General features: G+C 40.0%; 4 protein-coding genes across 4 annotated transcripts; 3 read left to right on the top strand and 1 right to left on the bottom strand.

Annotated features, from left to right (window-relative positions):
• The first annotated feature begins 20,757 nt into the window (after nt 1-20,757).
• nr2e3 (nuclear receptor subfamily 2, group E, member 3) lies at nt 20,758-24,777 on the top strand. The gene is made up of 8 exons (XM_056265030.1): nt 20,758-21,178; nt 21,506-21,656; nt 21,769-21,872; nt 21,961-22,233; nt 23,165-23,346; nt 23,546-23,786; nt 23,889-23,994; nt 24,217-24,777. Exons 1-8 carry the CDS (start codon nt 21,091-21,093, stop codon nt 24,347-24,349), a joined length of 1,278 nt encoding a protein of 425 aa, XP_056121005.1. The 5' UTR covers nt 20,758-21,090; the 3' UTR covers nt 24,350-24,777.
• An 829-nt stretch (nt 24,778-25,606) lies between these two features.
• On the top strand, nt 25,607-30,829 carry stoml1 (stomatin (EPB72)-like 1). The gene is made up of 7 exons (XM_056265031.1): nt 25,607-25,869; nt 26,294-26,400; nt 26,480-26,629; nt 26,713-26,916; nt 26,999-27,215; nt 28,568-28,756; nt 30,374-30,829. The coding sequence occupies exons 1-7, from the start codon at nt 25,695-25,697 to the stop codon at nt 30,571-30,573; spliced, it is 1,242 nt and encodes a 413-aa protein (XP_056121006.1). The 5' UTR covers nt 25,607-25,694; the 3' UTR covers nt 30,574-30,829.
• A 2,465-nt stretch (nt 30,830-33,294) lies between these two features.
• Nucleotides 33,295-40,870, top strand: LOC130099360 (cholesterol side-chain cleavage enzyme, mitochondrial). Its single transcript, XM_056265029.1, has 9 exons — nt 33,295-33,573; nt 37,198-37,353; nt 37,428-37,627; nt 38,130-38,333; nt 38,486-38,646; nt 39,050-39,216; nt 40,071-40,149; nt 40,234-40,425; nt 40,534-40,870. Exons 1-9 carry the CDS (start codon nt 33,317-33,319, stop codon nt 40,669-40,671), a joined length of 1,554 nt encoding a protein of 517 aa, XP_056121004.1. The 5' UTR covers nt 33,295-33,316; the 3' UTR covers nt 40,672-40,870.
• Nucleotides 40,871-41,097: 227 nt separating this feature from the next.
• ccdc33 (coiled-coil domain containing 33) lies at nt 41,098-59,735 on the bottom strand. The gene is made up of 10 exons (XM_056265032.1): nt 59,524-59,735; nt 59,347-59,410; nt 54,352-54,547; nt 51,152-51,240; nt 50,651-50,782; nt 49,854-49,947; nt 49,468-49,592; nt 49,192-49,281; nt 48,750-48,866; nt 41,098-41,294 (listed from the first exon to the last, which is right to left on the bottom strand). Exons 1-10 carry the CDS (start codon nt 59,694-59,696, stop codon nt 41,232-41,234), a joined length of 1,143 nt encoding a protein of 380 aa, XP_056121007.1. The 5' UTR covers nt 59,697-59,735; the 3' UTR covers nt 41,098-41,231.
• Between the last annotated feature and the right edge of the window lie 12,354 nt (nt 59,736-72,089).

Below are 72,089 nucleotides of genomic sequence, written 5' to 3'. Positions count from 1 at the left end.
AATCACCCCGTTCTCCCCCTATCAGGTAAATGGCTGATGTAAAGTAGCTACACATTTAATGAAATCGCCTGGCACTACGACACCAATCCCGTCTCTCCATCCTCACGGCAGCAGATCCTATTAACTTAACTCTGATGGGGTTTACACAGGGGCTGAAGTAGGACACTGAGGCGCGGGTGTCCCGAACCACCCACTGCTGTTGTTATAGGAGGTGCACAAAGCACCTGGATCCAATGCTTTTTTTTTTAAATATACACTCACCGGCCACTTTATTAGGTACCCCATGCTAGTAACGGGTTGGACCCCCTTTTGCCTTCAGAACTGCCTCAATTCTTCGTGGCATAGATTCAACAAGGTGCTGGAAGCATTCCTCAGGGAGTTTGGTCCATATTGACATGATGGCATCACACAGTTGCCGCAGATTTGTCGGCTGCACATCCATGATGCGAATCTCCCGTTCCACCACATCCCAAAGATGCTCTATTGGGTTGAGATCTGGTGACTGTGGAGGCCATTTTAGTACAGTGAACTCATTGTAATGTTCAAGAAACCAATTTGAAATGATTAGAGCTTTGTGACATGGTGGAAGTAGCCATCAGAGGATGGATACATGGTGGCCATAAAGGGATGGACATGGTCAGAAACAATGCTCAGGTAGGCCGTGGCATTTAAACGATGCCCAATTGGCACTAAGGGGCCTAAAGTGTGCCAGGAAAACATCCCCCACACCATTACACCACCACCACCAGCCTGCACAGTGGTAACAAGGCATGATGGTTCCATGTTCTCATTCTGTTTACGCCAAATTCTGACTCTAACATCTGAATGTCTCAACAGAAATCGAGACTCATCAGACCAGGCAACATTTTTCCAGTCTTCAACTGTTCAATTTTGGTGAGCTCTTGCAAATTGTAGCCTCTTTTTCCTATTTGTAGTGGAGATGAGTGGTACCCGGTGGAGTCTTCTGCTGTTGTAGCCCATCCGCCTCAAGGTTGTGCGTGTTGTGGCTTCACAAATGCTTTGCTGCATACCTCGGTTGTAACGAGTGGTTATTTCAGTCACTGTTGCCCTTCTATCAGCTCGAACCAGTCTGGCCATTCTCCTCTGACCTCTGGCATCAACAAGGCATTTCCGCCCACAGAACTGCCGCTCACTGGATGTTTTTTCTTTTTCGGACCATTCTCTGTAAACCCTAGATATGGTTGTGCGTGAAAATCCCAGTAGATTAGCAGTTTCTGAAATACTCAGACCAGCCCTTCTGGCACCAACAATCATGCCACGTTCAAAGTCACTCAAATCAACTTTCTTCCCCATACTGATGCTCGGTTTGAACTGCAGGCGATTGTCTTGACCATGTCTACATGCCTAAATGCACTGAGTTGCCGCCATGTGATTGGCTGCTTAGAAATTAAGTGTTAACGAGCAGTTGGACAGGTGTACCTAATAAAGTGGCCGGTGAGTGTATATATTTTATATATTTGTTAATATTTTCAATAAGGTTTTATTGTCTTTATTATTTTTATTTGGCTTTAACTTATATTTACTTCAGTTTTAGTTTTAGTAAGTTTAATAGTTCAACTTATTTTATTTCAATTAGTTGCCAGGGCAACATTTCTACATTTTAAGTTTTTAAGTTTAAAAAACATATTTTTTCCCCAGATTTATTTCTGTTAAATGATCTCTAATAGTTTTAGTTAACAAAAATAGCAATGTTTGGAACATTCTTTTAGCTTATATATATATATATATATATATATATATATATATATATATATATATATATATATATATATTAGGGCTGTCAAATGATTAATCGCGATTAATCGCATCCAAAATAAAAGTTTGTGTTTACATAATATATGTGGGTGCACTGTGTATAAATATTTTATATATATAAATACACACACATGCTTGTAAATATTTAAGAAATATTTTCATGTATATACTGTATATAGATTTATATATAATTTTGATTATATATAAATACAAATATTTTATATATAAATAATATTTTTTTCTTAAATATACATGCATGTGTGTGTATTTATATATATACAAAATAATTATACACAGTACACCCACATATATTATGTAAACACAAACTTTTATTTTGGATGCGATTAATCGCGATTAATCATTTGACAGCCCTAATATATATGTAATCTAATTATATATATTTATATAATTTAAATAATTTGTATAAAGACAACACCAACATATTTATCAAATACTTTTTAATTACTGTATCTTAGTTTGGTTTCTCTGTTAACTGCAGTTTAACTTTTTTCTACAATATTTTGCATCAATAATTCAATATATTTTTGCTATCGTTATTTTATCGTTGTTAAAAAGTTTATCTCAGTTAACTAAAACTATTTTTAATAGTTTAAGTTTTAGTTAATAATAACAACAGTGTCTACCTTCTGTATAAATACAATTCATTTTTATTATTGTGAATTTAAGGGTCTAAAATTATTTTAAATATACTTTTTTCCCACTAATTACAAAATAAATAAATGAATATTAAGTATTTAATAATTATAATATATATATATATATACTAGTATTTAAAAAATATATTTAAAAAATAAATATTTAATTTTATATGTCATTTAAACATGAATTATTTTCATGTATTAGACAAGACATTTTGTATTTCTAGTTTGTATAAAGACAAACACATCCATATATATTAAACAGTTTTTTTCTATTACTGCGAGTCTTATTTTCTTGTTGTCTCTGCTAATAGCAGCTTGATCCTTATTTGACGATTCAGCAGCGAGTTGCACCCGATGAATAAGCCTCCCTATCCCTTGCTCAGCACTAACATGGTCTTTTAACTTAAGTCCTCCTAATGTTTAAGTTACTTGCCAAAATGAGCTTACATGCCTTTGATATTTACTTAGACAATTGATTTTCTCATTGACGGGATTACGCTGCCGCTAGCAGATGGCACGGATTGGCTAATCCCAGAAGGCAACGGTGCCGCCCCATTCCCACCTGCCCTTTTCTGTTCCCCTTCATCCACATGTCCGGTGTGAAGGCTGGTAGACTGACCCATACATGACCTTCGCATGTGTAGACAATGATAACCTGGAATGACTCAAAAATGGCAAGGATAGCTACTCTTACTGTGTTTATACAGCAAAAACGACTCATATGAAGCATATCTCGCACATATTGTTGAAGTGACGATAACACATCATCGAACAAAGTTAGATATCGCATATGAAATATGTATCGTGAGCAGGGGCGGATCTAGAAAAATATTTATGGGGTGGCAAGAGGGGGGCAGGAATTTTTGAGGGGTGGCAACATGGCAGACGTATATGTACTTAATTTAATTTGTGAGTACAGGGCTGGACTGGGACAAAAAATCGGCCCGGGCATTTTGGCCCAGACTGGCCCACTACATATAATCATAAACACAACCGAATGTATACCAACTCCTATAAAAACCACTGAGTTAGAGTTAATAGATGAAATAACTACTAAGTTGAACTATACTCCACAGTGATGAATCCTAAAACAAGCTATAAGCTGCATTGGGATAGCAATACCGTTTTTTCCCATCGGATTTTGGTAAATCTGTGGTGAGTGCAGAGTGCACCTCTGTCCCTCTAGGGGGGTTCGGGGGCATGCTCCCCCGTAAGAAAATTTTGTGCTTTTTAATGTTAAATTCATCAATCTGGTGCACTTTGAGAGTTCAAAATAAAGAGCTCCAACCCATATGCAGTGTGCAAATTGAACAAAGAAAAACTCAAAACTCTTTTTAGTTGTGATAGTGTCTGTCTACATTACACTACTATATAATAATAGTTATAATATTATGGCCAGTCCAGCCCTGTGCTGTGTGAGTATAAAGGCAGGGGTGCGTTTAACTTTTGGAGCCAAGGTGTGCCGACCTTTTTCCCTTTTTTATATATAGGCTATTATTTTGTTGAGCACCCAACAAGAATCAATTTATAGAATCAATTATATCATTTAAATACTTCTAAGATCCATATTACTATCACACGAGCCAATGGCAATTAAATGCACGGATGCATAACGTTAGTCAGATTAATGAATGAAATACAACTGTTCACGAACAGAAGATTGTATTGGACTCATGCTGCATACATACGCAATGACAATTATGCCTACTGTAAATATAGAGTTACAACTACGATTAGAGTTGTTAAATAAAATACCCTGTGAACATTCACACGTTTTCTTTATGATAGGCTAAAATTTATCTCCATAAATATTAAATAATATTTTCTTAATTCTGCGCATGTATTTTTACTTACTTACATCAATTGCTCGATCAATATTATTATCACATATTTTACATTTATATTTTTAACTGTACACAAACAACTTAATATAGCTAAGTTTGTGTATATTTTACACGTAGTAAAATACTGTAGGCTACTGCTTATAAACACCAGACAGATAATGATATATGAAACTGATGTTCTTTACTCATCTCACTTGCACAAAATAAATGCAGTAATATAAAGCATAGAAACGCACAGGTGAAATACACTGAAAATGATATGCATTTAAAAATTTGGTCGGGTTGAAAACTTATCTCTCTGGTAATGGAACTCGGTCGCTGTTGTCTCTTGCTCTCGCTGTCTCCCGCTCTCGCGGTCAGATCACCGCGGACGTTTTCGCCGGAAGTATTTGCCCACACAATAAAGTACGAACGTCAACGGTCGTCATATTATGCACGGAGCGAATTCACTGCAGTCGGACATTGGAGATTCGCGTTCGTAAATTGTCAAATTGGCCATAACTTTTAATTCGTTGCTGCCAACTGGGGTGGCAGCAGGGGTGGCAAGGCTTTCTTTTAGGGTGGCATTTGCCACCCTATGCCACCCCGGTAGATCCGCCCCTGATCGTGAGCAAAAGACTAGCAGCTGATATATTGTGCGCAGCTGAAGAGATTTCCCGCCAAATTCTCCTCACTTGGCAAGCGACTCGCAATTTCTCTGTCGGTTAATGTCGATTCGGAAATCTAGTTAATAATCTTATTAGTTAATTAGTGCTAAAACATGGCGTGTTGTTTTGTGCCAATTTTTCCTCAGTATACCTCAATCACACGAGTTCAGCATTACAGCATATGGCCACTCGCTCGTGTCCACGAATGCGTTTAATCCCGGACACAAAGATTAATCACGATGAGTCATAGATTTATAAATCTCTGGCTTCTTTCCACCATGACCGGGGCATTACTTTTTCTGAATATGATAAATGGCCCTAATTAGATTTTAGAGCTTATTAGTTTTTATTTGACGATTAGAACCATTATTGGCAACTGTATAGCCATATCGTAAAGGACAGCTGCATTGTTTCACTCACAGTATAGAAGAAGCTCTAAAACTACGTTACATAAATGATCTAAAAAGTGCGTTATGTCATTGTTTTTTTATGAATAAAACGCAGTCAAATAGCTATAACAAATGAGCGTTCTGGATCATAAATGGGGGAGATGAGGATCTCTAACTGTTCACCTTGTTTGTTTTCTTGAAAACTCGCATCCGTATCCTGAAGTGATTATCTCCGTCTCTGTCTAATTTACTTTGCTCAGTGATCTGTGTGCAGTTCAAGGCAGCTTCTTCATCTCTGATGTAAGCCATAAGGAACAGTTCATAGGAGGCAACGAGGCATGTTAGGTACAAGTTTCAGTCAATAGGACATTTTTCTATAGGAAAATTAAAAATTTCGTTTAAAATGAAATTGTTTTTGCTTTGTTTCGTTCTTTTAGTAATTGAAATTAAGCACATACATTGTATGATATTTATGGATATAAACAGATTTGTATTTAATTTTAATGTTTGTGTTTTGTATTTTGTTTGGTGTTTTTGTTTGTTTTATGGTTTTGATTGCATTTTGTATTTTTTATTGTTTTGTTTTGTGTTTGTAGCCTAATTTGTTTTTATTGTGTTTTGTGTTTGTAATTTGTTTTGTATTGTGTTTTGTATTGTGTTTTGTTTTTGTTTGTTTTGTGGTTTTGATTGCATTTTGTATTTTTTTGTTTTGTTTTGTTTGTTTTGTGTTTGTAATTTTTTTTTTTATTGTGTTTTGTGTATGTTTTGTGTTTGCAATTTGTTTTTTATTGTTTTGTTTTGTGTGTGTGTTTTGTTTTGTTTGTTTTGTTTTGACCCACAAGGTGTCTTTAATTACTGTGTATTAACATTTAAATGAATTACTTGATACAATGCACTTCATTGTGTTCATACATGAATGTAGCCTGCATGTAATTATGGCTATGGATGAAGGCAGGTGTTATATGAGCTGTAATATTATGTATAATGACACAGTTGACTCTTCCTTCACACAGTATCCCAGCTCAAAAGCAGCACAAGTGATTTGCAGTACAACATGAACACAGTAAGTACATTGTACATAACAATTTTATATATATATATGTAAGTACATAGTAGTTAAATACAACTAATATAAAGTGTGACCCTTTTTTCTTGTTTTTTTTTTAATGTGATCTAGGCATGTTTTTGTGAGGTGTGTAAAAAGTAAAGAAACCCAAAAGCGCTATTACCATAATAAACACTACACTGTAGTGAAATCATAATCAAAAAATCATAATCAGACACCTAGACAGAAGCTAAATAAATATAGACTAATGTCTAGACTATAAGTCGCCGTGCACATGTTCTCGCACACTGTAAAAGTTACCCTCACTCTTTGACAAGAGCTGACATTCAAAGAGATTATACACAAAGCGCCTTATGTGATGCACGGAGATGTGAACTTCTGTCAATACGCCTTCAAGGACAAACACTTCACCTGCGGAAAACACGCGGCGATTTCTGCTGCACAGGTGCCTGTTTCTGTCTCACTTATATCCCCATCCTACACAGAAAGCAGTACAATATAATTAATCAACACTACAATGCATAAATAATAATTTTGTTTCATTCATTAAACAAAATAATTTATATATATATATATATATATATATATATATAAAATAACAGTATTTATGTATTTTCTACAGTATTATACCATATTTATCCACCAATTATTCAATATATTTACGCAATCATTATATGACTTTAAATCTCACAAATCTTTATAACTTGCAATTCTGACTCTTTTTTTTTTTTGGACAATTCCAATGTCGGATATAATCTGGCAATTGTGAGAGAAAAAATTTATTCTTTTTTTATCCGGCGGAAACAAGCTTCCCTATATAATATAGCTTATTATAGGCCTGTAATATAATTTAATAAATATTGATGCTTTTTTTATTTGTTCACATCTGTATTTATTTACATGTTTTTGCATTTTATCTATAATAAAAACTTTTTTGGACATAAACAAAGGCAGTCTCATAAAATTCTTTAACATTTAATGGCACATTAATATATATTAAAATATGATATCATCACTATTTTAAAATGAATAATATAATATAATACATAGAAATGCTTATATTAATGAATTAATAAATAAGTATTTCTTACAATAAATTACCATGATTCCAGATCATTCATTCATTCATATCTAGGCTATTTACTTACCCTCAGAACAGATTTTCAGGCAAACTTAGCACAAAGTTCTAAACTTCTCTAAATATGACATCATGGGCCCTATTTTAAGGATCTAAGCGCATGGTCTAAAGCGCACGGCGCAAGTGTACTTAGGGCGTGTCTGAATCCACTTTTGCTAGTTTAATGACGGGAAAAATGGTCGGCGCACCCGGCGCATGGTCTAAAAGGGTCCCTACTCTCTTAATGAGTAACGGGTGTGCTATAAAACAATCAGAGTCTCATTCCCCATTCCCTTTAAAGGTGCCTTGTGTAAAAAAATCAATTCAAAATCCACATATTCCATACCAGATGGGGGCAGTATACACAAAGTTGGCCTACTCTAGTCTGTTTTTTAGTTTCGGGTTGTTAATCTTCTAAAACCGTCAAATCGTCCGCTTTGTCCCGCCAAAGCCTATTTTGATCGGTGAGTGATGTAGAATAGAATGACTGCTGCGCTTGACAGGGCGTATAACGAGCAGAGAGAGAGAGAGAGTTTGGAGTTTGGCTGGTGGTTATGTATGTTGCCCGCATACCGCCTCCCATGGCCGAAACTGGTATTATGACACCGGCCGGGCCGGGGCTAGTAATTTAGCATGCTAATTCAGGTTTATATCTCGGCAGCACTATAACTTGTCATTTTTTTTAATGACATCATTGCATTTATTTCTTCTCATTCTTTTGATACGTGTAGCTCATTTGTTGGATATTTTTACCTCAATTTTTACATATGGCACCTTTAAAAGCCAGAATTTGCGAGCGGAAAAACTGAACGCTTCTCTAGCGAGGAAACGGATCGTGTGCAAGTGCGCAAGCAGACCATCTACGAGACAAGCCGGATTCAACCATATCTTTATGTACACAATATTAATCTTTTACTTTGTAATCCTTTTATTTTTTATATTTGGCTAGTTTGTGTGCTGCCCTTTGTGTGTAATAGGCAGAGTGTTCGCACGTTGTGGACCTGCCTATAAGTGCAAATTACTAATGCGCCCTTTAAATAACAAAAAAAAAATACTGCGCCATTGACTTTAGTCTATTTCAGTTGCCTCAAAATAGCAACGCGCCAACAATGTACCTGAACAAATGGGCGCAAATGTATTTGCTTTTTAAACAACGGGGCGCAGGACGAGAAAATGATAACTGTGTCAGGCTGAAACTAGCAAAAAACACTTGTCGCGCTTGGCGCTGCATTCGACGGGTGTATGATAGGGCCCCTTGTGTTTATTGATTGAACGCTTCATCCGCTCGTGGCAGATCGTGTGTGTGACACGTGGCGTTTGCGGGTCAGCCGTCAGTCAGTGAGCTGCTCGTCCTCCTGTCCTGCAGCAGTGATGAGTGATGCTCGTTCCTCCTCAGGGTTAATCTGACAGTGATCCGCCCAGCGCTGTATTCTGCTGATGGCAGCAGCGCTACGGCATCTGTTTACTGTCAGAGATCTAGGTCAGGCCGTGTTTGAGGCGGAGGAGCGCTGAGAGTGTGCACTCACACACACACACACACACATAAACACACCCATGCGTTCTGCCTCCAGAACCATCCAAAGCCTGTTCTCATCTGAGAAACTGACAGAACTTTACTCTTCATCATCATTAGACATACTCCAAGGGATCATTATTTTAGCTTTAACTTCCTAAAGTTCTTTGGAACTTCAACTAACTTTCAAAATACATAGACCTGAACAAAATTATAAATGCAACACTTTTGTTTTTGCCCCCATTTTTCATGAGCTGAACACAAAGATTTAAGACTTTTTCTATGTCCACAAAAGGCCTATTTCTCTCAAATATTGCTCACAAATCTGTTAGTGAGCACTTCTCCTTTGCCGAGATAATCAATCCACCTCACAGGTGTGGCATATCAAGATGCTGATTAGACACCATGATTATTGCACAGGTGTGCCTTAGGCTGGCCACAATTTTTTATAAAAAAGAAAAAAAAATTACCTGCACTTTTCTCCTTAGTGCTACACTCACAAACCATCATATGACAAAAACGCCAGTGCACATAAACAAACATAAAATAAATGTTTTTAAATAAAGTGAAAACAAATGTGATATTTCATGAATTCTGGCAATGAACCTTCATAAATTATAAGGTGAATTGTATTTTTTAAACATAATTTCTGCATTATTTTAATGCATAATGCCTTGTAAAATGTACAATAATATATAAATAGAATTTCCTGATTTTTAAAAATATTTAGAGCAATTATATGTGCATTTGTACCATATATGGCAGGCTAATTTAAGTAGTTAATAAGGTTATTTTTTTTCTCCATTGAAATTAACATCACTAAAAAAAAAAAAAAAATGTTTTGCATACGTTTTACTTTACAGTTTTTACTTGTTTTTTTTATAGTAACATTACTAATATTTAATGGTAGTTACAATATGGAAAATGTTTTATTTGCCTTTTTATTTACACACACACACACACACACACACACATACTTTATATATATATATATATGTATATATACTGTATATATATATATATATCCTACCATATAAAGTTCAAAAGACATTTTAGTTCTCTTGTTTTCTCAATGCAATTATTTCCCTTATATTATAGACTAAATAATTAGATTTGACAGTGGATAGAAGTGTTAATACGCAGGGGTGTTATGTTATCCTGTGCGTGGAGCGTCTTACATCAACAGCTTACCCCTGACGTATAGGGAGCCTATAGTAATCTGTGGCGTTCACGGTCTGGTCGCACACAGCGAGAGACTTCAGCATAGGGTTATGTAACACCTGCTGAGTTACACTGTCAGCACTGCACAGATCAGACTCTAAACGCCTTAACTGTGGCCCATGACTGCTCTGCTACACTAAACCTGTGCCTATGAAATGCCATTGTGATCAGTGTAAGTCTTTAGTTGCTTAAGGGATGTTCACAGCTAAATGTGTTTGATGTAATCTGAATATCAGTGTTTAAAGTCAGTGAATGCAATGAAATGTCAGTATAGTTGCATATTATCTGATATCTAATTTAGTTATCATTCTGGAAACAAATAAAAGCAAACCAACACAACATAACAAACCAACACAACATAATAAAAGGCCAGGCAAACACTTCTAGATCTGCAGGTGAAAAGCAAAATGAAAGGAATCCCTGTCATTTTTTTTTTTTTTTTTTTTTTTTGTGTAATCATAAACATTTGCTAATATAATGGACTATCTTATTGTATTATTTTATTTTTCATCCTTTTTCCAAATCGCTTTTAATTTATTATGCATTTTAATGAATTAAATTAAATGTCGGTAGTTTTATATTGTCTGATATCTATTTTACAGTTGTAGCTTAATTTATCTTTTTATAATTTTATATTTTAAGTTATAGCTCATTTTTCCCATACAGCAATATACTGTATGTGTGTATATATATGTATGATATATATGTTGTAATGATCATTTCTTAAGGATGAATGCAAATTTGTATTTTGGACAGCATAAATATGTTTATATTTTTTTGTATTTAAAATATATTACCGATATTATATAAAAGTATACAGAATAGGCAAAAATATGAGGAAATATAAGTTAATATAAATATACTTTAAATATAAATATAATTAATATTTATTATATAAAATATAGTTATTATATAAAATAAAATAATATTTATTGTATAAAATGTATTGAAATATATATATTTATGTATTTTTAAATATATGAACAAAATATTTTTGGCCATTTTTTGTGTGTGCATATTTTGAAATGAACCATCATATGGGTTGTATAAAAGATACAGAACTTGAGCACTAAAGATGATTATGAAATACCTTTTGAACATCAAACAGGCTTAACCAGCGTCCTAGTAAATAGCCTTGACCTGAAATGATCCAAAGGGTTACCTGTAAACCTTATCAATCATAGTGTATAATATTCCTTCTATTTTTAGGCCAATCTAATCTCTTTGTTTTATGGTAATCTCTGCTCTGCTCATCTAAGCAAGTCTTGTCCTAAAAAGCCACTAGGAACATTATGCGTTATTGCCACCTGCTAGTTACATAAACACAGCTAATGCCGAGCCGGCGTCGCTTTGAGCTGCTGTGAAGCACACGCTCAGGTGTGTGTCACTCACACATGACATCAACAGGAATGTGTCATGCGCCGAGCTTTAGTTCTGGAAACTCGCACTCACATGTTTTGACATTCAGCTCTCATTCTCCCATGCTGAACACGCTGTCTGGAAACACATACAAGCAAACCAACAAAACACAACAAAGTGGGTACAGAGGTCAGGTAAACACTACAATTCTAGATCAGCAGGTGAAAAGAAAAAAGAAAAAGAATCCCTGACATTTTTTGCATGTTTTTGTGTAATCATACATTTGTCATCCTTTTTCCAAACCGTAGATTTAATTTTATTTCATTTCACTGCATGTCCTATGTATGGGCCATGGACTCTTTGTTTTGTTTTCCATTTTCCAAACCACTTGTCCTGTGTAGAGTTGCTGGTTTATTCAATTTTTTCCCACATCATTATTGTGCATGGCAATAGTTCCCGGGGAAATGTCACTCGCATCTGTATGCCATTTGTGACAAGCTTGGAGTGTTGGTAAGTAGTGGCGAATGAAGCTTGATCAAAACTGATCGGTTCGCACCTGGCTTTGCCTCTATTTCCGCCACACCATGAGCTCTGTAGCTGGATATACAACTGGTGGGAATGAACTATCAGGTCACCCCATGAGCAGGTAATTGGGCATAACATGGTCGAAGTCAGCTACACTGGAAGATGTGTACCCCAGAGGTTTACTATTCAGGTTCCCTTCCACTTCAGGGACAGTCAGGACCACCTCCTCAGTTACTGTCTGTGAGCCGATGATGCTACAAAGGGCATTTTTACAGAGCGAATCTCTCATTGTTTGAGGGATTTGGTGGGTTGAAGTGGAAAGATGTTTTCTGCTTGGCCAGATGCTGTTGCAGTTGAGGGCTGAGGGATGCAAAGGCCTCTTGAATTTCTCTTTCCCCAGCATGAAAGTTTGTGTCCTGGTCTGAGAATAATTTACAAGGCATATCACGACGGGCTACAAACTTCCTCAGGGCCATTAGGAAAGAATCAGTATCTATAGAGGCAAGCAGGTCGAGGTGAACACTTTTGGTCAGGCACTTAAAGAATATCTCTTTGCTTCTCACAGTATCTGCCAAGTTTGATTTGAAATGGTCCAAAACAGTCAATGCCAGTACTATAAAGGTGGTTTCTTAAGTCTCAGTCTGGCTGGTGGCAGATCAGCCACCTTTGTAATGACTACTTTGTAATGATCCTCTCTTAGTACCCAAACGTTTCTCCTTATTTCCACAAATACTCTCTCTGGTCCAGGGAGGCAAAGCTTGTTATCATAGTCATTTATTGGTAGTTTGGTGACTGTGTGATGAGGATCCAGCACTATAGGGTGGATATATTATGGCTCCAATACTTCGGCACGATGAGGATGACCACCAACTCGGATGACCTGGTAAGACTCATAATATTCGGGTGCCAAGGTTAACAGCCAACTGGTTGAGTGCTGGTTTGCTTTGCTTTGCTTTGAGCAGTCTATACTCCTCAGGGAAACTGTCAATTTGTGATTTCTGGAAGAGGAGCATTTCTGTGGCCTGGTAATCCATTGCCAATGGTTGTTCAAGTGGTTTTATGGATTTGAACTGTTGTTTCTAAGAGATCACTCCAGGAAGTAAAGTTAGCAGGGTCAGTAATGTTAGGGGCAGTAGTTTCTGCCACAGAAAATTCCCTTTTGCTGTTCAGTTTTATCTAAAGGAGTTTGTATAAGAGGAGTAACTGGCCATTCCAGTTTGGGTCTGAGTAAATATGATGTTGGGTACTGATAGCTTTGTAAGCATTCTACCTCGGGTAAGGTCATCAGCTGGGTTGCTTTGCGAGTCCATGTACATCCAGTCAGTTCCTGAATCTCTGCTATCCTTATCCTAACACATATTTTGAATCTACAGGATTCAGAAGTTATCCATGCCAGGACTGTTGTGGAGGACCACTTTACTGATTTAAGTTTCAAGTGGTTTGGCCAGCCAAGCACCATTCAAAGCTGCACAAAATTCCAGTTGGGGAATGGTTTGTCATCACTTAGGGTCAACTTGGGATTTCGCCATAATGAAGGCAAGCCGGACTTGGCCTTGTGGATTTTCTATGTGTAGATAGGTGACGGACCCATATATCTTCTCAGAAGAGTTACAGAATATTTGGATCTGTTTGGTAACCTTAGACTGGTCTGTATTTGATGTCACAAGACAACGAGGCAGGGCAATGATGGTCAGGTTAGGGAGTTCTTTTTCCCAGTTATTCCAGGATTTCAGGAGACCCTCAGGCAAATTAGGATCATCCCATTCCCACTGCTTATCCCACAGTCTCAGGAGAAACAATTTAGGCCGTGTGGTGAATAGAAGGATAAAGCCATGGGGATCATACTGAGTTGCCAATACTCTATAGATATGACACAGAGTACATTGTTCTGGCTTTACGTGGTGGGGTTTGTAACCGAATGTATCCAATTGACAGTGTCATTTCAATCCTAGAGTTGATTCCTGGGTGTCACTTGAGATGACCACAGCTCTAGGGCTCCAACAACTAATCAATAAAATCATTAATAATCTATCTTACAAATCTTTGTCAACTAATCTTATTATCGATTAGTTTGCATGCACATCGGAAGAATGGAGGACAGGCAAAGTAACAGTGGAAAAATGTGTGCGACCCAAGTCCTCTATGGCATGGGAGCATTTTATATTAAATTCCGTGAAGAAGGTTGTAACTTGCAAACTTTGCGTGCATCCACCAAACGGTATAAATATTGCATAAATACATAATTATTCATTTAAACGTAGTTTAATTATCAGTGGTTTATTTTTCATGCACAAAAATAATGTAACCGTTCATGTCGAGTCACCTTTATTTATATAGCACTTTATAAAATATATATTTTTTTAAAACAGCTATACAGTGAAAAACAGGAAAATATCGATTTAATGATGCAAACAGAATTCAATTCTATGGTAAAGCCGTAATAGTAAACAGTCATTATTCATATATACACTGCCCCCCCCCCCCCCCCCCCCCCCCCCCCATCCCCGCCCGTTGGCAAACATATAGCATGCTAGAAACATAATCCCTGTAATAATGATCCAATTATAGACTCTTAAGCATTTGCCTATTTAAATCCAAGCAGCGACTTTTGGCCAGGCAGTGTAATGCATAAATACTGTTTATATTATTATCTTTTTTTTATTTAAGAAAGAAACCGCGCACTATGAGTGAGTTGTTGTAACTGTTGCCATCCTCAAAATGCTGGTCACTGACATGGCAATGGTTGAAGACCAAGGTTTTAAAAGCATGATCAGTGTCCTCGACCCAGGATACACACTTCCCTCAAGACCACATTTTACTAAATTGATGGAGAGAAAGTATCAGGAGATATTCCAAAAGGTAAAGAGTGACATCAACAATACTGAGACAGGTGTAGCCACTGTAGCCTACCTTGGCATTACATACCATTATGTAGGAGATGAGTAGATGATGATGTCTTTCTGCCTCACTACCATGCCATTTGGAGACAGACATACAGCTATGAACATCACAGAATAGTTGGAGGATGTAGAGGCAAAGTATGAAACTCCCTAATGTATAATATAGATCCCCAATATTCCCTAATATTGTGGCTGCAGGAAACATACTAGAGAAGAAGCTTGGATGGGCCAGTATCCGCTGCACTGGCCACACATGGTGATTGCTTCTGCATTAAAGAGTAAAGCCATTGAAAGAGCCGTAAAGCTGCAAGATGTCTTGCTGAACATAAAAAAAGAGTGAACTAGCCAGCAGCAAGCTGAAAGAAAAACAAATGGGATTATCTGAGAACAAACTTGTTCAGGGCGAGTGATTGAGCAAAGGTGGCCTGTAACTGCAACCCTCTCTGACCCATCCATCACACACGTAGGCAAACGCTATCTTGACTTAAAACCTGACCAGTGGAATTTGCTTGAAGAGCTTACCACTGTCCTTAAGCATGTCAAATGTGCCACTAGTTGTGTTACCACTGTCGGACCAAAAGCGAGAGTGCTATTGCGTGCCAGGGCCAGTCGCGTATCCACTTTTACTTCTGGGGCTTAAGCGTGCTTTGTCGGGGCTTCCTCTGGGCAAATGGCCAGGGGTTCTTGGCCCGCCGGAGGATTTTGGCAGAAGAGAATGAATATTTTGACAGTGTCTGCAGAAATGAAGACATAATAAAATACACAACGGTACTCAAGACGTAACAGTAATCAGAGGGAGATCACATTACATTCCACAAAGGACCAGACCAGGTATTTTGGAGTGTAATTTACCTGCTAAATAAATGAAACAAACTTTACAGTTGAGCATACTGTATGTGTACTTAAGAGACCATTATCACATTTTATACCTGAATTTAGAAAACATCCTAGATGTGCTGCTTATTTTTGTGACCGTTCTACAGAGACATCGAGGGAGTTTTTGTAGTGTATGAGTGACATAACACAGCAACAGATGGAAGAAGAGTGGAGAAGAAAAAAAAAAAAAAAAAATGATGATGAGACAAGAGGAGCTGGCCTAATGAGGCACAACTCAGACAGGAGGAGAGAGAAGCTGAGGCTTTTAATTCAGACTTCGCAAATTTGGCCACAACCCTTCACCAGAGGAATTAGATGGACAAAACAGTCTTTCTGTTCGCCTTAATGTCTTAACATTTTGCCTTAACAAATATATACCTGCAATTAAAAAAAAAATCCCAGTAGAATTCAGTAGTTTTGTTTAAAAAAATAAGCAATGGATGAGCCTTATGAATGGGCTGGAGTGGGAGGCCTGTATTTCTGCTGTAAGGTTTCCACAGGATACATGTACTCTGCAAGGCTTAAGGGTTCAGCCGTGAATGCATTCTTAGCTTGTATGGCTGAGAGGGTGTTGAAATTCTGAAAGACACTGAAGTACCTTTGAGTGTAGTAAGATCGTGCCTGTTGGTTCTTAAGGTTAAGACCTCTGCCTTTCCTGTGAGTCCTAGCATTTGGGCTGCTGATGACAGGAGGATGGTGTGCTCCATCATCAAGCATTGCACAGGTGGCCAAACTCTAACCAGTTTGCTGCAGGACTACTCTAATCACCTTCAAAAGGACTCGTTCTGAGCAAAGCGCTCAAAGCTCACTGTGTCACCAGGCTGAATATCAGGGGAGTCTATAACAGCTGATATCTTGTTTAGAGCCAGTTGATGAGGACGCCCATATCTCAACGCCACCTTTATGTCTGAATATGGGGTAAGTTTAGGAACGAGTCTGCTAGCAGGCGTGCCTCCATTAATTTCAAGTGATCAACTTGCACCTGATATTTGAACAATTTAGTTGCATCTTCTGGCAACAAGTTACACAAAGCTAACCTAAAGCAGGCAAATTCACCTGGGTCTCGATGGATGAAATCAGATATGGTTGGCTGTGGAGTAGAAGTTAAAAGAGTTTCCGTCTTCACCTGCCATAAGACCTGTTGGTTTCTGAAGGGTTCAAGTGTGTTTGAAGGAACACGAGTTACTAGTAAAGCTGTCTGGGTAATGACTCTAGGCTGGGGATGGAGAAATGTGAGTCTCAATATCTGTAGCATTAATATGTTCTTTACTCTGTGAGGTAGGAAGTCTGCATGGGGCTGGTATTGGACGGACTCGAGGGGCTGGTTTTGGAACATATTTCTCTGATTCTCTGTAGACAGTTCTAGGTGAGGCTAATGGAGGTGTTAAGGGCTGTTGCTTAGGAAGTGGAGAAGCTGAACTTGGCTGGTTTCTCATTAGTATCTCTATACCTTTCTCGATCTCCAGTTGTCTGATTTCCTCCTTCATTGTTTGCTGTGATTGATGGAGCTGTATCCACATATCCACTTCAACCATGCAAAAGTTGTTCAGTCCATACGGAGAACTGGAGAACCCATGCGGTAGTGCGATCGATCGGCTCATCAGCAACTGAGAGTGACTGATGTATTGTAGTAACCACTGATCTGATTGGTTGTTCCTTCCCAACAATCATTAGCCTAAATAAGAATGATGTTTATATAGGATCGAACAAATACATTTTCACTTAGGCCCCGTTTACACGAGAACGATTCCGGGTGAAAACGTAAAAATATTTTATCGGATGTGGCTTTCGTTTGCACGGCAACGGCGTTTTGGGGGTTTAAAAACGCAAAAAAAGTGAAACCACCCGTCCCTCCAGAGTGGAAATATTAAAAACGCTCCACCGCCGCGTTCCCGTCTAAACGGTAAAAACGCAAATCTGCTCACGGTGGCTCTCGTCGCGTACGCGTTTACGTCACATGCATGCGCCAGTACAGGAAAATAACAACCAACATGTCAGATTATTTCCATGCGTCGGACCTTCAAGTTGCCCTAGCAGCTCTGAAAAACATACAAGAGTCTTTTCAGCAGTTGTAAAACATATTCTAAGATATTGGTGTTGTTGTGTGGCAGTGCTTCACATTGCCACCTAGCTGCCTGGAGTGCATACTACATCGAATTTCACACACTTTTGCGTCACCATATGCACGCGGATTTCCCAACCATAACGCTCGTCTAAACGCAGAATAAAAAGTGATAACGCAACGCCACTTTTGCGTTTTCTCTTCAGATCGTTTCCGTGTAAACATAGCCTTAAATTATATTTGAACAAATGGAAGAAAATCTATTGTGTCAGTGTTATAATTTATTAAAACATTTTGGCAACCATGTCATTTCATTCAGCTGAATCACTTCCATGACAGTTACTGATTCGCTCTGTAATCGCAACAACCCACACCTGCTAAACACACCTAATTGACGCCAAATATCGCGGTAAATCACAAATTACACATGTGTCCAAAAAGGTGTGAGATTGTTGTTCACTTCGGTCTACGTTTCAAGACCTTTGTGAGACAGAACAAATTTAAAGTCTCCCGTTCAGAGTTCAAATGGCTCCGTCTGCTCCCCAAGAAGACCCCAACCTAATCGAGGAGCGGTAATCTTTTTACACAGTCGTTTAGGTCAACAGAGAGGGCTCTGTCAGTGGGACTAAGACACCAGTTTAATGCCAACGGAGTATTAAGGAGGATTCTTGGTTCACAGAGATCATCTCCTCATCAGACTACACTACACTCTGTCTGCTGCTTATTCATCTTTTGAGTTTAAACAAACCAATTAGAAAAGAGTTACATCAACCGAGTCAAGATAAGGCGTGTTAAACTTGTTTTGTGTCAACAGTCCTGTAGGCAATTAAAAGGTCACTTGATTGTGGTTACATGTTTATGAGCAATTTGACCACCTGTTGTGCTTGTGGCTCCAATGACAGACCCTTCGCCGTGGTGGGGAGATGGGGAGATGGGTTTAAGATGGCATGTGCTGCTGTCTGGCTTTTGTGTGTGACCTTGCACTGCTTAAGACTTTAATAAGATAGATACACAAATCAAAAGAAAAAAGCAAATCACTGACTTCAGCCCTCTAATTACCAGTAAATCACACAGGGGTCACTAATTAGGCAGAGCTGGATCCAGAGAGCAGCCACCATATGGCACCGGTGTCGTTGTCGGGGCCCGCGCGGCTCCCACAGCCTCACAAGCGGCTAATTGTTTTCTTTCCCTGCTCCCCCTCTTTTCATTTGAGGTCTTTGTTATCTTGAGAGAACACGTTTTATGGTAGGCTAAGCCGCTTAGCTGATTTGAAGTGGGTGCTAGCGGATACTAGCGGGGGTACAGGAGCAGACAGGACTTCTGCTGAGGTGATGCGTTTGTGCTCTGAAAGTTAGAGAGAGTTAACATTTGTTGATCTGAGAGAAGCTGTTTGGTCATAAAAAGACAATTTGGTTCATAGTGTAAATACTGTATGACTCATGAAGAGAGAAGGGACAGGTTTCTGCAGTGTGACATGCTATACGGCATGTAAAACTAAATATTTTGATAAGATACTATGCATGTGTGTATTTATGTTATAATAATATTTAATGTAAAATATGTATAAAAATACATGCATAAAACATATCTTATTAAATTTATTTTTCTTAAAATGTTTAAAACATATTTATTGTTTATGTAAATTAAACATTATTATTTAACAGTTGACATCAGTTGAGTAAATCATAAGTTCATATCAATGTTGTAAGTATGCAAAAAACTTTAAATAAAAAACGGCATAAATAAATAATACAAATATGAACAAAAAAAATTAAGGTTCAAGTGTGCGTAGAAACATATAATACTCCAGTAATATTTTATTTTTTATTGCATCTTTTGAAATGGACAATTTTGAAATTTTGATTTGAAATATTGTTACACCATGATTATTTAAGAAAGTTCAAATGTAATGAAAAAAAAGTGAGCACCAAAAACATACTTTCCTTAATAAATTCATGTAAATGTTAACCTAAAATATTGATGTTGAACAAACATTTTATAAACATCATGACATCATAAAAATGTAATTTGAATTTCAGTTATAAGGACACACACAAACATGCCACAGTCAATCATTGTTGGATATCATTTTTTTTTTTTTTTGGAGTAAAAACAAGATTTAAATCCTGACTAACTCGAGCCAATAGAGATTAGCATTGCCTCATCGTTAATGGTGGACAGTTGAGGATTAAACAATGATGAAATACCATAAAACTTTAGGGAAGAATCGCCTAGCAGATGCTCCCTACAGTCTGTGCACTGTTCATAAGAAATATGATTCATTTAAAATAAAATGAAAAGAAAGAGCATTTGTAGTTACACATCAAAATGTGTAGGTACAGAATAGATAGACATTAGCATTCCTTCATATCTCATGTCCTGTGTAGTTAAAAATTTCAATGTGTATTTGGATCACCAATCATAACAAAAACAGGTGTTGACCCATGAAATCAATATTGATTCCTGAAACTTACAAACCACTGATAGCCAAATCCCCACATAAAAAAATTAATTAATTAATAGCTAACCACTGAAAGTTTTGGTGTGATGCGAACAAAGTCTTCATTCATGAATTTTGAGGGAAAACCTCAAAAGAGAAGAGATGAGAGCATGTGAGAGAGCTAGATGGAGAGTTATGACTCAACCCCAATCCTTTTGTTTATTCGTTTCTATCCACACTTGTTGTGGATGGAGCTAATACTGAGTGTGACTGATTGATCCACCCCTAGATGGACAGTAAAGATTAAGAGGATGACAAATAGGCACTTGCTTACACAGCGCTTGCTGCTAATCCCTTTGTCTTCCTTTAGGGAGCCCACGGTAGCCTCAGAGTCACTCACTGTCCAGCATCGCTAGACTCACCAGGAGGTGACAGACCACACTGCACTTTACAAAAGCAACAGACACGAAGTTCTACAGGACAGAGATACTCAGAGTAAAGAACGGACCAGGATAGAGTCCTTGAAGGAACTTGAAGAAACATCTAACAGTCTCAAGGCTGGACGGATCTTTTTTTAAGGACCCTCTAGGATTCCAATTAATCCACCTGGGAAAGATATTTTGACCTCAAAAGCCAGATCCTTCTGAGGGTACACTTCAGGAACAGCTTGTGTGAACTTCTACAGAACATTGAATGGAGGATCCAATGTCAGAAATGTCGATGGTACAATTTGTATCACCATCAGAGTCTTCCAGGAGCAACTCAGATGACAGTCAAGAGGGTGAGTAACTGCTTCTTCAATTTACAGTAGTTTGAAGTGGACATGTGAAAAGTGGCAAAGACTCTTGCAATCAATAAACTTTCAAACTTTTGGTATTCTGGAATTTCACCGTTTTAATGTTTCACCGAAAGTCCTAAAACACTATATTCTTAAAGCAACGTTTATGTAGACAAAATCTGGACACTTTGCCCTATACCTCAACAAGTATGAAATAGCAGTTGAAACACCAAGAAAAGACTGTCTAGTGATTACTTTTTCCTAATGATTGGATTGGGAATAAGTGATTGCGACATGGAATAACAAATAGTTGTTTCCTTGATTTCCCAGGTAAAAGCCCCGCTCCTGGCAAGATCCTGAACTCGGGACTTCTTTGTAAAGTGTGTTCGGACACCAGCAGTGGGAAACACTACGGGATATATGCTTGCAATGGTTGCAGTGGCTTTTTCAAGCGCAGTGTGAGGCGCAGACTCATCTACAGGTGAGAAAGCACCTTACATATTCAAAGTTGGGAGCAGAGAAGATTGAAGGTAGAATGTTCTTTAAAACCAGTGCAATAACATATACTAAGAAACTGATATTGAACTTTACAGATGTCAAGCTGGTACAGGCATGTGTCCTGTGGATAAAGCCCATCGGAATCAGTGCCAGGCTTGTCGCTTAAAGAAATGCCTTCAAGCTGGCATGAACAAGGATGGTGAGTCAACTTTTAAAGGTGTCCTCTTCTTTTCGACTTCTCCTCTATTGTCTCCGCTTTCTAAACCTTTCCATCCATCTCCTGTCAGCTGTTCAGAATGAGCGTCAGCCCCGCAGCACTGCTCAAGTCAGGTTAGACTCACTGGATGTGGACAAAGACAAGGAGCACCTCGCCACCACCTTGGAGCCCACTTCCTCATCCACCTGCTCTGTGATCAACCGCCCACTGCTGGGCTCCTCCATCAGCTCCAGCATCAGCTCCACAGATGCCATCCACCACTCCAACAGCCCCAAGAACGGACATCGCTTCATGGCCAGTCTGATGACGGCCGAGACCTGCGCCAAGCTAGAACCAGAGGATGGTAAGGAATGAGACCACCTTGGTCAACCAGCATCACTAGCTATGTTTTGTTAATGAGCACCATGTCCGAAAGTTCAGAAATAGGATGGCAACAAAGTAAAACTCACTTAAAGTAAAGCTCACTTTGAACTTTGATTTTGTTCTAGATCTTTATGGTGCTTTGGAAGGCAGTTTGAAACCTCCTTACACTATCAGAAAAATGTGCAAAAATGGTACCTTTAGGGGCCAGCTTGTCACTGAGGCAGCACCCTTAAAGGGACAATTTTTATTTGCCCCTAAAAGGTTTATAGTAGTAACTTAAGGGTGCTGCCTCAGTGACAAGCTGGCCCCTAAAGGTACCATTTTTGCACATTTTTCTGATAGTGTAAAAATGGTACCTTTAGGGGCCAGCTTGTCACTGAGGCAGCACCCTTAAGTTACTACTATAAACCTTTTAGGGGCAAATAAAAATTGTCCCTTTAAGGGTGCTGCCTCAGTGACAAGCTGGCCCCTAAAGGGACAATTTTTATTTGCCCCTAAAAGGTTTATAGTAGTAACTTAAGGGTACATATTACTAGTACTAAGGTACTACTATGCCACTTTTAGGGGTATATAAGGTACAAAGGTGTCTCTTTATGGACACTCCCCCAGTGTGACAAACTGTTGTACCTCTAAAGGTATTTAAAAAAAAAAAGCCAATGTACAAGGTACCTTAATATACAAAATGATACATGTTAAGTCTTTGACTGACTAGGTAGTGAGACAGTACTGCCTTATGTTTTGGACACGGCTATGCTGGTCTACCAGCTAGACCAACCCTAAATACTGTAGCGTAAATCAGCCTGGACCAGCAGGAAAAGTTTATGTTGGTCTAAGCTGACCTTTTCAACAGGTTTATAACTTTTTATCCACATTTTATCAGGTCAAAAATTTGTATGTAACTGTATTTACAGTGGATGAAAACATTGACGTGACCAGTAATGAACCTGAAAGGAGTTCTCCGGAGTACGGCAGTGCTCTCTACCCCTCGCGCGGCCCTGAGAGTGTATATGAGACTTCAGCCCGCCTACTCTTCATGTCTGTTAAATGGGCCAAGAATTTGCCAGTGTTTTCCCATCTACCTTTCAGAGACCAGGTTAGAGTCAGGTGCACTATTGTCTCTCTCCTTACTGTTTCTTGCCGACAAAGCTATTTTCAGACACACGGTATATTAATCGGCAGGTACAATTATCTGCCAATGCCAATCAAAATAACAAATATTGTTAAATAATCACCCCAACAATCTCTCACTATCAATAACTGCAAGTTTTAACCCACCATTTTTGTGATTTTAGGTGATTCTACTTGAGGAAGCATGGAGTGAGCTGTTTCTACTTTGTGCAATTCAGTGGTCGCTACCTCTGGACAACTGCCCCCTGCTGTCCCTACCTGACCTCTCACCCCCAGGACAGGGCAAGGGAAGCCCCTCCTCCTCCGACCTGAGGGTCCTTCAAGAAGTGTTTAGCCGCTTCAAGCCCCTGCAAGTGGATCCAACAGAGTTTGCATGCTTGAAAGCAATTGTTTTGTTTAAACCAGGTAGGTTTTTCCCTCTTCTTGCCACAAGGGGGCAATGATAGCAAACATTACAAAAACTACGTTGGTGTTCTGCGTTCTGCTAATCCATGCATTCTGTAACAGAAACACGAGGACTTAAAGACCCAGAACAGGTGGAGAATCTACAAGATCAGTCCCAAGTGCTGCTAGCTCAACATATCCACACGCTTTACCCCAGTCAAGTCGCCAGGTGAGCAAATACACACACACACACACACACACACACACACACACACACACACACACACACACACACACACACACACACACACACACACACACACACACACACACACACACACACACACACACACACACACACACACACACACACACACATTTGCATAAAGACGTTTTTTTGAGAGAAGACACAACTAACACAAATTATTTTTATGAATCTCTCTGTCTTAAGGTTCGGCAGACTATTACTTCTCCTTCCATCCCTTCACTTTGTGAGTTCAGAAAGAATCGAGCACCTTTTCTTCCAAAGAACCATCGGGAACACACCCATGGAGAAACTGCTGTGTGACATGTTCAAAAACTGAGGAGCCTTTCTGAAAGACAGTTTGTAGAGGAACAAAATCCTCTAGACTTCAGGTGCTTTGCTTTACTGTCATGCTAGTTACAGTACTATGCCAATGAATCTGCCTGAATAAAAAAAAAAAAAAAAAAAAAACACAAATGTATTTATTATTTTGCATAGGTTGCTTATTTGTTCTCATTATGTTTTATTTTATGTCTCTTTGTATCTGTGTTACTGTAGCTTTTATACTCATAATAATGCTAATAAGTCTATGCATCTTAATTATGTGACACAGCCTGGTTATGTATATAATGCAAATTGCCTTTCAAGGCCATTATAATTCAAGATTATTTAGAAAATGTTCAATGATCAGTTTGAAATTAAAGTGTGAAATAAATTGTTAATTGGTAAATGTTTGAAGATATGTCTCATATTTGTAGGACTTATAAATAAAATGTATTAATGATCTTCTTGATTTTTTTATTTCTTGAAACCTGGAATCAATCTATCTATCTATCTATCTATCTATCTATCTATCTATCTATCTATCTATCTATCTATCTATCTATCTATCTATCTATCTATCTATCTAGTCTGTCTGCCTGTTGCTCTCTGAGTGTTGCTTATTTTTGGGGTTGGCTTTGCCCGATTTATGGAAGTTAATCAATCAGAGAAAGGTTCACTCTATGAATGCAATATTAAGCATGTGATGATATTATTCTCAGACGTCGACGGTCGACCCTCGAAAATTAAAAGGACATTTAAAAGTGTAAAAGCATTACAGTAACAAATTAGGCTACCAACCACAGACCACGAATAAACATTATCCTATTTGTAGTAAAACTGCGGTTATACAAATGGTAATCAATCTGCCAAAAAGCATTCACAAGAAAATAACCAGGAGGAAAAGAATGCAGCGACTGAAACCAGCTCTTTCGGAAAGTCTTTCCATATTCTTGTTATACCAAAATACCAAACTTCTCTTAAAGTCTCTGAATATGAGAACGAGAACGTGAAGGGTTTTTTTCAGCTCATTCAGTCAAACTGCCTTCCATAATCTTAAACGCAGTATGCTCGTTAGGAAAAAAGGGGATACACTATAATTGATATTGAAAATAATGAAATTTTCCATACGAATAATAAAAAAAGATCATACCTTTCCAAACATGATGCATATCACTCCCGTTACTATAGAGGGCGCTGTTGCATTGCCCCTCAGCACATGACGTCGTTTTAGACGTCGCAAAACGCGGAAGTGCTTCTTGTTTTGACTGTCCATCCATGCACTGAGCTTAAAAATTTTTTTTTTGAACAATAATAAACAATCATAGTCATCACGGAGGGAGCGAGATCTATTCTGACACGGCATGACAATGTTCGGAAAATCTCCGGGTTATGAGTATCAGTGTCTGTCGCAGAGAGATCATTTGTACAGTGACACTCCTGGATTGTTTTCATCTCATGCTGAATTCACTCACAATCATGACCAGAGAGGACATTCATTTGATTATGTGCCTAAAGTATCGAAAAACGACTTCACAGGTATTCATTCACTCTACATTTACTACGGTGCAAATAGTCAATATTATTTTGATAGTAACACTGCATGTAGCATATATATATATATATATATATATATATATATATATATATATATATATATATATCCTATTTATTATACAATAACAAATTATGATTAGTGCTGTTATCAATTAAGCATGATTAATCGCATATAACATAAGAGTTTGTAAATATATAATACTATATGTATGTGTGCTGTCAAATCGATTAATCTCATCTAATATGTTTGTGTGTCTATATGTACACACACACACACACACATGTATATATATATACACAAACTTATGTTAAATGTGATTAATCATTAATAATCGATTTGACAGCACTAATGATTAAATATAATTATTACATATTATATATAACTTATATATAATTCTTATTTCAGATAAATCTCAAGGATTGTTGTCCTGGATTTGCAACCTGATCGTTACGTTCCTGGTTTTCCTAGTTACTTTCATAACTTTTCCCATATCTGGATGGTTTGTCCTAAAGGTCAGTTCTATCGAAGCACATTATTATCAGAGTTTTAGTCTTTATTAAGCACTTATTAAATGAACAGTATTATTTTTAGGTTGTACCAAACTATGAGAGGATAGTTGTTTTTCGCCTGGGTCGGATCCGTCCTCCTAAAGGTCCAGGAGTGGTTCTGGTTCTGCCCTTGATTGATCAGTGGCAGAAAGTTGACCTGCGGACCAGAGCCTTTAACGTCCCACCATGCAAGGTGCAATGAAATAACAGTACTTTTTAAAAACTCAGATTTGTATACCAAGTGTTTCGACATTCCCACAATTTTTCTGCCAAAAGGTAACCACCAAAGACGGTGGTCTGGTGTCAGTTGGAGCGGATATCCAGTTCCGGATCTGGAGTCCGGTGATGTCAGTGGTGGCCGTGCAGGATCTGAACGCATCCACCCGTCTCACCGCACACAACGCCATGATGCAGAACATGAGCAAAAAGACCCTGAGGGAGATACAGACAGAGAGAATCAAACTAGGGGAACATCTCGGGGTGAGAAATATTACATTTTGTTTTCTGAATTCCGTGATTTTTTTCCCAAGATTAATCTTTTTTGCTTGTGTGAATGATGCAGATGGACATGAATGAGATGACGAAGCCATGGGGGCTGGAGGTGGACCGTGTGGAGCTGATCCTGGAGGGGGTGCTCCGGGAACCAGACGGGGGTCATATGGGGCCCTTAATTATGCCCCCCTCTGTCCCGGGGCTGGAAGGTCTCACCGGACCCATACAGCAGCTCGCAATGCACTTCCTGAGCCAGAGCCAGACGGCTGCGTCTCAATGCAGTCAAGGTGATGTTAGAGCCCTCCACATATTCAGGAAAATACAGAGCGATTAAAAAAATCAGAATAAAGGATATGGTGGATTCTGAAGTCTTGAGTTTTGACAAAGTCTTGTCTGAATTTTTAAAAGGTATTTTGAAGACGCTGAAGGTTAGGTTATTGTCTTATGTACAGAGCTTGACATTAACACCAGCCACTTTGGCGGGTTGAATTGTATATAAAACATTTTTTAATTATAGTCTTTTAAAAAGGCATCTGAAATAATAACCTAAGTGCAATGTAGTGTTGTCAAAAATATAGATTTTTCGCTACACTTCAATACTGAAATATCTGAAACGCTTCCAATACTCATTTTCTGCAGAATAGATACACGATAGCAGCTGCACTTTCTCTCTCTCTCTCTCGTCTCTCCAACAGCGAGTTACACACAAACCCGCCTCCCCTCACTCACTCGTTTCATTTGCTCCGGATGAAAATTACTGGGTTTGAGCTTCGCTGTGGTATTGCACATAATTTTACTCATTCCCGCAGATTTTGTACTCACACCAAAAGTGTGCGCACATAAAGCCGCCTCTCAGTGCTAAATTGAGTTGTTTTTCACTGCGTTTTGAGCTTAAACAATCAAATTCACATAAAACAATGTCAAAATGCCGGTCTATTCACGTAAACAGTCAGTTACTGTATTTTTTAAGTGAATGTTAACAGTTGAGAAATAGGTCTTAAAGTGACAGCAGCCGAATATACCTGCTGCCAAATTGTGAGATAATATTTTTAATATCCATATGGCAGGTGAGCATATGCTGGTGAGCAAAAAAGTTAATGTCAAACCCTGCTTATGTAGTTAAATACTTATAGAAGCCGTGTGTGTCTAGGCTATGGCTAGGATTTTTTTAAACACTTTGGGAACTCCTTAAAGGGATAGTTCACCCAAAAATGAAAATTAAGTCAGTAATTACTCACCCTCATGTTGTTCCAACCCCGTAAGACCTTCGTTCATCTTCGGAACACAAATGAAGATATTTTTTATTAAATTTGAAAGAACTATCCCTTTAACAGTTGATATTGTGTTCTGATGTAGTTGAAAGACTGTTTGCTAAAGGGTTCTAACTGGTTGCAATGCTGTTCGTAAGGTGTTATGAGTGGTTGCCAGGCTGTTACCAAGGTGTTCTTACTGGTTGCTAGGCTATTGGTAAGGTGTTGTGAGTTGTTGCTAGACTGACAGACAGAATATTGAGACTGTAATAAATTGCTTGTTATATTCCTCACTTTGCATAAAATCCTCTGCCGTATGACTAAATGTAAATTCACCTATGATGAAATGTTTTCAAGCCATCATAATGAATTGTTGTGGTTCCTTCCAGATACTCTGAGCTTCGCAGATGAGCTGCGTTCAGTTTCAGCTGCGAGTGTCAGCAGTGTGGACGGACTGATGGATGTGGTCAGGTCAGTGCTGTCAGAGGAGCTGGTTCATCAGGTGGGAGCCTGTTACCACTTTCAGATCACCACTGACTCTGGACAGACCAACAACTATTATATGGACCTGACACAAGGTAAGACTGAGAGTGTGTGTGTGAGAGAACGCTATTATATAAACCAAAAAAAGCCTGTTTACCAATGCCATTTCACTGCCTACACCTGGTGTTGTGCCTACTATTGGTATTATGATCCTAGGAACAATATCAGGACGGAGCCATGGCTTAGTGATGAAGCTCATTTGGGTGATTTGGGTTCAGGCCTGGCTTGCAACATCTCTGAAATCTTTTCTACCATGGCTATGGTTACCCCAGCTAACAATTTTTGGTTCCCACATTTTTTCTAAGCTTTGTTTTTGGTTAACCAGGAAAGTTTTCTTAATAGAACATTAGTTTTTGCTTTGTAGAGCATTTTTCTGACGTTAGTCTAACGGTCCCCTACATTTAGTTCATCATGTTTATTCTTACATATTCTTTCATCTTTAATCATAAACAGTATTATATGGATGCTTATAATCAGTATAAAAAAAAACACATCTTGTTTGTATTTATTGCTTAATTTATAAAAAATAATCCAAGCACATCAACCATCTTATGGAAGATTAAATAAGATTAAATTTGTCCATTAATATGTAAGATTTACTAGATTTCAGGGGGTATGCAGACAATGACAATTAAAAAAAAAAAAAAAAAAAATTATTGATAGAATTTAAAAAATGAATAAACATTTATTTGACTTGAAGTAGGATATCAGTACATTTATTTATTACCACTGAATTGTACACTTTAGCATGACATGCTTCTTTAGTTTCTTCTCAATTAACATCATGTTATTTTTAATTAGACATCAAATCGTTCCAAAATGATATTTACTCTCATATCTATATTAACTATAAGTAATTATACTATGGGGGTGTTGAATGCTTGAATTTGATTGGTTGACAAACTTTCTAAGGTGTGCAAATGTTTTCAGGGAAACGCACGGTTAAAGTAATTCCAGGTTTTGACCAGGTATTGTGATCCATATCACAATAACCAAACGGGAACCAAATACTTACGTTAGGGGGACATTCTGTGTTTGCTGGGACTCTGCTATTAGTCATTAAAAATGAGGGGGAAAAAACAATGTCAGAACTAAAACTAAAAGTATTAAAAACATTTCTGTAAATTGAAATAAAGCTGAAATCAAGTCAAACATGAATATAAGTTGAAAAACTTAAATCAAATGAGAAAAGTTGCCTTGTCATTAAACTGAAGTTAAAGTTAAAGCAGTAAAATTATTACAACTGAAAAAAAAAAACGAATAAAAGGATAAAAGCACATAACGAAATTACTAAACATGAAACTAAAACTAAAAGCTATTAATAAAACTCTAATAAAGATGTGTTACTACATGAAACATCAGGTAAGATTATTGAATGGTGAATATCTGGTTGCCTATAAGAAATGCATTTTTTACACTGTGCTTCAATCCACAGTATAACACCAACACGGCACCCAAATTAAGACCAACATCATCCATAATCTCTCGTGCCCTACTCTACTATTCAAAGTATATGATTACAGGCAGAGAAAATTGATAACCGTGTAAGATTTGCATGTACTGCCCCATTTGGGAATGGTCTCTAGACCGTTTGTGCATTGTCGTGAAACCCCCTGAATGCTGCCTCAGCGGTTTACCGTGTCTGTGTTCAGGACGGGGAGCGTGTGGTGTGGGCGTCCTGCCGAGGGAGCCGGATGTTTCTCTGTGCATGAGCGAGCAGGATCTGCTGGCCATGTTCCAGGGCGGCCTGCGACCGTTCTCCGCCTACAGCAGCGGCAGACTGAGAGTACAGGGAGATCTGAACACTGCCATGAAGCTGGAGACACTCATCAAACGCCTCAAGACGACATGATTTATTACGCTTTCGTTTGTAGTTATTTCAATTGATCAAAAGCCTTTGTAAATAATTTAAGGTTTACACTGTGAATGTTTAAATGGCTTCAGGGCTTAAATTATATTTTGTAAAACATTTTATTGTGATTGCATTCAAAGCCTTTCACTTCCTGGTGTGTCAGTGTTGTTTAATTATTTATTATAGTGTGGAGTATTATGTGACCCGACCATTTCAATTTATGTTTTTACCCAATAAACTGTTGATTCAAAATCTATGATTGACTTGACTTCACATTATTTTCTGATAAATGTATATTCTACTAATCCGGTGAGACTTGGATTATTGCACACACACTTAGCAACATCCTTGAAGTTTGTGTTTATGGGCTGATCCGTTGTCTTGTCCAAGGCTGACTGTCTCTCGACCTTTGACCCCCATATATTTGGTGCCCTTGCGCAACTGTTTATACAGAAAACTTTACAACAAGGTTATTTCACTAAAGCATTTTGGTGTATATATATCTGTTCACTTGAATGAGTATTCAATGCTCTTTCTGCACACTACTAAAGGGAGATTAGACCTCAAAGAGATTTATTTATTTTCTAACAGCTCAGTGTCATCAATGAAGCATTCAAATAAAGTCATTTATGCCAATGCATATTGAAACATGATGAGATGAGAAGGAAAGAATAAAGATGGAGAAAGACAAATTGGAGGGAAAATGGATAAAATGGTCTGAGAGAAGGCTCTAGAAGCAGCTGTTGACACCAGCGTCCATAGTAAACATGATCGTCCACTGGAAACATCTCCTGTTGATGTTATGCAGTGGACATGTGAATGTCACATGTCCACTGCATATACCGGTATACAGATAGTAAGGTAGTGCTATGCTACACATGTGAGACCCAATGAGACCCGACGCTTCTATGTATACGTTAGCAGTCGAGTTCTCCGGATTCGAAAGTTTTCACATTCAAATGAGTGGAAGTATGTGCGCACAGACACGGGCCCAGAAGACACTGCAATAAGGTCTGTCACTGCTGCTCATCTCAAGACACCAATTGGCTTCATGGACCAAATTTTCTGATAAGCAACCCCCAGATTAGAGAACACATAAGAGATTGTGAATCATTCTTCAGATGCAGAGGTTCGTCCTCAAGTCTCCACATTGAAGACCACAATGGTGAGTAAGAGCCTTGGAGCACAACGCTTCTCCAAATTTTCCACTTGGAAGTCCATCACTCATGCCATTGCATGTCTTCTTCATATATCTCGTCAGTTCCACAGTTTCAACGTTCTTGTTTCCATTTGTTTAATTTCAAGATGTGAGGTGAATTATCCATTGTTGCTTTTACAGCTATCATCCCTGGGAAACATCACATTGCAACACTTTTAGTCAAACATCATCATGAAAAAGTGCAACACCAGGGATGGCATTACACAGAGGGTGCAGTGCGAGCTATGGATAGTTGGTGGCAAGAGACGTGTTTGCATGAATGTGTTACATGCAGAAGACTTAGAATAGAACCACAGACTCAAAAAAATGGCTGACCTTCCAACAGATCGTGTGTCAAATGACCCTCTATTTACAAATGTGGGACTAGATGTTTTCTGCCAGTGTGCAGGCGGGCGGCAGGATGTACCAGAGTTGGTCATACGCAAAGCAAAAAGGTGGGCAGGAATATTCAGTGTGAGAGTTGTGCACATTGAGCTTATTGAGTCTTTAGATACATCTAGCTTCATTAATGCCCAAAAGGTGCTTGCAAGGAGCTTAACATTTCCTCTAATGTTGACAATACCTCTGTTAAAAAAAATTCTCGTTGACCAGGGTTGTACTTTGGTCTGATATGGATGGGTCCTGGAAGAGGATGATTGGATTTGCTAGAAGGATACTTGCAATGTTCCAACAGTTGGACCTTCACCACTATCATATTAGACACTCTCCAATGTAATGGCAGAAGTTGCTGCTATAATCAATGCCCGACCTCTTGTCCCAGTGTCAACCAACCCAGATAACCCATTCATACTCACACCCAATGCACTCCTAACTCAAAAGATCACAATTGCTCCTGCCCCAGCTGGTGACTGGGTCAAAGACCTTTATAAATGGCAGCGGTGCCAGCTATAACACTTGGCACAAACTTTCTGGGATTAATGGAAAAAAAAAAATTTTGCAACCAAAAAGAAAGTGGCCCTCTAGTAAGCCTGACGATGAACTAGGAAGTATTGTGCTTTTGAAGGATGAAGAGATGAGACTTATTACTCAAGTTTTCCCAAGCAAAGAAAATTTTACCAATCCCAATACTTTTCAAGTATTCAGTCTTATTAATAAAGATATATAAATATTAAATAACATAACACATTAAAAAAACAAGACACACACACTCTCTCTCTCTCTCTCTCTCTCTCTCTCTCTCTCTCTCTCTCTCTCTCTCTCTATGAAAAACCATCAGAAGAACCATATTCAAAATTTATAATAATGAATTAATAAAAAAAAACTACTTATACTTGAAAAGAATGTAAAATAGAATGAGAAGAATCTCTTCCCCATAGAAGTCTAATCGGGATCACAATAAGGCCCTCAATAATAGCCAGTAGGGGGCACCACATCTTATGAATGTCCCAGAAAATTTGGTATATGTCCTCCGCACACTTCTCCATCATCCTTGACATGTAAAGTGGGGAGTCATATTAAAGCAAACAGCTGCTTTCCACAGCAGCTGTTCTTTCCCTAGCGAGAGAGAGGCAGTGAGAGGGTGTGATGGACCGCTGGAGTCTGAGGGCCCGTCTGGCTCAGTGTCTGTCCACACTTAAGCACCTGCCACAGGTCAGGACGAACCACGCAGGACGAGTACCTGCAGTCCGAAAGGACAACTCTACCGTTCTGCCCTTCAGTGAGGTTCCTGGGCTGTGGAAGAATGGTGCGGCGAGTCTCTACACGTTCTGGAAAATGGATGGCCTCAGGAATATACACCGGATTATGGTGCATAATTTCAATATGTTTGGTCCCATTTACAGGTAAAACATTTTTTTTTTTTTTTTTTACTAATAGTCTGTGCCATATACATCTGTATATTTCATGACTTTTTTGGGTTACACTTTATTTTATGGTGACAAAGTTACATTTTACTTACTCAAATTGAGTAATATCAATTAACTACATGTACTAACTATAGAGTTACGGTTAGGTTTAGGGTTAGTTACTTGTAATTATGCATTGTTAATACTATAGTACAGTAGTAACGTGTAACTTCATCACCTTAAAATAAAGTGTTCCTATTTTGTTCCCCCAGTTATCAAGATAGAACTTGAAAAGTCATAGAAATTGGTCAAAGGTGGTAAAAAAATAATTTTAATAATTGTATTTATGTTCATTTCATAAATTGTATACTGGACAGATGTGTTTAATGACATAAAAAGTACTAAAATACCGTAAAAATATTTTCAGACAGTTTTTTTCTTCAAAATATCACACATTTTTGACTCATGAATATCAAAAAGATTTCCTAGGGTTCATCCATTTGACCTAAACAAAAGGGACATTTACAACGGTCAAAATATTGTTTATTTAAAATAATTATAATAAACCATATTGACCTTTTGCTTTTTTTTAAAGAAACAATGATAAAAATTGTCCTCATTTCTTTTTCATTATACAACCATTTATGCAACCTAAATATTTTTACAGCACCGAACAAATCTAAAAGAGATATTTAATATAGAAGTTACATAATAGTCTGTGCTTGAAGGGTTCATGTGATCCTGTTCATCATCAAAGAGGTATATTAAAGGGAGAGTTCACCCAAAAATAAAAATGTTGTCATCATTTACTCACTCTCAAACATTGTTCCCATTGACTTCAATAGTACAGTCATGCTCAAAAGTTTACATACCCCTTGCAGAATCTGCAAAATGTTATTTTAACAAAATAAGAGGAATCATACAAAATGCATGTTATTTTCTATTTAGTCCTGTCCTCAATAAGATATTTTACATAAGAGATGTTTACATTTAGTCCAGAAGACAAAAAAAATTCCTGACACATATTTCACACCCTTGATTCTTAATACTGTGTGTCGTTACCTGGACAATCCACGAGTTAGTTTTGTGATGGTTATTCTTGAGGCCCTTGTTTGTCGTGAGCAGTTAAACTGCCCAATGTTCTTCAGAAAAACCCCTCAGGTCCATAAAATTATTCCGTTTTCCAGCATGAACCCTTTGACTTTGACCCAGCAGTGACTGAGCCGACTGATGCATTTACAGCCGGGGGGTGAAACCGTTTGAACAGGATGAAGATGTCCAAATTTTTCTTCTTTTGTTTAAATATCAATTTTTTATTTTTATACTGCCCTTGCGAAGCAACAGAAGATACTTGCATGTTTCCCCTGAAAACAAATTAAGTACAATTCTTGAGGGATAATATTCTCAAAGTTTTCCAGTCTGGTTTTAAAACTCTACACAGCACAGAATCTGCTCTTTTAAAAGTTTTTAATGATATCTTTTTAGCTACTGACTCTGGTGATTGTGTTATTCTTGTGCTCCTTGATTTAACTGCTGCTTTTGACACTGTGGACCTTGTGCAGGGTTAGGGTTAGGGTTAGGGTTAGGATTGTCATGTAGAGCGGTGGGTGGGCATCAAGGGCATGCACTAGAATGGTTCAAGTCCTACTTGAAAGGTCGTACTTTCAGTGTCAACTGCGGTGACTCTGAGTCCTCCTCTCTCTTGTGGGGTCCCTCAGGGTTCAGTTTTAGGCCCTCTTCTCTTTTCTCTTTATATGCTCCCGCTTGGTTCAGTAATCAGGAAGCATGGCATGTCATTCCTCTGTTATGCGGGATTTATGTGCCTCTTAAAAAGAATGAGACTGTTAGACCGCTACTCGAGTGTCTTGAAGATATAAAGGCCTGGATGGCTCTTAATTTTCTAAGTTTTAATGCACTAAAGACAGAAGTGATGGTTTTTTGGTGGCACCAATGGGACCCCTCCTGTTGATTTGGGTGCCTTGGTCCAGTACTCCAAGCCAACCGTCACTAACCTAGGGGTTAAAATTGATTCAGACCTTAAGCTCGACAGTCAGATTAGGGCAATCTTTAAATCATGCTTTTAGTCAATTGAGGCAGTTGGCCAAAATAAAGCCATATTTTCCCAGGCAAGATTTTGAGACAGTAATCCACGCTTTTGTTACCACTCGGCTAGATTACTGTAATGCACTGTATGTGGGGGTTAGTGGGTCTTCTGTAGCTCGTATCCAGATGGTACAAAACGCTGCTGCACGTCTTTAACTGGAACACTTAAACACGAGCACATTTCGCCTATGTTAGAGTAGCATCACTTCACTGGCTGCCCAATTTAAAGATCCAATTTAAAGTCTTTTTATTTGCTTTTAAATCCCTAAGCAGTCTTGCCCCACCCTACATTTCGGAGCAGCTACACCCTTACACACCCACTCGTTCTCTCAGGTCAGCTGCTCATTAATGTGCCCAAAACTAAACGTAAGCTCAGGGGGGGCCGTGCTTTTTCTGTGGCAGCTCCTAAACTGAGGAACGATCTGCCTCTTCCCATTAGACAAGCCTCTTCACTGTCTGTTTTTAAAGGGGCTATATGCAACTTTTTCCCCAAAATAAACGTAACAATAGCCTTTTTATTTTACCATTTATGACTCAAACATCTCCTGTTGAGCATACTGACACCTTGTCCGCTCACAGTGGGTGCACCTATAAGCCTGTATCCTATTTTTCCTATTTTCTGTCGGGTCGGATTTTTACCGTGCTGTCTGCGGATGTGACGTCAAGCGCGTTCATGTTAAACGTTTCAGATCACTCTGCCACCACCGCTAGTCAGCAAGTAGCCTACACTCGCAAGCAGTGCAATGGATTTTGCGAATACACAGAAGAGACCCAGGACAACTCGGACACCAACAGTAACTCCACAGAAGACTAAAAAAGTTAAACCCCTGACAAGTGGCCGAAAAAGATCGAAGATTGAGAGCGACCGGCGCCGAGCAAGGACTAGAGTGAACATCGGCTTCGCATTTGAGCCTTGAAGGGGGCTCAGATCTGTGTTGGGAATACGAAGTGACCCAGAAATGGCTTTTTTTCTTCTGAAAAGGTAACACGTGATAAAACTCGTGTTCATTGAAATAGCACTGCGAGAGCTAGCAGAAAGGAAGAGCAGTTCTGTTTTTTGGCCACAAGTGTCAGTCACGAGTTTAAATTTCAGAAAAACGCATATAGCCCCTTTAAATCACTTCTTAAAATCCACCTTTTCTCCTTGGCCTTTGACACCTGACATTGACATTTTGTATATTTTTTACATAAAGTATGGATTTTATGTTTTACATAATGGGTTTACTTCTCTCTTTTTTTTTTTTTACAGCACTTTGGTCCACTTCGGTTGTATTAAAGTGCTTTATAAATAAAGTTTGTTTGATTGATTGACAATCCCCCTCCCCCTCTCTTAAAGCATCGTGTTTCCTTCTGGAGCATCAGGGAATGAACCTTTTTTTAATAGTTGTGTTCGAGTCCCTCAGTTGTCCTCAGTGTGAAAAAATGGATCTCAAATGCATCATGCAAAAACACCTGAACATTGTGAAAACATATTCTAACATTATATGATGCCTATATCTGCACAATTAATCTGCTCAGGGAAAAAGTTGGATACTACGAGAGTGTGAACATCATCAAGCCTGAAGACGCTGCTATCCTGTTCAAAGCTGAGGGTCACTATCCCAAGAGACTCCGGGTGGAAGCGTGGACCTCCTACAGGGACTACAGGAACCGCAAATATGGCGTCCTGCTAAAGTAGGCAGAGTCTTTCCAGATCTGCTTCAACCACGTTTACTGGAATAGTGAACGATATTGATTTGTTCCTGCAGAGATGGAGAGGACTGGAAATCTAATAGGATCATTCTAAACAAGGAGGTGATTTCCCCGAAGGTGCAGGGGAACTTCGTGCCGCTCCTGGATGAGGTCGGGCAGGACTTTGTGGCTCGAGTCTATAAAAAGATTGAGAGGAGTGGACAAAATGAATGGACCACAGATTTGTCCCATGAACTCTTCAAGTACGCACTGGAATGTAAGGTTTGACACCATCAATAACAAACACAACTTTCTTATTTTATTATGTCTGTATAATGAAATGTGAATATATACATATTGTGTTCGGTGGATATACAATGTTTCTGGTAAATGTTTATTAAAAAAAATTCCCCTTACATTTAATCCAAAATGACTTAATTTTTTAGGTATTTTTATAGAATATATCAATTTCTGTCTGTTTCAAAAATTGTTCTAATTACGTGGTAATATTAATTTTAAAATATTAAAAATTGCATTAGAGAAATGTATACAAGAAAAATGACAAAAGAAAGTTATTTATGATGACCCAATGTTACCAAAATGTTAAGCACTTAAGAGAACCTTTTTTTTTTTTTTTTACATTAATTTAACAGAGGTTTTTTAAAATCAAAATTACAAATGATTTTTACAGGGATGGTTCACCCAAAACTGAAAATTCGGTATCATTCTTGTGTGGAAGTGAAGGGGATATGAAAGCTAACCCTATTTGTTCCCCTCAGCCGTGAGTGCTGTGTTGTACGGTGAGCGTTTGGGTCTGCTGATGGACTACATTGATCCAGATGCCCAGCACTTCATCGACTGCATCACCGTCATGTTCAAGACCACCTCGCCCATGCTGTTCTTCCCTCCGGCCCTGCTCCGCCGCATGGGGGCCAAAATCTGGAAGGACCACGTGGAGGCCTGGGACGGCATCTTTAACCAGGGTAAAACGACACTGGTTGCATGGGATGAAATTCATTCTGGTCTTTTTGGCGAGAAACACTCCAGGCTCTGATATATATTAACTGTGAATATCAGGGCCTTTCCTCTTGAAACTTCCACTGATTTTTCATCCCTCAATGTGGTTTTCCCAAAGCCGACCGATGTATCCAGAATATCTACCGACAGTTGAGGAAAGATCCAGAAGCCAGCGGGAAGTACCCTGGTGTGCTGGCTAGCCTTCTAATGCTGGACAAACTGTCCATCGAGGACATAAAGGCCAGTGTCACGGAGCTGATGGCCGGAGGGGTCGACACGGTAAGATAAATAATCAACGCTAGAGGAATAGTTCATCCAGAAATAAAAATGCCATAATTTACTCACCCGCATGTCATTCCACACCTGTATGACTTTCTTCTGCAGAACACAAAAGAAGTTATTTTGAAGAATGTTTTTGTCCATACAATGAAAGTCAATGGGGTCCAAAACAAACAACATTGGACCCCATTGACTTTCATTGCATGGACAAAAACATTCTTCAAAGCATCTTTTTTGTGTGTTTCACAGAAGTAAGAGAATGACATGATTGAGTAAATTATTATATATTTTAATTTTGGGGTGGTATTACAGAATATGAACTCGGGTTATATAAAGTGTGTTTAATCAAAATGTTTTCAAGGTTGATGTATTGGGATATTGTCTGTATTTTTGTGTGCGTCAGACGTCTATCACACTGATGTGGACGCTCTATGAGTTGGCCCGACACCCGGACCTGCAGGAGGAGATCCGGGCGGAAATCTCGGCTGCTCGTATCGCCTCTAAAGGAGACGTGATGCAGATGCTTAAGACGGTTCCTCTGCTTAAAGGAGCCCTGAAGGAAACTTTAAGGTATACAAACAGTTCACTCCAAGATATAATGGCATAAAACACCTTTCTGTTCAACTATAGGGACTCTAGTTTTTCAGGAGTTGATTTTTATTAAATATGTTGTCTCTTTGTTCAAGGTTAAAGCCACTGTGTGTGTAATTCCACAAATCTAGAAGACTTTCTAAACATACAGTATTATAAGTGATAGGCTTTTTTAGGATGGAAAATTAAAAATAAGAATTGGGGAGAATCAATAAATTATGAATAATTTTCTAACTGAATTTTAAAATGAAATATAATCCAAGTACTTCATTTTTGTAATCTGATTACAGAATTCAATTACAAATAATCAGTTACCCAGCACAGTATGTATGTATACATAGGCTACTACTGCTGTCAAATCGATTAATCAATATAATATGTGTGTGTGTATATATATATATATATATATATATATATACTGTATATATACTGTATATATACAGTACATACATATACGGTATGCATATACTATATATATAAACAAACTTTTATGTTAGATGTGATTAATCGCGATGAATCGATTTGACAACACTAATATATATATATATATATATATATATATATCCATCATAAAAATATTGTTTTTAAAATAGACTTTTACAGTGATATAATTATAAACCATTTCAATATTTAATGTGTGAAATTGATTTGTCAATTTTTACACAAATTACAATGTTGTCAGTTTTACCACAAGCAACAATATTGACAACAAATAAGCTTTATCGATTAAAACTTTTTGTTGTTCAAATTAGTGAAGAAACGAATAAATGTGAATAAATGTGACAAGCATTTGGCTTTACCATGTGTCTAAAATCATATAATTTCTTATGAAGGTTACATCCTGTAGCCGTGAGTCTACAAAGATACATCACTGAAGACATCGTCCTTCAAAATTACCACATTCCAGCTGGGGTGAGTGTGAATTTAAGGAAATTACTGAATTCGTTCACGACAAACTGGACAAAATACGACTGTTCTCTTGTCTGTCTGGATCAGACTTTAGTTCAGCTGGGTCTGTATGCTATGGGTCGCGATCATCGGGTCTTCCCGCACCCAGAGCAATACCGTCCCGCTCGCTGGGTCAGATCCCAGAGCCACTACTTCAAGAGCCTGAGCTTCGGGTTCGGCCCACGCCAGTGTTTGGGCCGCAGGATCGCTGAGACAGAGATGCAGCTCTTCCTTATTCATGTATGTGGATTTCTAAAGCGAGGAACATCATATCCTCTTAAGTGGCTAAATAACGTTGGGCTGATTCTCTTTCTTATTTGTCGGGGGGGGTTTTTTCCATTTTTATAGATGCTGGAGAACTTCAGGTTTGAGAAGCAGAGGCAGGTGGAGGTCAGGAGCACGTTTGAGCTCATCTTACTGCCCGAGAAGCCCATCATACTGACCATCAAACCACTGAACGCCAGCAGATTGCAGAGCTGCAAATGATGTCGAGGACTGAACTGGATGCGACTCTGAGCTTTAGATCCGTCTTTGAGATGTAATGCCTGTCAAAAGATTGGACTCAATTTAAGTTTCTCATGATCTTAAAGGGATTGTTGTGTCATCATTTACTCGCCCTCATGTCATTCTAACCTGGAACATAAAAGAAGATATTTTGAAGAATGTTCAAAACAACATAAAAAAAAAAGATATTTTTCTAAATACATCTTTTTGTGTTTGGAATAGAGATGCGCGGATGGGCTATTATTTCATCCGCAACCGCATCACAAAACTCATCGTCCGTCCGCCATATCACAATGAACACATCCAAAATTAAATGTTTAACATATATAGGCTATAACAACTGTCTTGAGAGTTTAAAAATATGGATGCGGAGTTTATGCTGGATTTCGTGCATAAATCATTTTGTTTACAAATGAGACGCTTTGAATTAATCTGAATAAATGAAAATTGGCACATAAAAATGTTATGATGTTTTTTATATTAAAAATACACTTTTTTCCCCAAAAAATATTTTGCAAAATACTAACATTGATTTGACGTGATCACTTCAGAGGTTCCAGTTGCCTGTATCGAGAATGTCCTAATACAGAATCACTCAGACTTTTCTGTTAGGAAATAAAAAAGGACGACTCAATAGACGATACCATTGATATAGTATATACATTTCCACGGGTCAAACAAATATAATAATAATAATCATAAGTTTAAATACATAGCAGTTATTTATGGAAGCTTGTTTCCGCCACAGAATGAAAAATAAAAAAGGTAATTGCGACTTTTTATCTCACAATTCTGAGTTCCCTTTCGTCCTGGGAACTCCAACGTGTCGTCGGGGAGTTCCCTGACGAATTGGGATCACGCTAGGGAGACCAATTGCCTTCGAGTGAATTAAAACGAGCCAATGAAAATTGGCATGCAAGGTTTGCATTCCGCGACCCGCCTACCAACGCGGGTATAAAGGGCGGAAGTAAACATTGCGCAATGCTTTTAGCTTCGGAGCCGTCCGATTGTGTCCTCTCTGAGTGAGTGAGCTTTAAGAAATGTATCTTTCTTACAACTACGAGTCTGCTGTTTCGGGAGGGGATCTCTCTGTGTTGGTGAGATGGCGTTTCAGCGACCGCGCGGTTTCCTGTCTGCCGGCTGCGTCTATATGCTGTTAATTCAAAAAGCTGTTTTCACAGCTGGTAAACGGTTGAGTGCGCACAGCGGGCTTGCAGTTTCCCCGCTGTGTTGCCGCGTTGGGTCCCTGTGTGCTTCAGCACGATAGAGAGAGTACTTTCTTCCTGAAAGAGCAACACGAGTGAAGATCGCGTCCTTTTCAGGATGACGTTTCACTTGTGTGTTTCTGGATGCGATCGTTTCCTGTCCTTATTTGACGGCCACGTTCATTGTTTCACATGCCTAATCAGTGTGTGAGATTATGTTCGTGGGTGGTTCGTGTTCTCTTAGGAGTGCATGATCACGTCGGCACGTTGTTCGCCTCCCCTTTCTCGTAAAGGTTGGAGCAGCTCAGCGTGCCGTGTGCCGTCGAGCGCCGGCTGACAGCGCTGGTTGTCACGGCAACCCAGCGCGCGTCATTCGGCGCTCAAGATGCGTGGTCAAGATCAAGACTCGCGTGCCTCTATGAGGTGAGTCCCTTTGCTTATTTCCCGATCCAGTTCTCTTCTGGTGCACCAGAGGAGGGCTACTTTGGCGAATAACATTGGTGATCTGAGGGTTTCAGTGAGCACGAACCACTCACTCCTCTAGCGCATCGCAAACATGCTGAGATTGTGTTCGTGGGTGGTTTATGCTTTCTTATGAGAGCATGACCACGTCGGCACGTTGTTCGCCTGCCTGAGGGCTTGAGCGTCCAGCGTGCCGTGTGTCATCGAAGCGATGGCCACGTTCACTATCTTGCATGCCTGGTTGACGGCCACGATCACGGTTTCACATGCCTAATCAGTGTGTTGAGACTGCGTTCGTGGGTGGTTCATGTTCTCTTAGGAGTGCATGACCACGTCGGCACGTTGTTCGCCTCCCCTTTTTCGTAAAGGTTGGAGCAGCTCAGCGTGCCGTGTGCCATCGAGGCTTTCGAATGGGTTTCTGGTCCTTCTCATGAGGGACCAGGCATTTCATTCGGAGCCCCAGGGAGGACAGATGTCGATCGCTACATCGGAGAGAGGGCGGTTATACTCTGAAAATGATGCTGAGTTCCTACTATAATGGTGTGTTCTCATGCTGAAGATTCAGACTTAACGGCCACACTTTCCTGGGCTGTTCTAAAGCGCCTGGATGTGTGTGAAGAATTTTGGCAGTATGGAAGCTTTTTGGTGCCAATATGGCAAGCCAAACATGCCTAAATCTGCAGAAGTTTTTCCTCTCTCACTACCACTGCACGTGCGTAGTTCTAACTCGGGGTTGAGCTGTGCTTAGTGACTGACCGTGATTAGTCACAGCGCTGGCCCTCGGTTAGACGATGTCCACACTGTGGTCCAGAAGCACCTCAAAGTCAGCCCGCTCGGAGTTTGTTTTCCCCCAGCAAAGGGAAGGAAAACAACCCTGAGAGGAGCGACCCAGAGTATGTGACGTTCTGCTCTTTGGGAGTGCGTGTCATCACCACTCCTTCCCCCGGGGGAGGGCCGGGTGGAGAATTTCGTTTCTGTTCCGCCGCTGGTTATCCTGTAATCAGCGGTACCCATGAGCAGTCCACTTCCTCTGAGTCGTTCACGGGCCCCAGCGCTCAGATGGCAGTGAGGGCTGCGGCCTTGTCACTCTCGTCTCTCGCTGGGTGAGGGGAAACCAGGACTCGATGCCCCCGGGCCTCGTTCCTCGTTTCCCCTCACGGTCGAGACTGGCAGTATAATAAGACCAGTTTCCTTCGTCCGAGAGGGTCAGAATGGCAGTGTGTGCCGCCCCCGAGCTGCACCACTCCCGTTCCCCTCTCCCCAGCTTGCAGATAGCAGTGACGCAGCCTCGGCTGCGTCACTCCGGTCTGCAGCTGGGCCCGGAGGCGCAGAGACCAGGACACGAGGAGTCAGGGCCTCGTTCTTCGTCTCTCCCCCTCCCTTCGCCACAGGGCAGCCCGCAGCAGAAAGCCTACGAGTTCTCTCTGCCGTCTGCCCCACGGTGGACCGCCCAGACCCCGCTTCCAGTGGCTACATTGCCACTGGAGCCAGGTCCCGGTCTTCCACCTCGCTGCCCCTCCGCGGGTACGCCGGTGGTTCGGGTGGGCTTATTGGGTCGGTACCTAGAAGCCTGGCTAGCGCTTCCGGGTCTGTCCCGATTGCTCGTCCGCACCATTCGGTTCGGCTATGCAATTCAGTTTGCACGCCGGCCTCCCAGGTTCAGGGGCATCCACTTCACCCGTGTGCGGTCAGTGGATGCCCCTGTCCTGCGGAAAGAGATCGATGTCCTGCTGGCGAAGGCGAGATCGAGCCGGTCCCTCCTGCCGAGATGAGGTCCGGGTTTTACAGCCCCTACTTCATTGTACCCAAGAAAGGCGGTGGGTTACGACCAATCCTGGACCTGCGAGTTTTGAATCGGGCCCTGCACAAACTCCCGTTCAAAATGCTCATGCAGAAGCGCATTTTCGAATGCATCCGTCCCCAGGATTGGTTTGCAGCGATCGACCTGAAGGACGCGTACTTTCACGTCTCGATTCTTCCTCGACACAGACCATTTCTACGGTTTGCTTTCGAGGGTCGAGCGTATCAGTACAAAGTCCTACCCTTCGGGCTGGCCCTGTCGCCCCGCGTCTTCACGAAAGTCGCGGAGGCGGCCATTGTTCCCATGAGAGAACAAGGCGTTCGCATTCTCAACTATCTCGACGACTGGCTCATTCTGGCTCTCGCGAGATGTGTTGTGCGATCACAGGGACATGGTGCTACGGCACCTCAGCCGGTTGGGGCTTCAGGTCAACTGGGACAAGAGCAAACTCTGCCTCATGCAGAGGATCTCTTATCTCGGTATGGAGTTGGACTCGGTCGCCCAGACTGCGCGCCTCACGGAGGAGCGCGTCCAGTCAGTGCTCACCTGCCTCAGGTCTTTTCGAGGCAGGACAGCGGTTCCACTGAAACAATTTCAGAGGCTCCTGGGGCACATGGCAGCCGCAGTAATGATGCTCGGCCTGTTACATATGAGACCGCTCCAGCACTGGCTTCACGATCGAGTCCCGAGGTGGGCGTGGCAGAGCGGCACGTTCCGGGTGAAATTAACCCTGCACTGTCGCCAAACCTTCTCCCCGTGGTCGAATCCTGCATTTCTACGGGCCGGAGTGCCCCTAGTCCAGGTTTCCAGGCATGCTGTGGTTTTCACAGATGCCTCTGCCATGGGGTGGGGGGCCACGTACAAAGGGCATGCAGTCTCGGGTCTGTGGATGGGGCCCCAGCTGCATTGGCATATCAACTGCCTAGAGTTGCAAGCAGTACGCTTGGCTTTGTGCCGCCTCAAGGGGCTTCTCAAAGACAAGCACGTACTGGTCCGTCAAACAGCACTGCGACCGTTGCGTACACCAACCGACAAGGTGGTCTATGCTCCCGTCGCATGTCGCGACTCGCCTCCCACCTCCTCCTATGGAGTCAGAAGCATCTGAGGTCGCTTCGCGCCACTCATGTTCCAGTGGAGCTCAACCGTGTGGCAGACGAGCTTTCACGGTTGCCTCCCCTGCCAGGAGAATGGCGACTCCATCCCCAGGCGGTTCAGCTGATCTGGAGTGTTTTCGGAGTCGCACAGGTAGACCTGTTTGCCTCTCCGGACACGACCCATTGCCAGTGGTTTTACTCCCTGTCCGAGGGGACCCTCGGCACGGGCGCCCTGGCTCACAGCTGGCCCCTGGGCCTGCGCAAGTATGCGTTTCCCCCAGTGAGCCTTCTTGCACAGACACTGTGCAAGGTCAGGGAGGACGAGGAGCAGGTCCTGTTAGTGGTGCCGTATTGGCCCACCAGGACTTGGTTCACGGAACTCATGCTCCTCACGACAGCCCCTCCTTGGCCGATTCCTCTGAGGAAGGACCTTCTTTCTCAGAGACGGGGCACTCTGTGGCACCCGCGTCCAGACCTCTGGAAACTCCATGTCTGGTCCCTGGACGGGACGCGGAGGTTCTAGGTGATCTACCACAGGCAGTGGTAAACACCATCACTTCTGCTAGAGCCCCCTCTACGAGGCGCCTCTATGCGTTGAAGTGGAACCTATTCGTCGTGTGGTGTTCCTCCCACCAGGAGGACCCCCGAACTTGCCCGGTCAGAGTCGTGCTTTCCTTCCTACAAGATGGGTTGGAGCGAAGGCTGTCTCCCTCCACCCTCAAAGTGTATGTTGCCGCAATAGCCGCACATCACGATGTAGTAGAAGGTAAGTCCGTGGGGAAGCACGACCTGATCATCAGATTCCTCAAGGGTGCTAGGAGGTTAAATCCACCTCGTGTTTTGCGCTCTGTACCCTCTTGGAGCCCTTGCTGACAGTGGAGCTGAATATCCTGTCCATTAAGACAGCGCTCCTGTTGGCATTGGCCTCTTTTAAGAGGGTCGGGGATCTGCAGGCTTTTTCGGTCGACGAATCGTGCCTAGAGTTCGGGCCGGGCCTTTCTCGCGTGATATTGAGACCCCGGCCCGGATATGTGCCCAAGGTTCCTACCACTCCCTTCGTGGATCAGGTAGTGAACCTGCAAGCGCTGTCCCAGGAGGAGGCAGACCCAGCCCTAGCTTTTCTCTGTCCAGTCCGCGCCCTGCGGGTTTACACTGACAGAACGCAAAGCTTCAGGTCCTCAGATCAGCTCTTTGTCTGTTACGGAGGCCAGCAGAAGGGGAAGGCCGTCTCCAAGCAGAGGTTAGCTCACTGGTTAGTGGATGCTATCACCCAAGCGTATGAAGCTACGTGTGAGCCTTGTCCTCCCAGGTTGCATGCTCACTCTACGAGAGGTGTTGCCGCCTCCTGGGCATTGGCTCAAGGCGCCTCGCTGACAGACATTTGTAGAGCTGCGGGCTGGGCGACACCGAACACGTTCGCTAGGTTCTATAGCCTACGTGTGGAACCTGTTTCCTCCCGAGTACTCTCTACGGCCAGTGGTGCGAGGGAATAGGTTGTGTCGGCTTGCTACACCACTCCGTGCCTCAGCCGGATACGTGCGTCTTTCGCTCCGTTGGCGCCCTACGTTGGTTAGCCTCGTGAGTTCCTCCATCACCCCTTCGGTGCCAGGCGTGGCGGACCGCCGGCGCCAGGTCTACTACCTCTAAGGGAGTTGTTGTGTAGACTGGGTGTTATGTCCAGTGGTCTCTTCGGTGACCCATTATGCCACGTGCAGTCCAGCCGTGTCTTCCCCTTGACAGACTCGTTCTGTCGTCCCTGTTGAGTACGCTCCCACTCCCCTTGGAGGGGACTACCTCAGGGACTGCCATATGTTTCACTATCCCCCTGGGCTAGTACATATGTGTATTCCAGGCCTTCTTCAGGCATCTGGCTTCCGCAGCGTTCCCTTCCCCCTTTTACGGGTTGGGCACGCTTTCCCAGTGTTATCCAATCCACTGTGTGGGTCTTGCGGAACAGCAGTGTGACTCCCTTGCTTGCTCCCGTAATTTGTGAAACTGCTTAGGGTAGCTTAGCTGGGCGCTGGAAGGGGCCAGCACCATGGCGTTTTGTTAGGGATCCCAATTCGTCAGGGAACTCCCCGACGACACGTTGGAGTTCCCAGGACGAAAGGGAACGTCTCGGTTACGTATGTAACCCTCGTTCCCTGAGTACAGGGAACGGAGACGTGTCGTCCCTTCGCCATGTTGCTGTACCTTCGCGGAGGACTGGACACCGTTCGGCTCCTCAGCGAAAAGCATTGCGCAATGTTTACTTCCGCCCTTTATACCCGCGTTGGTAGGCGGGTCGCGGAATGCAAACCTTGCATGCCAATTTTCATTGGCTCGTTTTAATTCACTCGAAGGCAATTGGTCTCCCTAGCGTGATCCCAATTCGTCAGGGAACTCCCCGACGACACGTCTCCGTTCCCTGTACTCAGGGAACGAGGGTTACATACGTAACCGAGACGTTTTTTCTCACAATTGCGAGTTTACATCTCGCAATTCTGACTTTATTTCTCAGAATTGCGAGATATAAAGTCAGAATTGAGTGAAATAAGGTCGCAATTGTCAAGTCAAATCAAGTCAAATATATTTATATAGCGCTTTTCACAATACAGATTGTATCAAAGCTGCTTCACAGTATCAATCAAAACAACTTAATTGCGTGTTATAAAGTCAGAATTGCGAGATATAAAGTCAGAATTGATTGATATAAAGTCGCAATTGCAGGTTATAAAGTCAGAATTGCGAGATATAAAGTCAGAATTGATTGATATAAAGTCGCAATTGCGTGTTGTAAAGTCAGAATTGCGTGAAATAAAGTCGCAATCGCGTGTTATAAAGTCAGAATTGCGAGATATAAAGTCAGAATTGATTGATATAAAGTTGCAATTGCGTGTTATAAAGTCGGAAATGTGAGATATAAACTATTCTGAGGGAAAAAAAGTCCGTCTTTTTTTTCCTTAGAACTGGCCTGATAACTCGCAATTGCGAGTTTATATCTCACAATTCTGAGAAAAGATGTCAGCATTTCGAGATATAAGCTCGCAATTATTTGTTATAAAGTCAGAATTGCGAGATGTAAACTCGCAATTGGCTTTATGCCACAGCTTCACTACTTCCTGAACTTCAGCCAGCCCTTTGTTTCCTGTCTGTCATTATTGGACAAACTGATTAATCCAGGTGTGCCTGGCCTCAGTAACAATAATCAGGCACACCTGGATTAATCAGTTTGTCCAATAATGACAGACAGGAAACAAAGGGCTGGCTGAAGTTCAGGAAGTAGTGAAGCTGTGCATAAAGCCTATTGTGAGAAAAAAAGTCAGAATTGTCAATTCTGTCTTTTTTTTCTCGCAATTGCGACTTTATTTCTCAGAATTGCGACTATATCTCGCAATTGCGACTTTATTTCTCACAACTCTGACATCATATCTCGCAATTGTGAGATAAAAAGTCGCAATTATTTATTTATTTATTTTATTCAGTGGCGGAAACAAGCTTCCATAGTTATTTACTCACCACGGGCAGATCAAAAAGAATCATGGGTGATGTTCGAGTGAATCCATGTTCATATTCACTGAGTCTGGTCAACATGTCTTGTTTCTCTTTCCCCCATTGTCTGGAGTTCTCTTTCAGCTGCGCAAATGACCAATATCACAAACACAAACACTGCAGTGTTCAAAAAAACATTATTTATTACAATTTCTTGTGTTGACTGAAGTGTCTTGTTCCAGTGTGGGTGTGTAAACTTTGCTTCTTTGGTAACAATATGATATAGGAAATTATATGGGAAAGAAAGAACAAATGGGAAAAGTCACTGGCCTGACTCGAACCTCAATCACCCACATAAGCACAACAGCTCAATGTGTAAAGAGCGCTCGCACCAACCACTGCACCCCAACCAATAATTTACACTGTGTGTGAAAGTGAAATGTCTTCTCACAGTATTAAAGGATCAAACCTGTTGTTCCAGTGTCTGGATTCGACCCTCAGCTCTCGCCAGCTGCGTCAATAAGTCCAGCTTCTCGCTGTCTGAGAAAGGCTGATGGGACTGAGATCAAAACCATTAATAAAATGTGCACAATAAAGCATTCATGCAGAACCCCAGACAGCAACATAGTGTCGGCCCAGATCCGGGCCACATCTGGTACGTGTGGATTCAACGCGTGGCAGATGTGGGCCGGATCTCTGTGTCTGCTGTCTGGGATGGCAGTTTGAGGGGAAGCTGGGGGTTCACCTGCACAGGCGGCTGGATGATGATAGGTGGGGGTAGATTACGTTGCCTGTCCAGCTCTGCTCGGAGTCGAGAGTTTTCTGCCGCCAGCACAGACTCGATCTCTCTACTCTTGAGCTGCTCTTCATCTATATACAACGGCACGATTAATTTCTGAAAAGCTTTTCACACTTTTTATTGATAAAGAGAGTAGTAAGAGGACTTGAAATAATGGAGACAGAGAGAGACAGTTTTTAGGGCATGACGCAGGACAGACTCGAACCCAAATTTCCAACATGAGCACCACAAACACTAAGCCATGGCTCTGACCAATAAATTATAACTGAAATGTTTTTTTTTTGTGTGTGTGTGTGTGTGTGTTACCATTAAAAGCTGGTGTAAAGGCACACCTTTCTGTTTCACAGCTGTTCTCTTCTTCTCTGAATATCCTTTGTTTATTTCCTTCAGTTTCGCATCCAATATTTTCTCCATCTTCTCAATGACCTGCACAGTGAATTAAAACACAATACAACACATTACACATCAGATCCTTGCTAGATATGTAAAGAAATAGTTCAACCAACCATAACCAAGAACGTGGAGGGATTTTTTTCATGAATGCAGTCAATGCACCTAAAAAAACGAAGCAATTATTATTTTTTCACCGTTCATATGTCCTCAGAGGACTTGGATTAAACCACTTGAGTCTTCATTTCACGGCACCTTTATGTCCTTTTAGGAGCTTCTAATAGTGTTATTTACTAAAATAACACTATTAGAATGACATATGAGTGAGAAATGATGACAGAATTTTAATTTTGGGGTGAATTTTTCTTTTGTCCTAAACTCAGGATGCTCAAACAAACTGAGCGTTTTGATGGAGGTTCGGGTGGTGGTTCCGCGGTTCGGGTGGTGGTTCCCGAACCTCCCCGCGGAGGTTCGGGTGGTGATGGCGCAGTGGATAAGACACATGCCTTTGGTGTGAGAGACCCGGGTTCAAATCCACTGTGAGACAACAATGTGTCCCTGAGCAAGACACTTAACCCCTAGTTGCTCCAGAGGCGTGCGACCTCTGACATATATAGCAATTGTAAGTCGCTTTGGATAAAAGCGTCAGCTAAATGAATAAATGTAAAATGATGGCTTGATTGTTTGGTGGTCGAAAAATGACAGAAACAGCGTTTTGATGTACAGAAGAGCTAAATACCTTTTCCTGTTGGCGAACTGTATCCTCCAGCACAGTTATCTTACTGCCACGGGCCTGATATCTTTTTAGCACCGCCTGCTGCTGTTGATGTGCTCTTTGCAGCTGGACAAACTCTTTCTCAATGTCGTTCTTCTGCAATGAGCAAAATAAAGAGCTAAAACCTCAGGCTCAATGAGTCCATGCAGTGGGTTAACTCAATTGCCAGGGGTCTGTTAAGGCTCCAGCCAGCCTTCTGTATTTTTAGCTTTGTATCAAATACAACAAGCAATATGCCATGCAGTCTGGAGACAAATTCAATGACCTGATCCAATCAATGATCTTGGGAGGAAACCATTAATGCATTTGATACAGCATCCCCTAACTGCCAGCAAACATCACAAATGCATGCCAGTCAATGGACCCCTTGAGCTTCAGAAAGGAAACACGCGGTCTCTGAGCACGGATGCAGCTTTTATTAAAAACTTGACATGATTTGAGGGAGACCGGCCTTGATTAACCCACCCTGATGAGCTCGTTTTGAAGCTGTTGGATTCTGTCCTTCTGGGCAGCGGCTTTGCTGCTTTCACTGGAGAGCTTGAACTTCAGAGAGGCTGCAGAAAGTGCCGTAGAAGATTAATGAGTGCTTAATGAACCAGCAAACATGTTACAATGACAATGAAAAAGACCATTACTGTATAAAATATTTTCAAAAATTAATCTTTCTTTTAATTACAAACCCAAGATGTTCTAAAAATGTTTAGTGAATGTTCCCATTAAGTTATGAAACGGTTATTTCTAAATGTTCTCTGAATGTGCCAAACATTTAAGAACACTTTTCTTGGTTATGCTAACGTTAAGGGAACATTCCATTTAATAATTTTACAAGCATTATGGAAACATTACTTTTGAATATTCTTAAAACATTCTGAAACAAGTAACATAAAAAAAAAAACGTTCAAACTAAAATGTTTTAGAAAAGGTTTCTATGAAAGATGTATAAATCACGTTTTTGTGCTAACGTTTTAAGAACGTTATTAAAGACCAGAGAGCTTTAGACGAACATTCAAGAACGATTGTTCATAACTTTGAGAGAACTTGCCAGAACGTTAGCTAAACTTCGGAGAAACTTCCCGGTTACACTAAAAAAAGTCCGTAAAAATAGGGCACAATGTACTGTATACATTGAATTAAACATTGAATTGTACACTCTAAAAAATGCTGGGTTGTTTCAACCCAACTTTGGGTCAAATATGGACAAACCCAAACGTTGGATTAAAAATGCAATTTATGTAACCCAACGGCTGGGTTTGTTCATATTTGACCCAAAGTTGGGTTGAAACAACCCAGCATTTTTATAGTGTAGTACAAAATATGAGTATGAGTACAGTTGCGTTTCAAAAGCGTTTGTTCACAGAACAGCTTTTCAATGTGAATCCATTTGAATAATCTGGATTTCGGAATGAATGGTTTCTGAAATGTGGTCTAAAAATCTTGATTGAACGAACACTAAAAAATGTTGTTTTAACGCAATTGTGGGTCAAATATGGACAACCCCAAACGTTGGATTAAAAATGCAATTTAAAAATGTAACCCAACGGCTGGGTTTGTCCATATTTGACCCAAAGTTGGGTTGAAACAACCCAGCCTTTTTTTATAGTGTACTGTATTACATTGAATTATGCATTGTTTTTTTCTAATTAATCATGAAGGAATTTTCCGTATTTTTTTTTTTTTTTTTTTTTTTTTTAACAGGTGTTTTACCTGTATTTTGAATTAAACATTGCATTAGGTTGTGTTTAAGGGTTTACGGAAATTTCTGTAAAATTACTGGATAATGTCCTGGCAGAAAATTACCAGTACATTTTTTACAGTGTAGATGGGGACATATATATTTCTGTTTCTATTAAATTGAATATATATAATTTAATATGAAGTATTTATGGTTAAGACAAAATCTGTTTTCTGAGCATTGCAGAAACATCAACAAATGGTGTGACCATGACACTGTGGAGATATTTTTGGAGAAAACATTCCAGAAACGAAACCCCTGAAAGCCAAGCAGTGCATTCACCAGAGAGAGAGGAAATTAAAGCCTGCATTTGCTTTGAAGGCCTCAAAGGTCTTTGACGTGTCCTTTAAGCGGAGCCTTGTGTTTGTGTGCATATGAGTGTGTGAGGGACACAAACTGTCCTTCAGCAGATAAGCCAGTAAGTGCTTATCAGATTCCCTTAGCTAAATGAGAAGTCTTATCAATCCTCAGCACAGCTCAGAGGACATGAAACCTGTGCAAATCACTTCAGGCTCAACTTTTAACATCTGAAATGTGATACTCCAAGAGTCGCTTCCCAAAACTTTTGTCTGATGTTGTTTAATTTTTTCTGCATGTACATATGAACATCATCTCTCCATGTTAATTAGCACTGTTAACTAACTCTAGCAAGCTAACTATTGCTAATGCTACCATTAAGTATTATGCTAGTTTTGAATTATAACTGTTGATCATTTCTGCTAAAAACCATTCAGACTACCATAGTGTGTTGTTTGCTAAGCAAGAATACTTACCATTAAGTAAGGAGATAATTTGTAAGTTTATGCGAACTACGGACATGAATGATACAAAGCATACATGCTAAAACTCACTCATTACACCTTAGTGGTGTTTTCTAAGCAAACAAACTATTACTAAAAATTATTAAGAATTAATCAGACCATAATTTGTATGTTCATGCTACAGACATGAATAATACCTAAAATCACTTGCCAGTAAAACCCCCTTAGAACACCTTAGTGGTGTTAGTAAGCCGACTATTGCTAATAACTTATCGTAAGGTATATCGGAGCATAATTTGTTCATTTTTGCTATGGGCAGGAATGATAGCTAAAAACCAGTCAGAACAGCTTAGTGGTGTTTGATAAGTAAGCTGACTACTTAAAATTAGTGTAATTTTTTAGTTCGCGCTACGAACATAAGTAATACCTCAACTCATGCGCTAAAAATCATCCATATAACACTAAGAAAAAGCAAGCTAACTATTGCTGGTATTTACCAAAAGTAGCCTAACAATCTTCAGAGCAGTCAGTCCAAAGCTATCTCACGACCAATTCGTATTTTAAGAGGTGGCTAATTCGTACGAATTCGTCAGATTTGGCTAAACCCCAGTGAAGGGTAGGTTTAGGGGCGGGGTCAGGGGTAGGTCATTCGTACGAATTCATGTGAATTGGGCAAAAATAACGTAAAATACGTACGATTTAGCAAAAATCGCACAGTGAGGTCGTACAAATTAGCCACCTCGTAAAATACGTACGAATTGCCTTGAGATCGGGTTGTGTGGTAAAGACATGAATGATACTTCAAATCATTTGCTAATGGTGTTAACCTTAATAGTGTTTGCTATAAGCCAACTATTGCTAATACTTAATGTTATACTAATCAGAGTGTAATGTGATAGTTTGTAGCTACTACGGACATGAATGATAACTGCAAATCATTAGCTAACATCATCACACATTAGCATTAGTACATTAGCATTAGTTTGCGCTATTGACTTTCTGACATTGTGGCGGCAAGTTTTCAAATTTAAAAATGTAATAAATTATGCCAGGATGATATTATGAGATAGAAAACTGAGATGATTTTATCCGAAGAACATTTTTGACTGGTTAACCTTGACTAATGATAGGCCTATGCTTTTAAAATGAGATTATAGTGGGAGAAATTCTACCGATCCGGTCAGCAATCTCGGTCTTGGTCATGATGTCCGCGTCGGTGTCGTCCAGCAGGCTTTGGCCCAGGTCCTGATGGCGGGAGAGGTCATGCCGGAGCCGACCGTTCTCAGACTCCAGTCCGCTCAACTGAGAGCGCAGGCCGATGATGTCATCCGCCATCTTATGCATAGCCGCACGATAGTTTTCCAACTCCTAGAGGAGATATAAAAATGGATTTGTACACACAAAATGATCTGCAAATATAGATTGCAAATGTGAACCATCAATTTCCATTCAGGATATTATTTCAAAGTATAATACAGCAAGAAAATGGCAAGAGCAGAAACCAGTCCCAGTAGATGGTGATACCATAGTACTTTGATATATGGCCAACCAAAGTGTTTTATATAGGCTACCCCAAGGTGCTTCAAAGAATACCATTGCACTACCATTTGTGTGTGTGTGTGTGTGTGTGTGTGTGTGTGTGTGTGTGTGTGTGTGTGTGTGTGTTGAGCATGATTGTTAATTAATCTTGACAATATTCTATTTGAAAGCTTCAATACTCAAGATACAATAGGGATGCAAAGTTGTGCTAGCGGATCAGATAGAAAAAAGAATTAAATAATCATAGACTATATATCAATACATAGCTGACTTTATATTTTAGTAAGGAGTATCTTCATAACAGGATCATCATAGCTGGAGGTAATTAGCATAATTATTTTTTTAAATGATTCGTTTGACATTAATGCAACGCTCAACTGTCTGGGAGGGGGAGATGCAGTTTCCCGCCACTAGGTGGAATCAAAGTCACATGTTCAGTCGGGATGCTGAGAGAAACACGATTCTCAGCAGTCTGTGTGAATGTCGACGCTCGTCTGAGCCTGACTATCTGCCCAAATAACATTCCTTTTTATGCTTCCCTTGAATCATTTACCATTTTTAAAGGTAAGGCAGATATAGTGTCGTTTTTAAAGTGTGGTTGGGTTTAAACAGCCGCTTTCATCAACTAGTTGCTAGCAGATACCCTAAAAAAAAGCTAGGTAGAGCTAAAATAATAGGCCTGTTACAGTCATACTTTTGTGAAAAAGTAACTACTGAATGTGCACTTTTAGTGTACTTCAAATTAAAATTAAAAAAACTATACATTTAAATTCATGCATGTTTTAATAGGACTGACATTAAAGTATAGGCTATATTTTAGTTTACCACAAATGCTTCAGTACTTCTGCAGTAGCCTACACTTTAACCATATTTCAAAGGCAATAGAATTATAGAATTACTACTTAAGTGGGTCAAAAAAAGCACTAGCATGTAAGCGTCTAAAACATTACATTCAGTTCACATTTAATGTCCCCCTGTGGTGAAAATCAATCTTTTAATGTTGTTAATATGCCTGTGTGGTGTTTTTAATGTGGTTTAAGACAAACCTTGTGCAAATTCATAAGTCAACACCATTGCTGAGTATTTTCTCTTTAAAACTGCAGTGAACCAAAGACAGTCTTAAAAACACAGTTTGAAATTGCTAGTGTTTCTGACGTCACAAACTACCTTGTAATCAATCAGGGGTGCGTTTCCCGAAAGCATCGTTAGCCAACTATGCTCGCAAGTTCCGTCAATAGAGTTCAATGGGATTTGCGACCAACTTGCGACCATAGTTGGCTAACGATGCTTTCGGGGAAACGCACCCCGGGTCAACGTGTGACCGTCAGCGAGTGGATCTCTGCGCTGGTGTGAGTGAGTGGAGGCGGGGCTAATTTGCATATTCATAGACCCGCGTATACTAAATGAGGCAAGGGTGTAGACTTACATTCAAGCTATTTTAAGGCATTAAGAAAAAAATTTCAAGGAAAAAACTTTTACATTTGTCATTTTGGTGATCAAAGATGAGTTTTAAGGGATATTGACTCCAGGGGGACTTTAAGTATATTCTTTTAAAATATATTATTTCTGTAATAAGTGCTTTTCAAAAAGTGTACTTTTAACAAGCGTATTCACACAAATGGGATTAACAAAGTGTAACAAAGTCATTCTAATACTATTATGCAGTTATGTCGGCACATCTACATTTGTCAACATGTCTTTACCTTTGTTCATTCAATAGAACTGAACAATAGCATTTTTGAGACATTGTGTTGTGCTAAATAGACAGCAGACCAGGGCCAGTGTGGGATGTGCCGCACTTCCAGGCATCCTTTTGTGCCATTGTGTTAGTCGTATGTCGCATGTCATGTAACATGCCACCGAGGCGTCTGCTTTTCACTCAGGGTCACTGTGTGCAGGAAGGGGGTCTGCGTCGGGGGTCGGTGCGCAGAAACGGGAGGGGTGGGAGAGGGACCGATTAGGCGATTCCAATCTGGGCCAGCGTGCTTGTGGCTCCCTGGGGTCGTCTGAAAGAAATTGAGCGCTTAATTGAAAGGGCACACATGCAAGGTGAGAATGATGATCGGTGATGAGATGGGGCCCACGGAGGGGAGGAGACGGAGGGAATCATCTGAACCCAATGAAAAAGTGAATGGAGAGAGAGATTGGTCCCCGTAGACGCCGCAGACAGAGGTCCTGCGCAGTCTGTACTGTTGCTTCAAACAATCACATTATAAAAGCACATATGTGCTGCTCTCGCTCTCTTTCTTTGTCGGCAGGGTGCTTTGCAATGATTCCGATATGATGAGAAAAGCGAAGACTGTCCATTTCATCAAACCTTCATACTGTAGAGTGAACACTGTGGACAAAGGGTCACCTTGAGATGGTCTGGAGGGTTTTTTATTTGAGTTCCCCGAATCATGGTGTGAATATTCATGAAGAATAATTACGTAGCCAAAATAAACTTTGATTTGTACGCATATGCTAGGGTATACGTATAGTATACGTGACGTAAATAGCGTCGTCAGTAGAGTACGCAGGTACTGTAGGCGCGCAGCCAGATTTGTTGCATACTGTAAGTACTACATTTGGTTTGAAACTTACTTTCCGACTGTTAAAAAGAACATTCTATATAGTATGATGTGTGTAGTATGAATGAAATTGTGTTGTGTTTACTGGCGCGAGGGCGGGGCAACCTGTCACTCACATGAGATCGACCAATAGCAAACCACAACCATTCAATCAATTCCCACTGCACTGGGCTTTTGTTTTGCAGCTGAAAAAAAAGAAACAAAACTACTGGAGACGCAGACTACAATAGACCCCCGTTGACAAGCACTTTTGCGAGGCGGATAAGAGACACTCGCAACTTTAGTTTAAACTAAAACAAGCAACAAATGCATTTTTAGCATGGCGTGTGGTTTTATGGAAATTAATATGTTGACAGGCAGGTAGGACATCCTATCAATGCATTCGGACCGAATGCAATGATTGGATGAATATTTTTTGGTCCTGAGACTTCAACAGAGGATATACACTCACCTAAAGGATTATTAGGAACACCTGTTCAATTTCTCATTAATGCAATTATCTAATCAACCAATCACATGGCAGTTGCTTCAATGTATTTAGGGGTGTGGTCCTGGTCAAGACAATCTCCTGAACTCCAAACTGAATGTCAGAATGGGAAAGAAAGGTGATTTAAGCAATTTTGAGCGTGGCATGGTTGTTGGTACCAGACGGGTCGGTCTGAGTATTTCACAATCTGCTCAGTTACTGGGATTTTCACGCACAACCATTTCTAGGGTTTACAAAGAATGGTGTGAAAAGGGAAAAACATCCAGTATGCGGCAGTCCTGTGGGTGAAAATGCCTTGTTGATGCTAGAGGTCAGAGGAGAATGGGCCGACTGATTCAAGCTGATAGAAGAGCAACTTTGACTGAAATAACCACTCGTTACAACCGAGGTATGCAGCAAAGCATTTGTGAAGCCACAACACGCACACGCACAACCTTGAGGCAGATGGGCTACAACAGCAGAAGACCCGACCGGGTACCACTCATCTCCACTACAAATAGGAAAAAGAGGCTACAATTTGCAAGAGCTCACCAAAATTGGACAGTTGAAGACTGGAAAAATGTTGCCTGGTCTGATGAGTCTCGATTTCTGTTGAGACATTCAGATGGTAGAGTCAGAATTTGGCGTAAACAGAATGAGAACATGGATCCATCATGCCTTGTTACCACTGTGCAGGCTGGTGGTGGTGGTGTAATGGTGTGGGGGATGTTTTCTTGACACACTTTAGGCCCCTTAGTGCCAATTGGGCATCGTTTAAATGCCACGGCCTACCTGAGCATTGTTTCTGACCATGTCCATCCCTTTATGGCCACCATGTACCCATCCTCTGATGGCTACTTCCAGCAGGATAATGCACCATGTCACAAAGCTCGAATTATTTCAAATTGGTTTCTCGAACATGACAATGAGTTCACTGTACTAAAATGGCCCCCACAGTCACCAGATCTCAACCCAATAGAGCATCTTTGGGATGTGGTGGAACGGGAGCTTCGTGCCCTGGATGTGCATCCCACAAATCTCCATCAACTGCAAGATGCTATCCTATCAATATGGGCCAACATTTCTAAAGAATGCTTTCAGCACCTTGTTGAATCAATGCCACGTAGAATTAAGGCAGTTCTGAAGGCGAAAGGGGGTCAAACAGTATTAGTATGGTGTTCCTAATAATCCTTTAGGTGAGTGTATGTACATGTTTTAATATTTAGACCACTTCTATTATTGATTGCTATCAGGATGTGAAGAGAGTTTCAACCAGTATAACAAAAAATGAAAAACATTGCCTACTCTATCTTTAAACTTTCCAGTGCGCACGTCGAGCACCGGTGTTCGCTTACACTATCAAATGGAGTATAATTTGAAAGGTTATGCGTTCGGATGTATGCGTATTCTAAGCGTTCCCGTTAAAACTGAATTATACTTTTGGCCGAAGATGGAAAGTGGACTACACCTTATGCCAATAACTCAAAGTCTGGTTCTGAATGAGTTTGAAAGTCTCTTTGAGGAAAGGCAACACTTCTGGGAAACTTCTAGCAGGAGCATACAGAATATGCATCTACAGTTTTATTACTTACTTTAGTTTGATGGTCAGTGACTTCACTTGCATGAGGATACTTTTTGAAATCAGGTAGTGATGGACTGAAAAGGAAATATTTACAGCAACAAATAAAAGTGAATGGAAATTATAGGTTCAAACCAAAGCTAGAAGCTGTATTATAATTATAGTAGCCATCATGTGGGTACTGTTTTACCTTTTTTTAGGTGAATGCACATCAAAGGTTCGGTTGAGCCGAGAGTTTGACTTTTTCTGTGGTAGAGATTCTGTCCTGGTCTGAGTTTTAGGATTTTTGACGAGATGAAGATACTCCAGGAGGATCTTTGAGAGGGCGTCATGTGATGGCAAATCAAAGGAATCCCTTTCCATCTGAGGGGAAAAACAAACAGCATGCTGAAAGAAAACTGCAATGTTTTATAAAATATTGCAGTGTTTACTATCTTCTAATAACTTCCCCTCCCTCTTACAGAAACTTCTCTTCTTTTATGATATGTTTACATGAGGGCGGGGCAACCTGTCACTCACATGAGATCGACCAATAGCAAACCACAACCATCCAATCAATTCCCAATGGACAAAATCAAGTCCCGCCCTACATTTGTTCTTGTTTGAGAAGTTGTTTCACTCGGATATACGTCACAATAGGGAAGAAAAGACAAGCGCAACTTCTGTTTCATGCCGACTTTAATAACAGATCCTGACAAAAATGCATTAGAGCCCATTGTAACAATTTGTTTGAATAACATGTACATACCTGCCATGTAAAGTTAAATACAGAGAATGTAAAAATATGGCTTATTTTTAAGCCTAGACAACAAACATCAAGCTATACAGTGTATTCCAGTACTTACAGAGCAGGTTTCTGGCCTGTAATATTTCAGCATTTTCAAAAATGTATAGTAATAAACTACATACGTATACAGTACTCATAAAATCCAAACCGTAGAGAGCTTCATGAGAATGAAGGTCTTAAACTTATCGCCAAACACAGTCTGTTATGGTAGCCTTACAGTACGCTTTTGTCTCAATGTAATGCAAATAGGACAGAAGTCCAACTACCACCAACCCATCTCGTTCAAACACACACACAAACAGGCGCACACATCTTTGTGGGCGTAATGGTTTTTATATTGTACAAACTGTATATTCTGTCCCCTTACACTGCCCCTATCCCTAAACCTACCCATCACACACAACTTTTTGCATTTTTACATTTTCAAAAAACATTACTTAGTATGATTTATACGCTGTTTTCCTCATGGGGACCGCTGGCTGGTCCCCACAATGTAGGTGATTTCAGGTTTTACTATACTTGTGGGGACATTTGGTCCTCACAATGTAATATAAACATGAACACACACACACACACACAGACCCACACACACTCACACACACACAACCTCTCTCTTTCTCTATTCACTCAACAAGGATCCCGTTTCTTCTCCATTCTACCATAAACCATCATACGCAAAGATCTGTTCTGAGATCAGCAGTAAAGGCCATCAGACCACCAGCATCTGTTAACAGGTTATTTACCTGTGCGCTCGGTTCATTCTGTGGATTCTCCGAGTTCTGCATGAGGCTGAAAGGTTCTGAGATCTTGTCAGGAATATTAAATAGGCGAATGAATGGCTGGATGAAGAGACAGCTCTGACTCTGTTAGCAACCTGGGCTCGGGTTACCACAACACAAACCCTGCCTGGCAACATTTAGCTGCTAAACAGAAAGCACAATATTCATGCTAATCAAGATCACAGATACAGTGAGAGAAAACAATACTTAAATATAAATGTACAATATGAAATATACATTTCATACATATACATACAATTTTTTTAAAATAATATATATAAAAAAAAAACGCTTTAAAATGTAGAAGTTTCCTTGAAGTTTAATACATGAAGAAAAAAATAACTTTTTGATAAATGATAATGTATACAGTAAATTTCTTCTCGTACCTCCTCTGACTGATGACGGCACTCACATTGAGATCACATGACCTCCAATTACGCAGATACAGGTGTCAGTATAAAGTCAAAGACAACTTGTATTGGCTTGGAAAACACATACAATTTTTCAATGTCTGCACTCCACCATCTTGTTTCCTGAAAGGCCATGTTAAATCAATGGCGCTGTGGTCTGGACTGTGGCACACGGGTCTATAGCAGGAGATTGATGAGCAGCGACTGCTAATGACTTCTGCTCATGCTGTGAGGAGCTTGTTCCTTATTCTGTCAGCTCAGCACGACACCTGTACACTTCCAAATACAATGTGTTCCTCTCCCCGAGCCAAAGGTTACCGCATATTAATATTCATTAAGTGCCACCATGAGTCATTAGGCAATCATCTGACAACAATGAACTCTATGAATATTATGGTTTTGCTTTAAAGGACAGGATTAAAAAAAGGATTTTCTGAAACCAGGCTGCAAAAGCAGGTTAATCGGTATATGTTGCCAGAACCATGATGAAATGAACATACTATACGATTAGCCAATCATGACATAGGTCATTTGCATATAGAGATTTTAAAGGTACTAAAAGGTAACAAAAAGGGTGGAAAATAGCCATGTGGAAATGCTTAGTTTAACATTATAAATACAATAAAATAGTAATAATTAAACATATTTTATAGATCTACCTGTTTGAACTATTAACTGTTTTAAATTTAAATATATTTTAAAATGTAATTTATTCCTGTGATCAAAGCTGAATTTTCAGCATCATTACTCCAGTCTTCAGTGTCACGATCCTTCAGAAATCACTCTAATATGATGATTTGCTGCTCAAAAAACATTATTATTATTGTGCTTAATATTTATTTCAGGATTCTTTGATCAACGGAATGTTCAAAAGAACAGCATTTATTTGAAATCTTTTGAAACATAATAAATTCCTTTACTGTCACTTTTGACCAATTTAATGCATCCTTTAAATTCTGAATAAAAGTATTAATTTCAAAACAAAAATCTTAACATACTGAAATAAAAAATAAAATACTACACTGGCATTAATAATGGTGTTATCTTAAGGTTCTGTGAGTGTGTGTGTGTGTGTGTGTGTGTGTGTGTGTGTGTGTGTGTGTGTGTGTGTGTGTGTGTCAATCACGTCCAGATGAGCATGTTTATCACATCACTCTCATGAGACAAAAAGCAATACTGCGGCAAACAGCCATGCTGAGTCCAATAACAATATGCAATTAGTTTAGAACCAAGACAGCTTTCTTTTTTTGAATAAAAAAGAGGCAATAATTTGAGGCAATAATTGCTATTGTTTGGGTTTTTCATTTCTTTAAATTACTTCCATTTAAAAATAACAATGTGAATTAATCAAATGATTCGTCTCTCTTCCTTGTATTACTATGGCAACACCGCAGACTAAAACCAATCAAGAGCGCAGCAGAGAATTATTTTCCAACCATACGAACACTTGATCACGTGAAAATTGACCGCCAGTCAGACTCAAACAAAAAACAACTAACCAAAAGCCAAAGATGCGGCTTATTTTATTCTCATGGCAAAATGAAAGACATTTTTCTTTTTTAATTAATCAAATTAATTGCATGTCTTGTATATTTTCAATTTGTGGAAGTCTGAGCAAAGTATTTTCCCAGACTTTCCTCTCAGGCTTAAAATATTAACCATGAGGAAGATCTAATAAGGTAAATATTACTCCTCCAAACCGACTACTTAAATTCCTAATGAATTATTCACTCTGTCCTTGCAGCTATGTGCTCTGAAAGAGACGACGAGAGCAGGAGAGAAAGCATCGAACGTTTAGAAAACCTCCATTTCACATTCAGACCAGCAGAACGTTCGCTACCTGAGGCGGCTGAGCCGAGAACTGGCCCGTTTCCGTCAGCCTGGGGCGGATCTGGGTGTGAGGAGAGAGAGAGAGAGAGAGAGAGAGAGAGAGAGAGAGAGAGAGAGAGAGAGAGAGAGAGAGAGAGAGAGAGAGAGAGAGAGAGAGAGAGAGAGAGAGAGAGAGAGAGAGAGAGAGAGAGAGAGAGAGAGACTGACAGACGGGGTAAGAGGGCTGTGACACTAGATTGGCCGGTGATTGCGGTGTGCCGTACGGTCTGTGCTTGTCTTTTCATCCCTGCATCTGTATTCAGCACACAACCTGCTAAACACAGCAAATGGGGCTTCAGGAGACTGACAGGACTGAGTCTGCCGCCACACGGAGCTCAATTACCCTCAGAATGGGGCGACGTCTCCAGAGTCCTCTCCACTGAGATGCTCTCTGCCTTTTTCGCTTCATTTGTCGCTCTCCGTGTCCTTTTCCTGTATGCTTTTAGGTTCACCTTTTCACTATTTTTAAAGGTATAGCGGAGGATCTTTCCGAATTTTAGAGAAGACCCGCCCTCTCCAATTTTTTAAAAAATGCACATGCGCAACACTCTATTTGCATGACTTGTGCCAGGGCTAGCATCACTAATCATAGCTTACATTAACTTTTACTAGCAGTGATTTTAAATGGATTTCTCCAAATAGTATGACAAACTTTACCTGTCTAGTAGAATCTCCGCGACTGCGGCATCAGTGGGAAGCCCAACCTGTGCTTTTAGCGCACGCCAGCGTGTGAAATATTCACCCAAAATCACTCTGGTCTTGTTTCTATATTCTGCGGCCTTTCTCTTCTTATCATACACTTCGAATACATTTTTTCTCTTTCGACCCTCAGCCATTTTCAAAGGAATGGCTGAAACCGTAACTCATCACACATAATACACCTGAAAGTGCGCATGCGCAGAAAGCGAAAACTACATAGGGACGAGCACGTATGACGGCCTTACGTAAACATATCACCAGAATGATTGACACTTAGGTGGACCAATAGTATAGATTACCCACCCGGAAAAAGAAAATCCTCCGCTATACCTTTAACACCCTCACATTATTTGACTTAATAATCGCACACGTTTTAAAAATATCTTTAGTGAGAACACAACACAATCAAAACACAATTCTTAAATGTTTTTAAGGAACATTGCAGTATTTATTATTTATCTCTGCACATCATTATATGAGATCCACCAATAGCAAACCACCCAATCAATTCCCATCAAGTCCCGCCCCAGATTTGTTCATGTTCCAGAAGCGTCTCACTCGGATATATGTCACAATAGGGAAGAAAAAACATCACAACTTTCATTTAATGCCGACTTTAGGCTAAAGTGTGTGAATTCTGTGGAACGAACAGCAACAAACCAAATCTGAAGAGTAAGTAGTTCAGTCAGTGTTTTCTGTAGGCTGGTCCTGCATTTCCTTTTGAAGCCCTCCTCCTTCCCCAGCTCCACCTGCCTAGATCTGCAATGGGATTTACTGTATGTATGTCATTGTCAATTTATGCAGTATCAGCATATTTAAGCAGATCTAGTCCGCCAAGACCAAATACATAACCATTGCCATATTCATTAACATGTTAAATCTAATTTGAGTGTTGTCATGATTGAACTGATGTTTCCAAACAAGTTCCCTTGTGTGTCATTGGTTGGAAAAGCATATAGTCTACCAAAACTCATGCCCATTGGTTGAGCCAGAACTTGAACTTGAAACCCCCTGAAGTTTACTAATAATTTTCATTAGTTTCTTGCATCAAAACCGTTGTAATTTAGCTTTTTACGACTGTTTTTCACCCTCTTGCTGAACATCAGAATTAAATCGGCTTTTAAAACCATACTGTACCTTTAAGAGTTTCATATGCAAATAAACTATTTTATGATTGGTTAAGCTCTTCGCTTGTAAAATGAGTAACCCTTGAATGTTGAATATGCAAGTGTGGGCATCATATATTAATGTGCTCATGGCTGAGATGTCAATACCATGCCAATTTTTTAATGATTTCAAAAGAACAGGGGAAATCCTGTAGGGTAATAAATAACATGAACTTTAACAAATGAATCAGATTTCATTCACCCATTCATTTTATCGCTTTAAGTCTGGTCTCGAAGACCTTTTGATTTTAAAAACGGCCTGCAATTTTCTCTCTCACACTTTCCCTGTCGACTCTCGCCCTCCTAGTGACAGGCGCGTGAGGTGTTAATGGAGGTACCGATGATGGTGTGTGTGTGCACATGACATAAAGAAGAGGGTTTGTGAAGAAAAATGAAAGCATAGATTTATACACCCGCTGTTTTTGAGTTTCTTAAAGGAAAAGTATCACAAAAATTCCATCCGGCTTGTGCGCTACGCCCAAATCTTCTGGAGTCACATGATAGTTTTATGTGAGATACAGACCCAAACTTCACCGTTCCACTTCATAAAACTTGCCACGCATACAGAGAAGCATTACGTTCAAGTCAACTACGAGGACATTATCCTGAACAAAAACAACAAAAACACACATTTATTTGCCTGCATAAATAAAAGTCCCATCACGAGCACACTGAAATGAGACTCTGTGAAAAAGCAATCTGTCCAAAGTGTCTCATTCATATTAATGTTCAATATAAAGACTCACACCCCCTGCCAGGCGATTCAGATGAGGGAATGAAACACAAGCCGCACACAAGCGTCTGTTTTTCTTTTCTGTGTGTGTGTGTGTGTGTGTGTGTGTGCAATCTGAAAGCCAGATGAATTTTTAATGCATCGGTCAGATCCACATCCTCTTCCTTTAACAGGAAGCAGAGATCAACTTCTTTAATTTATGCTTGTAATGTTCGACGACTCACTTATTTAGAAAATAAAAATATACACCGTTAGTTGTATACTATATACTGCATTTTTTTTTTTTTTTTTTTTTGTTATATTTTATAATATATTTGTATTCATTTTTTTATTTTATTATTTTGTATTATGTATTAAGATGATATGGATATCATTTATACAAAAATTGATTTAATATATATACAAATATAAAACATGTAATATATATATATTTGTATATTATATTATATTATATTAATGTTCAAATAATGTTAAACAACCAGAAAAAATGCCAGTTGTTTTGAGATTTGAATATATGTGCATTATGAATATATTATGTTATTATTAAATACGCTATATACAGAATATAAAATACATTTCAGTTGAGCAGCCCAAGACCTGTGCTAAAATCGCAGTGCTGATAATCTTATTTGTTTGGTGTAATCATGTTTATTGGATGTGATCGTGCACACATAAGCTTCAATGACTGATCCTAATTCACATGTATTACTCTAAAACATCATTATCACGGCTCAAATCCAACTACGTCCCATTGTTTGCCTCTGGATATGACATCAGCACTACATGAATTAAATCAGTTGATTCCCAAGTGAGCTGGACTGGCTAGGCGAGATCTCAGTAATGCCTCGTCAGCAAAGTGAGTGTGTGTGTGTGTGTGAAGGACAGCAGCTTTTGTTGAAGGACACGTCGACTCCCCTTCAGCATTTCTGACTAAACTGGGTTAGAACAGGAAAACCAAATGTGAAATTTAAAATACCTTGACATAACCAGAGAAGAGGAGAACCCAAACACTTTCAGACCATATACATTTAATTGAAATACCCACAGGGATGGGACTGTAATACACACATCTGTACACATTCAGTGCACTGACTACCCAGAACCCAATGCAAATCTCTCAAATCCCCAACAAGTGGCACTTTACCGTGTTTAAAAGCATCTGTTGCAGTCTGCGTTTCCCACAAGGCTCCATTGACCTTTAAACGGCGCAAAACATGCAGCACCTATAATGGCGTACACCAAATCTGACATTTACACACGGCTGACTGCTGATAAAAAACAGAATGGTTTTTATGCCCAAAAGGCAGAAGGTTTCGACCAAAGAACGACTTTGAAATGCGATTTTTGAAGTAAACTTTTATTTGTACACATCTAGGTCGTTGAACCAACCACAACTTTTTGAACCTCTAATTATTCACAGACACACTTGAATAAATCATTTAGGCATTTTTTTGTGCATAACACTCGGCTATTTGAGATGAGATATCTAAATAACAAACAGTAAGACGGACACCTGGGGGGAAGTCGGGAAGGAGGTGCCGGGCAGTCTGAGAGATTGATGGGAAGACTAAAAAGCATGATGTGATTCATGTTTGATACTTTGGCAGGTCTGCGGCCGGTTATCGGATTCAGATCAGTGCTCTCTCCAAGCCTGTGGCTGTATGATACACGTCTTTATTAGAAAATGCATTAGTGGGCACCTCCATTAAAGCAGCAGATATCCCATCATTCGATATCAATTTTGTTTGAAGATAAGTGATGCCGACATCAAATCAGATTACATAATCTCAGTGTACTATGCTTGAATTAATTCATGTATTGGTGCAACTGGTTTGTGAGATTTCGTTTCCATTCATATTAATGTGAATAGCATATGCATAGAATTTTTGAATTCATTATTATTTATAATACAACGGTTGGTTGGTCCTGATTCGTTCAGAAACAATTTATTCGGGAACAAAACAAGCGAATGTCTTTATGAGTGAGCCATTGAATCGTTTACTCAAATGATTGATTCGTAAACAATGATTCATTCAAAGAACAAAACAATTGATTATCTTTATGAGCGAGTCAATGAATCATTAACTCAACCGATTTATTCAAAACACTGATTCATTCAGGACCAAAACAAGTGACTGTCTTTATGAGCGAGTCACTGAATCATTAACTCACCCGATTCATTCAAAACACTGATTCATTCAGGAGCAAAACAAGTGACTGCCTTTATGAGCGAGTCACTGAATCATTAACTCAACCGATTCATTCAAAACACTGATTCATTCAGGAGCAAAACAAGTGACTGTCTTTATGAGCGAGTCAATGAATCATTAACTCAACCGATTTATTCAAAACACTGATTCATTCAGGAGCAAAACAAGTGACTGTCTTTATGAGCGAGTCACTGAATCATTAACTCAACGGATTCATTCAAAACACTGATTCATTCAGGAGCAAAACAAGTGACTGTCTTTATGAGCGAGTCACTGAATCATTAACTCAACCGATTCATTCAAAACACTGATTCATTCAGGAGCAAAACAAGTGACTGTCTTTTTGAGCGAGTCACTGAATCATTAACTCAACCGATTCATTCAAAACACTGATTCATTCAGGAACAAAGCTAATTATTGTCTGTACGAGTGAATCAGTGAATCATTCACTCAACCCGATTCATTCAAAACACTGATTTATTCAGGAACAAAACAAGTGGCTGTCTTTATGAATGAGTCATTAAATCATTCATTCAACTGATTCACTGATTAAAAGGAATAATTAAGTGACTTTATTTGAGAGATTCGCTGAATCATTCACTCGATAAACACTGGACAAATACATTGGTTCATTCATGAATGAAACAAGTGACTCTTTTAATTAGTGAGTCATGGAATCATTCACTCAACCGATTTATTCAAAACACTGATTCATTCAGGACCAAAACAAGTGACTGTCTTTATGAGCGAGTCACTGAATCATTAACTCAACTGATTCATTCAAAACACTGATTCATTCAGGAGCAAAACAAGTGACTGTCTTTATGAGCGAGTCACTGAATCATTAACTCAACCGATTCATTCAAAACACTGCTTGATTCAGAAACAAAGCTTATTACTGTCTTTATGAGTGAATCAGTGAATCATTCACTCAACCGATTTATTCAAAACACTGATTTATTCAGAAACAAAGCTAATTACTGTCTTTATGAATGAGTCATTAAACCATTAATTCAACTGATTCACTGATTAAAAGGAATAATTAAGTGACTTTATTTGAGAGATTCGCTGAATCATTCACTCGATAAACACTGGACAAATACATTGGTTCATTCATGAATGAAACGAGTGACTCTTTTAATTAGTGAGTCATGGAATCATTCACTCAACCAATTTGTTCAATAACAAGATTAATTCAGTCATCTATATCACACATACAACTGTACTATAGTTGTATAGTTGTAATTGTTCATGCTTGTGAGGTTTTCCTCAATTAATTGTAATATCTTACATAAAGTTTAACATCAGTTTTCAGAGTCCGAAATGAATCTAGTCTGGCCGCCTCTTTAGTGGTCATATGAGGTTAGTCAAACCTACAGCACAGTCACACTTAACAGAATTGGTTTAAAATGAATCACTGTGCAGGAGTTCATTACTCTGATTGCTTTTTCCTTTTACTGACTCTATACCATATGGTCCAACATGTCCGAATCAATGCTGCATTGTGCCCAGGGCCTGAAATTAACACCCGGCCACCTGCCAAATGCGGGTGAATTTTGCTATTGGCGGGTAACACTGTCAATCTACCTGCCACATTGGCAGGTAGCCAATGAGAATTGAGTGATTCATTAGGGGTTTTTTTTACGTTTTCATTTTCATTGCGTTGGACCTTAGCTATAATGTGGCGGCACATTACTGGGGTAAAAAGGCCAGCTGAAACAAACAACCAACAAAAAGATGAGGATGAGTCAAAGAAAAGTAAAAGAAGACATTTTAATACAAAGTGGTCAATTAGTAACTGTAGGTGCCCTGTAGCGCTTCCTCAGCCATTTACATACAAATTCACTTTTAAACTACAGAGAAGGATGTATATATTCAATTGAGCCGGAGATTACAATCTAAATGCTGCCAGCAACTCTATCTGAGGCTGCAGACATGGAGTACATGGACGGAAATTGAATTTTTGATGTTGAGAGTGACAAATCGAACCCCTAGCATAAACGAATGGAACAAAATGCAGATTAAAAGAGGATCACTGTGGGAGGGAAGCAGATGACCTCTGACCCCGCTGTTATTCAGACCGTGTTCTACCCCCTGATTTATATAATGACAGCTCAGTGTAAGGTCTCTTAAGATGGGGGAGATAGACAGGGCCATTAGTAAGCATTGAGCTCATATAGAGAAAACATAGTGCCAGAGAATGGAGGAATGGAGTATTCACAGAGGAATTCATAGGGATAGTTCCACCACAAATGACAATTCTGACATAATTTTTCCCTCACAAAAGAAGATATTTTACAAAATGGTATATGTTTGGTTCCCCATTGACACCAATTGACTGATTGCATGAACAAAAACAGATTTCGTGGTCGATTTTATATGTTTTTTAAGACTCTTATGCTCACAAAGGCAACATTTATTTGAACAAAAATACAGTAATTTTTTAAAATAATATTATTACAATTTAAAACAACTGTTCTCTATTTTAGCCTCTGATGCTGAATTTTTAGCATCATTACTCCAGTCTTCAGTGTCACATGATCCTTCAGAAATCATTCTAATTTGCTGCTCAAGAAACATTTCTTAGTATTATCAATGTTGAAAACAGTTTTTATTTTTGCGGAAACTGTTGTACTTTTTCCCCCCAAGATTCTTTGTTTAATAGAAAGTTCAAAAGAACAGTGTTTTATTTCAAACAGAAATCTTTTGTAACATTATAAATGTCTTAACTGTCAAGATCAATTGAATGCGCCCTTGTTGAATCAAAGTATTAAATTCTTTTAAAAAATGAAATAAATCTGAACTTTTGAATGCTATAGTGTAAACAAAGTAAATGATGGCAGAAATTATATTTTTATGTGAAATATCCAATGAAGCAACTGGCTGATAAGAAAGAATAACATAAAATATCTCCTGAAAATATGTTACCTTCCTGAACAATTTGCAGAAAATAAATGCAATAATTTCTCAAGCTCTACTAAGAAATTGCACTGGTTCAATGACGGCCCGAACTTCTTTTTCACTATTCTTTCTTCAACTTCTTCCTTTCCCTGTCTGTTTGCATTCCTCTCTCGTGCACAGAGCTGCTGTAAACAGATACAGTTCATCTCCAGTGTTCAAAGCATCCCGGCAGAACCTGTTTACACAAAAAGCCTCCCCCTTTTCCATCCCTCTCTTCTCCTCAGCGAGCTGCTGGAGTCTCTTATCAGAGCTCGGCAGGAGCGTCGTTGAGTCCGTAGAGCTCGGGACCGCAGTAAATAACCGCTGATAGTGCAGGTGCTAATGAAGCTGTCTCGCTCTGCGGAAATTGAGACCGTCACAATTTACATTGTGTGTGCAGTTCCAAAACAGGCATGACGAGCCAAAAAATACGTGACCTTGTGAGGGACGCGAATGTAGTTACACGCGACAGACATGAATTGAGTTGACTTTACATTAGTATGCTATTCAAATGCTAAGAATTAACAAAAAGGCAGCCTTGAATGCTTGAAAGCACCTGTTGTCGGGGAAAACGGCCTTGAGCGGCTGAATTTGCAGAACGTCTTATGCCGTGATTGCCTATCTCAAGTATCCACCCACACGCCGCCTACATAAACAGATACGCCATCCAATCCCGACAGCCTGGCTCTGCCTTTGTCTGTCAAGGCCAGCTGAGCGGTGTGTATGCCCGCTGTGGAGGTCTACAGGTTTGAATAAGCTGTTGGAATCCAGGGCTGGCGGATAGAGAAGGCTGTTATTCATGACCTTGACAGTGCAGTGAAGCCAGTCAAAGGAAAAAACTCTATACGAAAGTGGGGTCAGAGTGAGAGTTGTCGCCTATAGCTGGAGAGAGAGAGAGAGAGAGAGAGAGTTGACGGCAGGTGGAAGGAGAGCGTGCGTGTTTGGTGGAGCTCAAGCGTGAAAAAACGGCGGATTCAATATAAGAACTAAAAGACATTCGTGATGTTTGCTTCTTTGCACATATCATACATTATCTGGGCTTTTTGTCTATTTATTTCACCAGAAAGATAGGAGATAATATGGAACGATAGAGAACCGGATTGGGATACGTTGCATACTGGATTCAAACCTATATTTCCCATATGATCATCACTGATTGACAT

This window comes from Rhinichthys klamathensis, unplaced genomic scaffold (assembly GCF_029890125.1).
Source record: "Rhinichthys klamathensis goyatoka isolate OS25496 unplaced genomic scaffold, OSU_Roscu_1.1 h1tg000228l_1, whole genome shotgun sequence".
In the NCBI taxonomy this organism is placed as follows: Eukaryota; Metazoa; Chordata; class Actinopteri; order Cypriniformes; family Leuciscidae; genus Rhinichthys; species Rhinichthys klamathensis.
The sequence above is the reverse complement of the archived record's forward strand: the minus strand, read 5'-3'. Positions and strand labels throughout refer to the sequence as shown.

Excerpts from the sequence above, each read along its gene's own strand:
- ccdc33 (XM_056265032.1), bottom strand. The coding sequence starts at position 59,696 with ATGGAAAGGGATTCCTTTGATTTGCCATCACATGACGCCCTCTCAAAG. Across the intron at positions 49,593-49,853 it reads AACAGCTGTGAAACAGAAAG|ATGAAGAGCAGCTCAAGAGT; the intron begins GTGTGCCTTTAC and ends CGTTGTATATAG. Across the intron at positions 48,867-49,191 it reads TCCAGACACTGGAACAACAG|CTGAAAGAGAACTCCAGACA; the intron begins GTTTGATCCTTT and ends TCATTTGCGCAG.
- LOC130099360 (XM_056265029.1), top strand. The coding sequence starts at position 33,317 with ATGGACCGCTGGAGTCTGAGGGCCCGTCTGGCTCAGTGTCTGTCCACA. Across the intron at positions 37,628-38,129 it reads CTTCAAGTACGCACTGGAAT|CCGTGAGTGCTGTGTTGTAC; the intron begins GTAAGGTTTGAC and ends TGTTCCCCTCAG. Across the intron at positions 39,217-40,070 it reads GCCCTGAAGGAAACTTTAAG|GTTACATCCTGTAGCCGTGA; the intron begins GTATACAAACAG and ends TTTCTTATGAAG.
- stoml1 (XM_056265031.1), top strand. The coding sequence starts at position 25,695 with ATGACAATGTTCGGAAAATCTCCGGGTTATGAGTATCAGTGTCTGTCG. Across the intron at positions 26,917-26,998 it reads AACTAGGGGAACATCTCGGG|ATGGACATGAATGAGATGAC; the intron begins GTGAGAAATATT and ends TGAATGATGCAG. Across the intron at positions 27,216-28,567 it reads TGCGTCTCAATGCAGTCAAG|ATACTCTGAGCTTCGCAGAT; the intron begins GTGATGTTAGAG and ends GGTTCCTTCCAG.
- nr2e3 (XM_056265030.1), top strand. The coding sequence starts at position 21,091 with ATGGAGGATCCAATGTCAGAAATGTCGATGGTACAATTTGTATCACCA. Across the intron at positions 23,347-23,545 it reads ATCTACCTTTCAGAGACCAG|GTGATTCTACTTGAGGAAGC; the intron begins GTTAGAGTCAGG and ends TTGTGATTTTAG. Across the intron at positions 23,995-24,216 it reads TACCCCAGTCAAGTCGCCAG|GTTCGGCAGACTATTACTTC; the intron begins GTGAGCAAATAC and ends CTCTGTCTTAAG.